Genomic DNA, 62,369 nt, shown 5'->3' with positions numbered 1-62,369 from the left:
TTCACGAAACCAATAGTATCAGACTCCTCTTTTTAAAAAGCTCAAAAAAGAGTTCTTCTGACCTCAACATCAGCTTTCAAATCAAAGAAGTAAGAAACAAACATCACCACCCAGTTGCACTAAAGAATGGTGCCTACCTTTCCTTGAGTGCTATAATAGCCATTAGAACAGGCTTGTGGAGTAGTACTAGGATCAGAACACTGTGAACCAGCAGGACATAGAGAACATGATGATGCACCTGTACCACTGTGAGTTCCTATAACACAAAATAAAATAACACTGGTGATGGTTAACAGTTAAGTTCATTAGCTGCTACCAATATTTCACCAATATGTTGTTTTGGATTTCAGGTTTTGTTTTACAGTTCAGATAGTACATGGTTTGTTTATTAAGATAGTAATTTTATTACCACGATTGCAATTTCAGACAGATATTGGATTGTTAGTACTTGTTTTTTGATAGTAATGATCAGTTAGTACTAAAAGGAATATCACTGTACTTACCAGGCAGACAATTAGAGCAAGTTGATTGACCACTTGGACTATACTGACCATTACTGCAATCAGTTGGTGTAATATAGTTACTACCATCAAAACATTTCTGACCAGCTGGACATACTAAACATGATCCTGCTGCAGCTGCACTATAAAATCCATCAGGACAGCGCTACAAGAAATGTAAAAATTTTAGAGGCTCCATTAGCAGTTTGGGGAATCACAAAAGATTTGATTCTTGCTTGTAGATAATTTCCAAACATGTGATATGACTGATATTAATAGCATTGAGATCAGCCAATTTGAGTATTCAGTATATATTTAAGATTGTGATAATCAGTCACAAAAAGCAATTTGGCAACTAGTATTGGAATTTCCATAGAAAATTGATAACCCATTTATACTATACGAAAACAGTGATACTTACAGAGCAGACAGCTTCACCAGAGGCACTAAAATACCCTGCTAGACAATCTACTGGTGTTGCTGACACATCTAAACAAGACTTTCCTTGTGGACAGTCTAAACAATTACTTTGACCAATTTGATCTTGGTATGTACCAGTGACACATTGCTGAGGACCAGATATAGGTGAGGGACATTTATAGCCTTCTGGACAGGGTACGCAGCTTGTTCCGTTAGAATATTCACCATTCTGAAATCACATTTCTCATCTTTTAATACATGAGCTAAAAATTACAAATTACTACTGGACATTTTGAAATGAACTAAAATAATTTCTGAAAATGAAGTTTGAAACTTTGGGACATTGTAAGTTTCACATATCATGGAAATTTTCAACATACTGAACATGTAGTAACTGATCCACCATTACCACAAGTTGTACCAACAGGACATGCTTGACATCCAGTAGAACCTGCTGTTGAATACTGAAATAGATATACACAGATTTATTGTTTTTATTTGAACACTTACTATCTAAGTCCTTAAATTTTTATCTTTAAAATGTCAATCAGGATAACCAGAAAAGAGCAACTATTACCAACAATGTATCATTAGCAGTAGCCGTAGCAGTAAGCTACCTAATGGCCAGATCAAAGGTTACAAATGACACAGGTTACAAATGACACATGTTACAAATAACAAAGGTTACAAATAACGGTTACCTCTCCTGATGGACATAATACAGGATTCTGTGTTGGATCAGGACATTTAGAACCAGCAGGACATTCTGTACATTGAATAGTTCCTGTTCCTGTAGCATAGTATCCATTTGCACACTGAAAACAAAAACAATCACATTAAATTTGTCCATTTCCTAAGATCTGTCTGCCAACACTAAAGCAACTGATCATGTATGACTTATGCCAGATATAGACAATTTGTTATCCTTGGCAATGTTTTAATATCATTTAAAGGAATGTACAGCCAAATATAAACAGCTGAAGCAGTGAGCAATGTAAAATGGGACCACTAATAGCATCGGCACCATAATCCATTTCTACCAGATTACCTAGAAAATAATGACAGTATTCCGTGGCTTAGCATTAGCAAATTACTTACTGATTTACAGGATTCTAAACCTCTTCCATCTTGATATTGACCAGCTGGACATGGTACTGGTGAACTTGTTTTATCAGGACATTTCTCACCTAAATAATCAAATCAAGACAGCAGACTTATTGTAAATGATGCAAAAAAAAATCATGACATTCTGTCATATATCAAAGTCGTTTTTAAAAATAAATATGGCACAAAAAAGTCATTCAAAAGATGGTTTTCTAACCATATTTATGTAGTCATTTGTAGATTCTTTTCAAACCAGTTTCCATTTAGATTTCAAAAGGGTACTTTCAGAAAACCTGGACCGAATAATGATGCTTTCCAATGCCATTCAATCGAAAATACACTGGAGAGAGTTATCCAAAACATTAGAAAACCATGTGTACCATCTTGTATCTGATTGAAACTGATGGAAAGGTGTTTTCTCACGTTTCTGCTTTAAAGAAGATCATTGAAATTGGTTTACCTTGTCCACATTCTGTACAAGATGTTTGACCAGTTGATGTTTGGTACCACCCTGTGGGACATGAGATCTGTTCAATTAAACCATCTACAGGACATTTATAGCCAACATCACAAGAACTACATGTCAGACTAGCATTACTAGAATAGGTTCCAGCAGTACAAATCTGTGGTAGCTGGTCTTTGTTTGGACAGCTATATCCACCAGGACATGGTAAACAAGCAGTAGAACCATTCTGAGAGTAATAACCATCAGCACAAGCAGATTCTGAAAGGCAGAAAAGATGTTTTGAAGTGTGTCAAAAATAGATAATATAAAAAACTTAAATATCAAAGTAGTTGTGCCTACAAATTTAAAAGATATATTTTAAAATAGATAATTATAAGCCGAAATGAGAGTTACAGAAAAAAGTTAGAAAAGTTGTAGGCCTATAAACAAATGAAAAATGTTTTGCTACGAATGTCTTTCATGTAAAATGACACAATAACAAAAGTATGGTAATAACTCATAAGAAATCCACTGGTTTTTCTGATATTTAAAGTTAATCTTCAATTAATATCAAAATAACTCAAGAACAGTGCCTTCAAAAATATCAGAGATATTTAATAAACTTTGAGTCAAAATTTGTAAAATCTTACTTGCTACAACTGTAGGACATTCAAAACCAGCTGGACAAGACTGACAAGATCCTGCTGCAAACACATCTTTATAAGTACCAGGTTCACATGCTAAACAAAACTTCTGCCCAACAATACTGAAACATTTAAACAATGTTATATATACAAAAGGTCTGATATAACTAGCAGAACTCAAACTGCTTCCTTTCCACATCGACTGTTACATTCTATTATCACATATTCTCTTATCATTTACTAACAAACACTACACAAAGATGTTCACAGATAACACAAGAGACATCCAGAATTCTAAAATCACAAATAATCCTGAAACTTTGACCAAATGATGTACACGACACATTGTATCTTCAGCTGAAATTACCCACAGATACAAGCTCACCTTGTTTCTCCTTTATTACATTGAAGAGGTGAAGTCTATCAAAACAGGAAAAACCTTCTGGACAAGGGAGACAAGCAACAGCTCTCTGAATGCTTGAATATTCACCATCTGGACATTCAAGACAGGTTCTGCCACCTTCTGGACTATATTCACCTTCCAAACAATCTATTGGTGTATTGGCAGGATTCGGGCATTTCTGACCTACAATGGAAAGAAAACAGAAACTCTTACTCATCATTAATTATTAGAGGATAGATACATTCTGGGCAACCCGATTAAAAGAGAGATTAAAACTGAGATAAGCAGTGGATATATTATTTAAACCAGCATCAAAACAAATTAGCAGTAAATCAAAATCTGATTATAGTTATATTACCTGCTGGACAAGGACTACAGGATTCTGTATTGGGAGTATCAGTATATGTTCCATTAGGACAACTTTCTGGAAATTGTGTACCATTGAGTGGACATTGGTAACCTGCAAGACATGCTGTACAGGTACTGGCACCAGCATTAGAGAACGTTCCAGCTAAACATGGTATTGGTGTTGCAGTTGTAGGACCAGGACATGAATGACCACCTGGACATGTTTTACAAGCTGTAGAACCAGCATCACTATATTTGGTTGAACCACACTGTGTTTGAGTTGTAGAGGTACAGAAGTAACCGGCTCCACATTCAGTACAACTGGTAGCTCCAGAACTGCTAATGAAGTATCCTATAAAATAAATTTAGCCACTTAATTAGTTATGTCGCTTTGGTCTTCCTCATCAAAATATTCTTAAAGGTCAAACAACACAGTTCAAAAACTAATCATAAAGGGATAGATAAAATCCTTACCTGAAGCACAAGGTGAGCACCCACTATTAGCTTGTTGACTGTAAGTACCAGGTAAACAGTCATTAGGTTCAGCACCAAGTACTGCTGGATCACTACAATCTTTACCAGCTGGACAAATAGTACAATTAGCAGCAGCACTTTTACTATAATAACCTGCAAATTATATCATTTTTTACAGTAATATTTCAATGGTTCAAAGAAGGTTCTTCAAACATGAATATTTTCAAGTATTTCTAATACAACTGAATGTAATGCTGTATCACTCTATGTTGTTGTATTTCGTAGTAGTCACCACGATTTCAGGTAAAATTATTTCGACAAAGATAAGACTAAGTCATTCTTTAATGGTGTCTTCTTACTTCTTTTATTATATTTCTATTACAAGTAAAAATTACATTTTAATTCCTTTTAAATATAATTTGTGTTGAAAATTATTTACTTGATAAGTTTTCTGTTGAAGAAGAATATCTAAAGTGGTCTGGTGTCATACAGTACAGCAAATTATTGCTCCTTTGAAGGTATGCCAGCTAATAGATTTGAATTTTCAGTTTCCCATAGCATAGCATGTAACCTGCCTTACTGCTGACAGTATTATTGATCTCAATTGTACAGATTTTAATCTCATTCTCTCAAAATTGTACACAATCATGGGAAATTTTTTTCATAAGAGCTACAGGCAGGAAAATATTTAACCTATCGGGTAGTAAACTGAATAATGGATTACAAGAATCAATCTGTAGAGCAAAACAAAATGTACTGAAAATAAAATGTACTGAAAGTCCATGTTGATGACTATTAATGTATGAAAGGAATCAATGAAACAGAACATAACAATATATTAATAGATTATTACTGAATAGAAGAGGATATCTTGTTATACATTATTTAATACTTATCTTATCTGACAAACAATAACAGTTAAAATCACCACAAAACAACAGGCAATTAACATATTATTAATGATCAATAGTAAATATACTCAAACATGCAGAATAATTGAAATAAAATCAGACGGGAATTGCTGTATTTAGTAGACTCCTCGAAGGTTATACATAGTTCACATACCAAGTTGTTAAATGGCATTAAGTGTTTTGGAAAGTTAGTAAGTGACATCATTTAATAACCATACCATATTATATATTTGTATTTACATATTATATAATACAGGGTATAATTCTCAAAAGTTGTATGCTTTTAAATGAACTGAAAATATTAAAAATAATCACATAAGAGCAGAATTGTTAGAAACAAATGAAAATGTTTGAAAAAGCACATTAAACACAATAAACCAAAACCAATTATTAACAACAACCATGCAAGACATAATACAAATTATGATGAAAACAAAATCTACAGAAAGTGAACATCCATCAACCTAAAAATACATACCTGCTAGACAATTAGTACAACCATGGTCTCCCTCATTACTGTATGTACCAGCTTCACAATCTGGTGGGGCAGATGTCAAATTGGTGACATTACTACAATCTTTACCAGCAGCACAGATAATGCAAGATCCAGAACCAACAATACTGTAATATCCAGGTCTACACGACTTACAGCCAGCATCACCCTCATCACTGAATGTTCCTGGTTCACATTTGTTCAAATTTGGTCCGGTCAGAGCAGGATCCGAGCAGTCATATCCACTTGGACAGATAGTACAGCTACCAACTCCTGCCCTGCTGTAATAACCAACATCACAAGGTGTGCATCCGGTATTACCTTCCTTACTGTACGTTCCTGCTAAACAATCTGGTGGTAACGATCCAGAAATAGCAGATGATGTACAATTTGTTCCGGCTGGACAAACTGTACAGTTTCCAGAGGCTTCTACACTGAAATACCCACTTTGACAATTATGACAGCTGTTGTCTCCTTCTTTACTGTAGGTTCCTGACAGACAGTTTGTCAATGCGTCTCCTGTGCAGGATTGACCTTCAGGGCATGTGGTACAGCTAACAGAGCCAGCTGAACTGTAGCTACCAACACTGCAAAGAGTACAACTTTCATCCCCTTCTCGACTAAATGTTCCACTGGGACAATCTGATGCAGATCCATCTGAACAGTTTTTACCACCTGGACATATTGTACAATTAGCAGCTCCAGTTTGACTATAATATCCAGTTGGACAATTGATACACCCACTATCTCCTTCTTTGCTAAAAGATCCAGCAGAGCAGTCAGTCAATCCTGAACCATCATCAGCAGGATTAGTACAATCCTTTCCTCCAGGGCAAATAATACAAGATCCTAAACCAACAGTGCTATAGTAACCAACTTCACAGTTTATACATCCTGCATTTCCTTGTGGACTGTATTTACCCGCTGGACACTGTGAGGGAGCTATTGATGGGTTGCTGCAATCTGATCCAGCTGGACAAACTGTACATTCTCCTGCTCCAGAAGGGCTATAATATCCAGTCTCACAATTTGAGCATCCTGCATTTCCCTCTGCACTATATGTTCCAGCTGGGCAATCCTGAGGCACTCCAGTGATAGCTGTGCTATTGCAATCCTTTCCTTCAGGACAAAGCGTGCAGTTTCCAGATCCCGTTGAGCTATAACTTCCTCTTTCACAGTTTGTACATCCATAATCACCAAGTTTACTGTATGTACCTGCAGGACAATCTGGCATACTTGACAAATCTAATCCTTGATCAGTGCAATCTTTTCCTGCTGGACATTTTGTACAGGAGCCAGAACCAGCTGTACTGAAATATCCAGATGGACACTTCAAACAATCACTTGTTCCTTCTAAGCTGAATGTTCCAGCTGGGCACTGCTGTGGTGTTGCTCCAGCATTGGAACAGTTAAATCCTTCAGAACAAATGGTACATGAATCAGAACCAGCTGGGCTATAATAACCCTGGGCACAATTTTTACATGAAGCATCACCTTCCTGGCTGTAGGTTCCAGCTGCACATTGAGAAGGTGTTTCTGACGGACTAGCACAATCACTCCCAGCAGGACATATGGAACAATTTGTAGATCCTGTTGAGCTGTAATACCCTGTTAAACAATTAGTACAACCAGCACTTCCTTCAGCACTGTAGGTTCCTGCTGCACATATTGGTTGAGATGTTTCATTTAAAGCAGGATTGGTGCAGTCCCGTCCAGCAGGACAGAGGGTACAGGATCCAGAACCAGCATTACTAAAATAACCAGTTTGACAATTGGTACAACCAGCGTCACCAAGGTTGCTGTATGTCCCAGCAGGACAATCTTGTAGGTCAGCTTCAGGCGTTGATGCATTTGTACAGTCTTTACCACTTGGACAGCTTGTGCAACTTTGTGAGTTAGCTGGGCTATATGTTCCTGTTTTATGATAATATAATGAAACAGAATGAATGAAATGAGAATAGATAGGGAAAATGCATCAGTCATTTCAATACATATGATAAGCTAAGCGATGAAATCTATGCTCTTACAGGGCAATGCCAGGGAAGCATTTAAAGTCGTATGTTTAAGTAATACCTTATTTTGTAAGACAATGGATAGCAGATGATCTAATGTTTAATGATGTGAATAGAAGCTATGGACAGAACTAGCCAAATCTTACCTGAGGCACATGGTGAGCAAGAGATGGACTTAGAAGTTGCAAACTGTCCAGCCTGACATGTTGTAGCAACTGTTGAGTCAGAACATTCTGAGCCTGCAGGACAATCTAGACATGCTGTTTCACCTGTCGAAGGCTGATATTCTCCACTTGGACAGTTAATTGGTGCCCCTAAACCATCTGTTGGACATTTGGAACCTAATTGTTTTAAAAATTAAAGTTAACTGTAAGTTTTTGACACAAAAAAACCAGATGAGTGCAAACTGTCCAGTCTAACAGCCGGTACTCTAAGGAACTTCCTAAAAATCAGAAGCAACTAAATTCAATTATAATACAATGTACAAACATTCCACCTAATGCAATTTAGTTTCATATAACAAGGGGTGATTTGACAAACCTGGTCATACCTTTTGGACATTGTTGACAAGTAATGTCTGTTAGTTTTCTGTATGTTCCTGCTGTACAATCAATACATGCTGTTTGTCCTCCATTAGGTACCTGTCCAGCTGAACATCCCTGTTAATATAAATTGGTTATATTTTGAGTCCCATTTTGAGCTCTGTATAAAAAATTTCAGAATAGAAATCTGTCAAAATAAGCCAAATAAACAATCATAAGCATTCTGAAATTCAGTTTTAAGGTGGTAAAGACAATTTTTATACAACTACATCCACTAAATTTTTACCTCAGTCCAAAATTGAATATGAACACCACTACAAGATAGATGTTGTTAGTGTGCAAGGAAGGCAGGGTATACCCATGCTTCTTAACAACTTGCCAACAATTTCAGATAGTCAAACAAGACCATTATCCAATATTTTTGACAGAAGTACTTGCAACTCACCTGAGGTGAAGAATATGCAGTTGGACATATCTTATCAGATGGACATGATGTACACACTGTTTCTCCTGCTAATGAATACTCTCCTGCTGAACAGATTGTTGGTGTATTGGCTGTACAGCTGTATCCAGCAGGACATAGTGTACATGATGAAGCTGCACCTGAACTGATTTCAGTTGAACTACATGATTGACAATCTGTAGAGAGGGACCTCCCAGTATTTGAATTAGCTGTTCCAGCACTACATGGTATTCTTGGATCAGATCCACCAGTGCAACTGAAATGATAGTTAAGATGCAATGAAAATCATTAATAAAACATATTTATCTATGGAGACATAGTGTTATATTTGTGGGTACCAAGTGTTACTTATTGGTTTTGGTATGATAGTGACACGTTTTAGGGAATTCCAGCAGCTGCAGATCTGAGACGAGATTTGGAATGAAGCAACACAATAATTATTAGAAGCTGTGCAGAAAATGAATAGAAAATTTTTTTCAATCCCTTTAAAAAGTAATAGTATTTCAATCATTAAAGCATCAAAAGTAGGAACTTTTGGGAGCGATTGCCCTGATTGTAGTATCCTTGGTTATGTTAATTCCCATTTGAAGATTCCATTCAGCTAATAATGTTTTTTTGGTATTTCCATTAATGTCTCTACAAGAAGGTCATACTCAAGTGATTCAAAAAGCATTATTATTGAGCTTGTATTATTAATTGAAGGCCTACTTAATAAGAGATATTTTCCTATCAAGTCATACCTGAGTGAATAAAGATGTCAAGTACTACACTGTTATGGTACTTGATTATTATTTTATAGTATTGTCAACATGTCAATACAACTTGTCTCTTGTGTCAAGAAAGCTATTTCAACCTTTCATTCTTTCATTTCCCAATTCTTAATACCTCAAGAACTATCTACAAGCTGGTAATAACACACAACTGAAGTGTGGCTACACCAGTCATATCTGATTAAGATCCAAAAATGTCCTGTTGTGATTTTTCATATTTACTTAATATTGTGTTTTGTAAAAAATGTTGAGAAATTTTTCATATTTACTCCATGAAACTTGCAAAAATATTTTCAGCTTGTGAAAAAAAAGATGTGTTGGATGACATCACTAATCTCACAAAAAGTTTTATCACATAAGGCCATTCTCGATTATTAAGGTCAACAATTAATTAGTTTTAGTGGAATTGCAGGAATCACATACCGGTACGTCTTATTGACAATTGGAATGGTGAATATTGATGCTATCGGTGTCCACAATACACATAAAAAAAGTTAATTGATTCATGAAGATAAGGTTGAGGTTTTTTTTGGATAAAATTCATTTGAAAAAAAATTAAACAAACAAAAAGATTTATTCAAAATTAAGGGTTTAAATATCTACGTCTTAGATTTCTACCAATCCCAAAATGCCAAGACGTTGGTTGTCAGATTGTGTAAACAGTGTTTATATTGATATAAGATAAGAGTATAGCACTTATAAATCATAATAATTGATATTAAAATAAAAATAATAGACCTCAAGACTCTTTTCTAAATAACTTAATGTAATACATCGATTTAGAACATTCCGATTATGTTAGAGCTCATTCTTACAACTCTGGTAATAGTAATGAGTGTAGTGCAGTTGCTGACCGGAATGAAGCTCACCGGACAATCATTCACCAAAGAAATGAGAATTAGGACATTTGCTCACCACAGTTTTATAACATATTTTTTTGTTCATATTTCTCATTTCTTTGGTGAGCAAATGTCCATATCCCAATAGTAATAGCTTCAAGGTAGACTGTTTATGACACGATATGACACGATCATAAAAAGAGATGCATACTTAATCCACTTAATGATCCTGATTTCAATCTAAAACTCTTATTATTAATCTTATCAGATATCATGGTAAATAATTTGGGATTAACAATAATCTAAATCCTCTTGTCTATTATATGAATAGGATATAGGTGTGGACAAAATTATAGTCTTATTTAATCATTTTATAATTAACATATAAATTTGAATGGTAAAAGTCAGTGGCCAGCTCAAAGTGGCTGTTCTGTCTGATTTAGTCAAGCTAAGACCACCAACAACTAAAAAATCTCTGTTAATAACAGTTACTCATGTTCTACTTTTTAAAAATAAAACTTAGAATAATTAATTGAACTAAAATGAATACATAAGTCGATTTTAGGGGTTAAAATCTTCATCCAGTTAACAGCATTGTATGTAGAAGGCTAATTTGTCGATATGAGAAGTCAAAGAGTAAATCTGTCAATGGCCAGTCTACTTGGGTCTATTCTTTGGACTTCTACTTTTCCTTATACCATAATCCCAGGGTCATATCTCAATACTAAAAATAAGTTTTATTCTTATAATAGGCTATATCATAAAGGTGTGGACAAAATTGATCTCTAATCTGACTATACCATTGTATTATCATAAATCTCACAGCTCACAAAAATATTGACCGTTTTTCATATAATTCACCTTAATCCTCTAAATCCAATGACAAAAGTCAATCTAAAGTATACAGGATTACCACGTGGGATTCATATCTTAACTTACATATTTTGATGGTAAAAAGTTTATTTTGTATTTGTACCATAGGCAATAAACCTAAACTTTCTTTTTTTCTTTGTTGATCATATACTTTTTACAAAATTTGGTTGTAAACTACGGAAGATATAGAATTTAATGTGTTAAATCACAGGTTTATGTCAATTTACAATTTTCCTTTTATATATACCTGTCATGATTCTAGATTACAGTTTCTAGAGCATTAACGAAGAGATATGATTGGACAATAAAATACATCAACATATAGAGATCAAGATGTAAGCGTGTATACTAAAATTGATTTTACTCATGGTAAGGAAATTAATTCATACTGCATTAAAAAAAATTTCTTGGTAAAGCCAAGGGACTTCTAAGATTCAATACAAATAAATAAGATAGGTTTTTTAATAGGTAAAATGACTGGCAGAGAGCCAATATGTTAATCATGAACACACAGTAGGCATAACACCATAACAATATCATTCATTAGTCTCCTTGATAAATTAATTTTATTTTTAAAATCACTTATTGATTACTTCTTATGTTTTGGTCTATTGATTTCTTTAATTCACTACAAAAAGACCACATCTAGTTTTTCAATATAAACATGAATCAATTGGCATAACCAGGCATTCTTAAAGTGATACTGCGTCTTAAAATTAACATAAAATTGAAAAATTTTAAACTTGGCGAATAAGAGCCAGTAGATATACCTGGTGTCATAAATAACATAACAGGATCCTTATATAATCCGATAAATCCAAAAAACTTAATAATTATCCATAAATATGCAATAATATCAAGATTAAGCGTTTTTCAATAATGACTTAGTCTTATGAATTTTCCAATTTTCCAGATCTTACAGGGATTCTGTTGTAACTTTATGACACTAGGTAAGTTCACTGATGAATATATACTCATATTGACCATTCTTGAGAATTCAATTTTATGTTCATTCTAAGACGTAGTATCGCTTTAAACGTACTTAAATCGGAGCTTATTCTATTATCAGTTATTCTAAACATATCTTCATGATATACTTCATTATATACTTCATGGCTGAATAACGAAATTCCACATAATTAATTGAATGTTCTTATTTTCATATCTGTCTATATTTTGCAGGAAGTCAGTAATCGTTTTTTCTTTAATATTTCAGTTAAAAATTATTTTTTCATTATAATTATGATTTTGTTAATCCACAGCGAGCTTCTTTCAAAATTTTGTAAAACGAAATGTTCTGTTTTATTATCATTAGTGTCATTTAGTATTTAAATCGATTTAAGTCCATGTATACATGACAACCATATATGATTTTCTTCTTTGATTTTAATTCATTTTATATCAACATGAAAATATTTTTTAAACACAACTTCAAACGTGTGCCAGTGCCTTCTGTTGAATAGTGAGTAATGGCTAGTTTCTTTTAAACCACCCTAATCTCTAGTATCATGGTGTGTATACTACTAATTGAATATCAGATCTGTTTTTTAGTCATATCTGTACTTGAATAATTGCAATAATTATACGTCCTATTTGTCTGCATCAAATTTGGCTATTGAATATTGGCAGTGTGCAATGAGGGAAATTTTACAAGGACAGCGGCTTTAGCCAACTACAAAATTAAAGAATCAAGAAATATTCTACCATTTAAAAATATATTGGTCATATATATTTTACATCCTAAAACTATACTTATATCTATGACTTAAAGCCAGTGGCTCTCAGAAATCACTTAATTTTACATGAATAAAGATCAAGGATCAGTTAAATAATTTAGTGAATAAATAAAACTGTTTTGACTGTATTATAAAAGAAACTGAATAGTTATTGATCAAGGAGATATTGAATACTATTTGAATGATTTCTCTATTCAATGTGGACAATAAGTAAGAGTATATAACACTGGTACCTGTTATGAAATATAGATATTCAATCTACTCATTTGTAGTAGCCATAGTTCATTTTTTTGTAATATTTGACCTTATCCATTAACAAACTCCTAAACAAATCAGAATTAAATTAATATTTTCACTTTAAAAAAACAGTAATATTATTGAAAATTTCATTGGATCACATAGTTACTTATACTTGAACCAAATGAGTTTTATTCTTTAAAGCTTACATACTTAGTTTCATATATTTTAATAGTTTCATATATTTTAATAGTTTCATATATTTCATTAGTTTCATAAATAGTATTTATCTCAATATTACTACGTAAATTAATAGTTTCATTTCATTTAAAACCAACAGTTTTATTTTTATTAATAATTTTGCATATCAATTGTTTCACATATCAATAGTTATTGATAGTATTCTAACTAATAGTTTCACTGACCACTGACAGTTTACAAGTGACCATATTATAACTTATAATTACATTTCAAACAATAGGCCTACTGATAGTTTCAATTTAATTGTTTTACATAATGTAAACTGGAAGTTGGCTAGTATAATTTTGTCAAAAGACACTATAAAAATCATTTCTTTGTAGAAAAGTTAAAATGAAATCAAATGAAATCACAATTCAGTCAATGAGGTTATTGATTGATAAGAAGTATTGTGTATAAAAGAGATATCTGAGTACCAGTACATATCAATATTATTATTGTATATGAATCTTATAATCAATTTATCAATTTTCTATTTGGGCACACCATTATTGTCATTTTGTATCCATGACATGCAGTTTTATAAAATACCATTGTGCACCTTATTAGGTTAAGTTATGTGGATAAAAATCAGATAGGAAAAAGTATAAATCCTGAAACTAATTCAATATTTAAGGACCAGAGTTTCATTCTGCTATTTCTGAGGCTAGATTTTATTATGGTTCTGGTGAGAGAATTTCAATGATAATTTCTTGTTATGTCATGGTGAGTATTTTTTTCATCTTCCCAGGTGGATACTGAGATCTAAATGTCATATCCAATGGTGGGGTTTCTTTTTTTATCATTCTTCTGATTGGATGCTGCAAAAATTCATTCCTTTATTCAGTGATGTGCTGAATTGAGTTTACAAATGATGCAATTGAGATGTTTAATTCTAAATATCTACTTACTAATATCCTGGTGGACATGTTAAACACACCCCACTGTCATAATATTCTCCTGCATTACACGAAATAACACAATCTTCTGTACAGTTACATTGTCCTTCTACACATACTGTAATAAAACCATACAAAATTCAGTTACAGTACTAACATTGTTTTCAAACGATCCTATACCTTCATATAATGTAACATTGTGAATCAAAAGCGATTGTAAGTAGTTCTTATAAAACTTTTATGTGTATTGGAGACACTGAAAGCATGGATTTGCACCATTCCATTTTTCAGATGTCGACGGTAAGCATTGCTATTAGATATTATGAACAGTCGTCTTGCATCCCTCTGGATCTACCTGTGCTTACAAATTAGAAATGAACACATCATTATTGTTAGATGTAACCTGAGTTTCCATACTCCAAAAATTATGTTTTAAAATAATATGATATGTTTAAACGTAGTCTCCAATGTAGTTGTTACTAATGTCAAGAAGGGATCAGTAATAATTTCTCATATTGTTTATAACAGGATAAATTATCAACAGTATGTTTTAATTAAGTTGTTAAAAATCCCTAACAGTACATCAGTTTTTAACTCTGAAAATTGCTATGAATAGTTGAAATCGCTTTATCAGCTGGTTATGCAAATTATACTTAGACAACCTTTCAAAAATTGTGAAAATTTGAGGAACATCAATGTGGCTTGTCAGGTTTTGGACCAAGCAATGATATAGTGGCCCATATGATGAAATTGAAATTCTTGTCTCAATGAAAGGTTTGCCAGTAGAGGGGAGAATAATTCATTATGAGATAAAGCACTAAAATATGACAATTGAAAAATTCAATTTAAGAATCAATAAAAATGGAATCTTACCAAATATTTCCAACAGACAGCATAATATTCCGAAATAGAAAACAGGTTTAAAAACCATAATCCTGTCAAGAAATCAAGGCACACCAATTCTAGAGGCCTTCTTTCAAATAGTCTTCGAAATTGTCCTGCTTCACTTATCTTACAACCTAAGATTCTCTTCACTTAACTCGTCGTTGTCTCCAAGTTTTTTTAGTTCCTTATTCCTCGATTTTTTTCCCGAAAAGTGTATAAATTTGTATCAATTCTTGGCTTTTCGAACGAAAATAGTAGCCTGATCACGAAACAGATACAAAATTTGTCATTTTATTCAACCATTTACAACGACTACGAAAATCATAAACAGGCAGACGAAATTATTTTCGCTTGATGTTATTTTTCTTGGTACTTGCACACCTGAGCAAAGGGGGATAACTAGACAGGTATGAGCAGAGCTGAAAGCGTTACGTTGCTTGGCAACAAACTAGTAAATAAATATTGGGCATTTCATAATCACAGCCCGCTACCGGTTAGAGTACTGGTGTGTTTTATAATGAGGTGGATATTCTTACAGGATATTAGATTATTTAATCAGTAATAAATATCCCATTTCCCTGTCGACGTCATGATTTAATCTATTTGCTCAAACACGCGGCGTTGTCTAACTTGAAATCACGTAGGGACCAAGCGCAAAGGCTGATCAAATTTTGATCAAACTAGTTTTGGCTCTATATTCTCGTTAGTGTCTTCTGTGCCGTAAGTGGAATTATTTCCTGAAACAGATCGAATTTCAAATGACATTTTCTAATTTCATATCCTACAGTCTAGGCCAACACGGCAACAGTTTTCCAAGCTATCACTTGCGACGGTTTTCATCAACTTGATACCCCTTATGATGTCCACACACAGATAATAATGTTATTCGATTTGAAAAAAAAAAATTGTCAACAATTAAATAGGGCCTCTTTGTGTGTGGTAAATCAAGGGCTATAACTACATTAACTGTACATCGAAATGTCGTCCACTTTGTCACGTGCAATAGGCTATAACTAACTGAAAATTGTTAATCCAGCTATCGTCAATCATTTGTTCAGTTCTCTATTGAAGTTGATAACTACAAAGTTTTGTATCAAACAAACCCAGAAAAAAGTGTATATATACATTTGTAGGTGCACATATTTGAAGGTTGGTTAGTTCACAATACATCAAAAAATATATAGTTTATAGGAAATTAGACACGCTCAATGAGGATTATATTTACCTTTTGAATAGAATAATATTTTAATCCAATAAGTGTTTATTATATTATAATAAACACTTATTGGATTAAAGTTTGATACTCCCTAATGAATACAATTTATAGTAAAGCTCTTTATCTATAAAACATAATACAGCACGAGTGCAATTCTTTATCGTATGTTTTGATCATAAGCCTACGTACGGTAGAAGCATGAATCGTAGCTTCTCAAAAGTTACAAGCTGGGCTACTGCTTTGGAGACGATATTAATTTATCCGTGACTCCATATGAGTCGGCAACTTCTATCAGTTAAGCTGAATGTTGCAGATCGTCAGTGAAACTTTCATGGTAGACTCTTTTGATCCAACGATAGTATCAAAGGGTAGGCCTATTATTTATTGTTCTAAATGGTAGTGATGATATGGATCTGCTAAAAGATAACGGGTTATATGTACAGGCATCTGTTTCTATCAATAGTCGACCCTCTCTATAATAGTATATATATATATTATTATAGAGTGAGTCGACTATTGATAGAAACAGATGTCTGTGGTTATATGCCGAAAATCTAGATATCCAACTTTAAAGTATGTTGTATCTAGCCAATATAAGGTGTAAATATCAGTTGATAAGATAGCTTTATGCAGATATGAGACTCCACCCTGCCTTATAAAGAATTCTAGGATTAATTGATAGATTAACACCTACAGATACGGCCTGGTATTTCCACCGTAATATAAAAATTTAGAAATGTTTCGTTCCTGTCAGGTAAGGGAAGAAGTTTTCTATATTAGGCTATGTATTCAAGCTATATTCGGACATTGAAAGACCTAATCTCTTATATTATCTGGACTCACATTTAGGATCTAACTAATATGCTTGGGACACTTAACTATGGTCTTGGCCCTATATAGGATTGTAAAGAGGTTTATTAATCTGTGTATATTGGCCTACATAACAATTTTCAGTCAGATGTCTGTGGGTCTTGTAATTCATCTATGAATAAAACTGATAAATCATTAGCAGCTATCGTGATAAAATTAATTTAAGGTTAAGCGTTTCAATTAGCCTAGTCTACATCTGACAAAAAATTGGATTGACGCAAATAAACGTTTGGCTCGCATCCTACTTTTTTTATAGGTGATTGAGGCGTTGAAAATTCTGGATTTTGTCGCAGTCTCTATACATCATTTAGGTCTGTGCCACATAAACTTTAAACGGGTAGGCTAACAAATTTCCATATCAAAATCGTACATGTCAATAAAAGTCGCTCAATGAACAAATTTTACAAAAGCGCACTAATGGGAGATAACTCTTGTATATACTTTGTTTCATGTCGCACCTAATATTATTGGATTACTGCGAGGTTGACATTGGATTTTAAGTACAAATTTTGATAAAACATGTTAAATTGAATGTTTGGACAACATTCTTATATGCTGACAATATCAATCTGGACAGAAAGGGCGTCCAATGATCTGTAACCAAGTGAAATCGTTCAATCCTGTCGCCATATTTGTTTATAGTGGTTACATGAAATATTCCTCCGCTTAAAAAATATTATTACATAAATAAAACTAAACTTTGCAAATTGCAACATGAATTATTATAAATCTATGATTGCTTGATTTCGTGTAAGTCAACTTTTGCAAAATTGATGCAAAAAAATGAGAAAAATTCGAAATTTAAGACGCACTAAATTGAAAATTATTAGTACGCGTTGTGTTATGCGGCTTAAAGTAACTAACGGGATTGCTGATAAATTGTTCACCTGAAACCGTTAATTAATTATTTATCACAGGGTTTAATTGCTTTTCAGGTGTTTATACGTAATAAATAATGAGTAACGAAATCTCTAGACGATTTGAAGGCCCGCCTCAACCGAGAAGCGCGGCATTTTTAATGCAATGTGAACGTATCAGAGTAAGTTAAAGAAGGTTTTTTGACTCTGAGAGTTTCTGTAGCAAGCAATCTCTGTCAGTGCCCCAGTGGCAATGGCCGAACCACAGATCTGTCTTACTTGTTTTAAGCATTGCTTTAAATTTTTTTAAATTTCAGAAAGACGAAGAAACTGCTGATCAAGCTTTCCAAATACGATTGTAAGTAGAAGACCTATTTAGAAGCTTTTAGGTTACCCTACATCTCTAGTAGCCTGGATTTGTCTCCTCAAATCAAAATAGATATGTACCACATTTAACATAGCTCCTCTCCTACTTCTTGGGTCTATGGATGCCTAACTTTTTTTGATGGATTCATTTACTTTGCTCGTGGCGAGTGGAACAAATTAAAAGTTAAAATTTACCCTCTATTCCCAAATCTCTAGTCTTTAACCTATGATGGAATATTTATCTGTGACATTATAAAGTTATAATTTTGGCTCCTGTTTATAAGCATTTATAGGGTTTCAATATGATAAATATATATTCTTTTAAATTTCCAGAGATAAGCAGGTTAATGAAAGAGCTTTATGGAATGAACAATTAGAAGAAAAATGTCAATATAAAAGATTAAGACAAAATATGAAATTTATAGAGGGGGAATTAACAATGGCTAAGAAAGCATCAATAGAGGTAAGTCATTAACTTTGTTGGTCTTATCTGATCTATGCCTCAGAATACTGAAGGAGAAATCTTTTGAAAAAATAAAGGAAATTATGCAGGATTAAAAGTCTGCACTGTGTTCCATACGCATAAGGGCAGAAATGAAATATAACTTAATAATCATTCTTTGTTGCAATTTTCATTGATGACATCTTATTACCCTATATGAAATTCTACATGGTTTATTGAGCTTTATCTAATGGTAAACGAAAATTTAAACAACTTTTCCCATTTTTTTTGTAATGACAATATTATTTTATCTTTTTAAGATTAGAAGAGTAGCTCTAAAACAACAAATAGATCAAGATAAAGATTTATATGATAAGGAACTTTTGTCTCAAGGAAAAACTTTCTATAAGCAAAGAATCTAAGAGTGTCAGAAACTGTTTGGAAGAAAAGAATGTAAAAGACAGTTAATTGGAAATACTATGGTAAAGATTTGGAAACACTATGGAAAGATTTGGAAATATCACAGAAAAACTAGGAAACAATCCAGCAATGTTCAATAATTAATAAATTTAATGTGTTTAAGAATTGAACTTTAAGCAATTCTTTGCTTGGTAGATTTAGAATGGCAATGGGGAACTTAATATTTTTCAATTGCTTATTCAATTACATGTATAAACAAAGTAAATAATCTCATAAATGTTGGCACAGAAAATAGTAGAACGCAAGACATTTGTATCCATATGGATTTCTAATGATTTGTACTTATTCAAACACAAAAGCTTTTGTCAGCTGCTTATTTCATGTAAGTCTTTCATAAGACTTAATAATATATGCAAGTTTAATTATAACCATTCAGCATTATTCCTTCAGATTTTAATTATTTTGATATTATTTTATGTGATAATGTTATATATGTGATACTATTATAAAATTGATGTTGAATTTCATCTACTTTGTCCTTATTTTCATTAATATCTCTGCTGAAGATTTATCAAGAAATAAAATGGATTTTTTTGAATTATGACAGAGCATCATGATAATTTACAATCTATATTTTCAACTATCCTTAGACAGAGCTTTCAAATTACCCCTCTAACAATTTCTATTATTCAATTTGTTTGTTTGAAAATAGTCCAATACGTAGTGTCAAGACCATTTATATATTATTTACATCATTCCAATTTTTATTAGCGACATATATTGCCTACTGTTAGTTTTAGTGGAACCGAAGACATCTGATTGAAAATTGAAAAAGTGCAAATCAATATTATTCAGAGTCTCTGTTACATATATATAAAATTTTTAAAAACCCTTATTAATCCCTTTCATAATGGCAACCTTTGGAACATCTTAGGTGCATAATATTTCTTATAATGAATTTTGATTATTCCAAATAAGTAGAAAAAATAAGCAATATTTTGTATATGTGGTAAACTTAAATTCATATACATCAAGTTTTAATAAATTAACAATGAATATAAACCAAAGCCTTAGATAATTCAAACCTGAACAATCAATTTACCAGATATTACTTATAATAGTGTATACACTTTGAAACCAAAAATATAGTTAGCCTATATAGTGCCAATGATATTATATTGAAGTTTTGAGAATTTTCATCAAAACACATACTTCAAAATGTTCTCAATCAATGATAGTTATATATAACTTTAAAATGGTTAAGGCACATTGTTTAGGCAAAGTGATAACGAGTTACAAAATATACTTATGATGATAAAGTAATCTAAAAGCACTTAATAAATGTTTTTATCTATAAAAGAACAGTAAATTGCAATTCAGTGAAACAACAGTGTTATGGATACATTGGCCGATAACATAAAATCGGCTGCAATGATATTGGCAATTAACAGCAAGAATATGTTAGTATACTTCCACAAAAACCAGTCTAATTAAACTTAATCCAAACTGACAAATGTTCAGGCCGTCTTTAGATCTTTACTGAAATGTGTAAATTAAAAATAAAAGCTAATAAAAAACAGAACGAAAGTTTGGTCTACTTTTATTTAGACTGCCACAAAATATAACTTAAAGACTATACTATCTAATTTGTTATGAAATAATGAAGTGCTATAAGAAGGAATAAAACAGTTTCTGCCCTATAAAGTGCAACAATGATGCGTTGAATATGAAATAAAATATTAAGCCAATGTATGACCTGGATTTCATTACGAGACAAAAACAAAGACTAGAAACAAAAAAATTAATATGTAAATCAAAGCACATAAAAAATATAAGTCGCAAACATTAAATACCAATAAGAAACCATTTTAATTAATAAATATAGTTGAACATGAGATTCTATAAAACAAGATTTTATAATTTACATACCAAAACAAATCTAAACTTTACACAGATATGTGACTTCCAAGGTCTTTTAGCAGAGAAAGCATATAATTTGATCACACAATCCCTTCAAGTAACCATTAATGCCATATAGGACAATATGGAATGCTTAAAAAACAAATCTAAAACTATTCAAGTCTTAAAAAAAGGACCAAAATATGTCAAACATAACAAAACACCAATTAGTATAAAAAAATAAATAATTATTATGAATATATAAAGTTATATTATGATCCCATATTACCAAATATCTATAAATAAATAAATTGCCATGTGTCTTATTCTATAGTTGACTGGTTTGTTTCATTTTTTTATATAATATTCAGTCTGGAATGTTTCTTTATAATCAACAAATTATTTGATGAATGAAATTTCTTTTAAAAATCGTCATTTCTAAGGTAAAAAACACAACAATATAGAATAAGTAACGGCTTTTTTTCAACAGTCGAAGTATTCGTGTTTGGTTCAAACCATAAAAAAGATCAGTCCACTTTATTTTTAGGTAAAATAAATAGTAATAGAAACTATACAAGCTATACTTATATTGTGTAAATTCCCTAAAATTTACGTGGACTGGGTGTGATAAATACCTTTGCTCAACTTAATTACCATATTAATCCAGTATTTTAATATTTTGATTAGTATTCTGTTGTTTTTTTAAATTTAATTATTTCAATGCACACAAAGTAATATTTAACAAAAACACAAGACAATAATGGAATACATAATATCACATAGAATTCAAATATCATTAAAAAATAAGAACCCAAAAATTTAATATCTGGCCCACATTTTGCAATTGTCATATAAGATTGCCATTTCATTACAATATTGGTCTAGATATTTTGTTTCTTTTTGTTATGTGAGTTACAAAACTCATTCTACAATTGTGAATGAGTGAGGTATCACAGATTAAAGGAATGAAACAAAACATCTTGAGAATTGCATATTAGTAAGCAGGTGAAACAGTAAATGTTTGACTACATTCAAATTGTTTCCCAGCTTCAAGAGTGACCGGTTTATTAACCTTACCCCCTTCTACACAAATCATATTCTTATATTCTTCATCACCAAAATCAGACATTGCTTTAGCTTTCTCTGTCCATGGATTCCATAGAACTAAAAAAAGATCAACATATACTGAAGTCATTTTGAGTTAAGAATATTACCTGACAGATGGGTATAAAATAACTTTTCCATGAATGACAATTGACACTTGAATTTAAGGTAATGCTTCATCTATATGAAAACTTGTCAAATTAATATATGCAACCCCTCTTGCAATTAATATGCAGTTAAAGTATTTCTATGTTTTCCTCTCACTAAGGTCCACTATCAGTTTTCTTTCTAAATATAAGTAGCCCTCAGATGTGATGTAGGCCTAGAAATAAAAATTATTTCCTTACCTATATCTGGTAAATTAAATGTTTTGATATTTAAATTATGTTGACCACATCCAATATGACTGACATCAACATGAGTAGGACAAGCAATGTACACCCTGAAAACAGAACAAATCCAGGTTACATATTTATAATCTAGTTCACCATCTTTACAATTTAATTGATCTAAATTCACATATCATTTTTGGTGCAGTTGGACAGCTCATTGAGTATACTATCGGGTTGTCATCTGATAAGCTTTTGGGTCTGAACCCTTTTAAAGAACAAAAGTTGATGCCAGTGCTTTTAAGATCAAATTCAAACCATGTCATTGGAATTCAGACATAGATGAGTCTCCAACATTCAGCCCTTGGATCAATACGCCATAATATCAACAATTGTTAATGAGAAAAACCAGACTACTGCATCAAAGGACTAGATGTCGATAGAAAAATGTAGTTCTATATGAAATAGTGTTTACCTGTCATAATTTTCATCCATAAAAATATTTTCTCTCTTTTCAACATCAGTTCTGTTGTTATTCACCTATCAGAAAATAAAATTATTGCTCATGGATATTTATAGTTGGATACATAGATTTTATATCAAAATAATGCTTTTCTTTATCACAAATTTCATATGTATTCATATCACCAAAATTGTGATATTCTGTTAATGCATGTTGAAATTTTATACTTGCACAAAAAATGTCTAATATATAGAAGATTTCAATATACCTTGTCAACATATTTAACACCATTTAAGCCATGTACAGAGGTATTTAAAATATCAGGTGTACGAATGTAGGAATGGAGTAATGTAGAAAACCCAAACTCCTTTTGATCTAAAAATATAATCAAATTTATTATCATACTATTATATTATCCTTGGAAAAAATTATAAGGCAGCTCACAACTTCAATTCTGTTCTTTTAAAAAAAATACGAAAGCAAATGACACTGTTTGTTTTGCATTATATTTAGACTTAAACAAGAAATTCTTGGTTTAGTTTTAACCATTGAGTGGATTTGAGCTTGATAATGACAATAATTAATAGTCCTCTAATGGTGATCATTGATTCTAATCTTGGTCAGCATGTGAATGGTTGATGAACTTGAATAAGTTATCTTTCTTTAGACTTAAATCCAACCTAAGTTGTTATCTTTAAAAAAAAAAAAATTGTTTCTCTTTCATTTTCAGTTGAAAGCAGACATTGTATATAAAACATATATAATATTTATTAGGTTGTTGCTATTAAGAAACAACAGTTTTATGGATATAAACTTATATTTAACATTTAAACACAATCTTTCATTACACATACAGATAATGTTCCTTGTTGTGTTTAAAAAAGTTTATATCCATAAAACTGTTGTTCTTAATGTGTACTTGTGATACTTCTAAATGTTTTACAAGGATTAGGTTGTTGCTCTATACAAAAGAAATACACATACCTTCATTATGGATGGTTAGATTCATGATAAAAGCATTTTCTTGCAATCGTAAAGAATAAACAACTTTAAATCTAAAATAGGACAATGATATCAAATATGAATGCCATAGGGCAATCCATGTTAAAATGAAGCAAAGCAAAATCAAGCAAATGAAGCAAATACATAATTGAACTGAAGGCACTTCCAACTTTAGGTCATTGTTTCAAAATTGATTCATTTACCTCCATTCATTAATGAGGAAGGTTTAAACTCAAAATTAATTCTGTCATTCATATTAACAAGCGATTATTAGAGTTTAGAATTCTTACTTGTAATTCCACATTTGTCTTGTTTCTTCATCATCTTGTAGAGATAACATAGCTATTACTGTACCCTTACTGTCCTTTAATACATTAAACAAACAAATCATATATTTGCCATTTTTCAGATATTCACTTAAACCTTAATTTCATTTCTTGCATCCTTTCAATGAGTCAACATATAAATACAAGTATTTGAAATTTAAATCTCCATTTCCAAACCAAGTGATATGATGATTGATTCTATATCTGAAACATCGGTTAACAACACATTTGAGCTTTTATCAATTAAGAAATTCAGTTGAACAGGCATATAAGGAAGTCAGAAGTTATCCATTTCGAACCTTTGTAGGTGGTATCTCTGAGTTCCATCTCTTGATTCTACAAAATCCATGTTGAGGTCCTGAAGCCCAAGGTCCAAACTGAGCTGAAATATAAAAAAATATTGATTATTACAGACAGCAACAGCAGCCCTATTGTATGAAAAAAGTTGTTTTAATCAATTAAAATCATATATCTCTTTTCTTTTTCATAACTATTTCAATTTAAGATATCTTTCTTAAATTTTAACAAAGTAGGTACTTACGAAATACAATAGGTATTCCACCTCTTATAGCTTTTTTGCCATCAAAAACAGACTTTTCACTAAAATGAAAATAACCAAACATGATTATCAATTACTAACTACAAATGTTCCTTGAATCAAGCTCATCTGAGGGAATAACATAATACGTTTGTCAACTAAGTTGCAAAATGTTCATAACCTGTTTACTTTTGTATATCAAATGAATCTGGTACATATCAAATAAAGGTAAGCCTATGTCAAATGCAGAAGAACACTGATTATAAAGAACATTACCTAACAAATAACATTTCTTTACCGTTTACTTTCCATGATAACACTGTAGCACCTTTAATATAAAATAGGGAAAATTTACTAAAGCAGAAAAATTTGGCTGAATCAAAGTGTTACCTCTAACTTATACTGTACATAAATCAAAAAGTGCATATTCCTGGCATAGCAGACAAAAGAAGATTAGGCATAATGTTTGAACAAATCTATGTGTATTTTAATGAACCAGTGCATTACTAATAGGATAGGTAAAGATAAAAGTCACAAAGTGTTTCGTCAAAACATTGAAGTAGACATTTTGTAGAAATTAATCTACAACTCAACTGCTAACTGCCTATATAGGGCCTAATCATTTACTGACATCCAGAAAGGATTCATGGAAAATTATTAAATGAACAGATGTAAATCATTGATGTAATAAGGTTTGCAACATATTCCTGGTAAATTAATAATGGCCTAGTTTTCCCAGAGTTACCCTAAATAACCATCAATAAAAGTAAAACTTGACGTGTATCTTACCATGAAGATGTATTAGAGCAGATGTTCCATTGCCAGCATCGAGAAATACAACATCACTGGCTGGAAAATGTTGTGGAACCTGATTGTGCGACATTTTTCAAAATATTTCTTGAAAATGATAATTCGTGATTTGATTAACAAGTGGTCTATTTCAGTCTGGATAATCTTTCTATATCTACGACAGACATCAGGAAAAAAAGGCCGTTCATCTCACCAACAAAAATCAAGTTCATCATACATGAACACCGGAATTTACCCAAAAGCAATCAAATTAAACCCTTAAAGCCCCCATTAATCTGACTTTATAAAGAGAAAAAGCTGTCACAACCATTCAGCCAAATGTTGCTCAGATTATGATATTGATCAAGATGTTTGATTTACACAAGGGAGATAATTCAAGGTATTTGTGGGCTGGAAGAAAGTACAATCGGTAGGGTTGAATGAATGGACTATAATAAATGATGCATATTATTATATAGCTCTTTATTACGAAGTGGAAGTATAGAACTGTATACAGTTCTAAGGTGGAAGTCACTTTTGCTTTGGGCTTGACTTACAGTTACTGACAATAATTTTTGCTCCAGTTTATAAAACGAAGACGGATAATGTCAGAGGACCATTAGGGCAATTTTCTCCTGGTTGACTCACACTTATTTGAAACAGCTAGACGCTCCAACATGAAACTTGATGAGGGATTTAAAAACTCATCTGAAAATTCCCATAGACGAGGCTTTTGAAAACTATTACTGCCAACCATCAGACAAGCAAATGGCCTCCAAGCATGTGTTGCACTTTTGAGCACACCTGTTCACTACTTAAACAGTCACAAAACAAAAAGAATACTCTGTTATGTATTTTTAAATGATTTTTCTCTAAATTGATTATAGGGATACATGTATTTTGAACACATATTTACATTTAAATACAAATCAATAAAAAATAAGACAATTTTTTTTTATTTGTTTATTCTTCTGAATCTTTTTTCTCTACAGAAAATGCTTCATCTACTTTAATACTACCAGAATCTGCTATTTCTACATCTTTTTCTGGTTTATCTCTACTACTTGTTTTTGTGTTTTCTATTTTTCTTACTACTTTCTGCAATAGAAGAGATAAATCATAACTATTGACATATCAATTCAACTACTTCCCCAAAAAAGTATGGGGTTTCTTCTATGGAGAATAAAAAAATCATATTAAGAAAACCTTAAAATGGTGAGAAAACACATTAATGTGTGAATGTCAAACACTAAGATATGAAACAAGAATAGACTCTTTATGCCATTTCATTCAGGCAAACTTAACATGCAGCTGTAGTATTTAATAATCCAATAAGGCACTAAAATAGTTTTCATTTTATCCTATCAAACACAGCTTATTTATCTAATGCAAGGACTGACAATTTATTTAATCCCATAAATGGCTTTTTATGACAGTTTATAAGAGAATTTACTTACCATTCCTTCTAATACTTTACCAAAGACAACATGTTTACCATCTAACCATGAGGTCTTTTTCGTTGTTAAGAAAAACTGAGATCCATTTGTATCTTTGCCAGCATTAGCCATAGATAACCATCCAGATCCATAATGTTTCAGTTTAAAGTTCTCATCAGCAAACTTTTCACCATAAATGCTTTTACCTTTTAAGAGAATATTATTTAAAAGTGTTATGCAAATTATGGTCACTATCAAGAACATTTTTCATCAACATCTAGAAACCATATTGGTTATCCTTATTGATATTGACAAGAAGAGGTCATCGTATGCTGCCAACTCATGTCTCAGATGTCAAATTGGCACCAAGACAGTCAGAACTGAATAGGAGGTAAACGGAATAAACATGAATCAGAAGCCAACATTGAGACTATTCTACAAAGATTTACAACTCAAATCCAACATTAAAGCATCCGAAGCATTGTAATTTCACAATGTTTAAGGAGTAATGCACTAGTATTTAATAGGTATAGATCCTTGCAAATACTGGAAATTATTGCTTCTCTTCTTAATTTGGAGTACTGCATTGGAATTTTAAGTATGAACAGACATTAAGTTAAAACAATGACACATGGCATAATTATCTAATAGGCATACAATTGCAATTGAAAATTACCTCCAGTTCCATCTCCTCTAGTAAAATCTCCCCCTTGAATCATAAAATCTTTAATAACTCTGTGGAATTTACTTCCTTTGTAAGTTAGAGTCTCACCATCTTTTTCCTGAAACATTCAAAAACAAATTATGTAAACAAAGTCAAAACTACATTTCTATTAAGCAACGAAATATCTTAAAATTACATCAGAGATTTTTAAACTGACATAAGGAGATCAATCATGACCGGAAAAAGATGTCCGATATGACAGAGTTCACTGTAGTTAGGTGCTGTGGGCTTGAATTGGACATCCCAACATTATGAAGACATGTCATTGTATACTGTAAACTCATGATGAAACAAAGCATACTTACAAAGCCTTCAGCTAATTTCTTGAAATTATCAACTGTTTTAGGTACTGTTTTTCCAAATAAGCCTATAACTATACGTCCTACATCTTCTCCACCAATTTTAATGTCAAAATAAACCTGTAACATGTAAATACAAGAATTGATACTCTGTGACTTGTAAATTCTTCAAATTGAATTGTCTGCAGGACGTTCAGGCCGAACTGTTTTGAATTATTTGTAAAAGCCTTTCATAATTCATTTCTAATTTGACTGAGTGAAAGTCTAAGTAAGACTAAGTAAAGTTTCATTCAAACATGGGCAAATACTACACTACACTAGCTAGTGGTAATGATAGCCTAATGGTTTCAAAAAAGTTCTGTGTGTTTAGCATGCAGTCTGCAATTAAAATTCCTTTTGAAATATGTAACTTCAAAGTGATTGCATAACAGTATAAAATGGGAATAAAATTTAAAAGATCCACACATGCAAAAAGAATTAATGAAAGGTAATAATAAAAGTTTTAGAAATAGACTAGTTTCGGACTAACCTTGTCTGTAACTTTTGGTCCTTTTGGTTTATCTGCTCCAAACACAAAGGCGGGCAAGATGAAACATAGAATGGCAGCAAGACCGAGCATGATTATGATCTTAGTTCTTGGCGTCAGCTTTGATTTAAATGCCCTATTTAACCGAAAAAGAGTGGCAATTTTGATGCCGTGGGCTTGAGCTATCTGTTGTTGTCGACACGGGACAAAAAAGAGGAAGGATATAATGCAGATCGCACCGACTGAGGTGGGAAATGCTGATTGGTTAATCAGTAGACTCGAACAATTAGACGCCAATCGGGTGTGGTTACACGTCGATCATAATTTGCATGATCCGCTCTAGAAGGTTTTGATCAATAGATTATTCATTGACCTTATTCAGTCAAGACATACAGTTCTAAGATGTGGCATATATTATCAAAATGTAAAAGACAAACGTTTTCCTATAGTCCGAGAAACTATTACTCTTTACCTTGATTCATCAAGGGTATAGGAGTAAGTTTCAAGATCTTATATTCTTGTCAGTGACAATAATCCACCCACTGGTCTATTTATATAGATCAGTGGATCCACCTATTTGTGCTAATTAGCCTAATATTTTATTTGTCCTTAAAAACACTATGATACTTGAAGTATCTACGCAAGATAAGTGAGTATGAAAGATGTGTATCAGGCTAGCATGAAGCCGACCGGAAGCATGAATTACTCCTTCAAACTCCTTTTTCTTGCCAAGGACCTCAATTTTTAACCAAACAAAGATAAACTTTGTTAAAAGCATAGTATTTATCTCAGATTATTTCATTGTGGGTGGCCACTTTTGAATAATTCTCTCCCCTAGCTTTCCTTTTATGTCAAAGTATTATAATTTAGATTAAAAACAAAATTGACTGAAAACTGAACTTTGTTTTAATAAGATGAATGAATGAAAAATGAAAGAATGAAATTTGTTAGGACATACTTAAATATAAAACTCGAAATCCTTGAATATCATGTAATAGCTATATGTTCATAAATGTATAACACAACATAATGGAAAATTTCTATTTGACTAGTTATGCTGAAATCCTGTGGTGTGCAGCTGCTGTACATGTGAAATTCTGATGATTTTGTTCAATATTTCATTTGAACTAGATGTAAATGGAGACTGATAATCTGGATCAGGGCACCATTCATTAAAAAATCTTTCCATTAGAATTTGTCGTAATTGTGGAATTTGACATTGAGAAACATGAAAAAATTGACCATTCATTATTTGTGGAATGATGCCTGGTTGAGGACAGATCTAAAGGTTTAATTACAATTGGCTATGTGTCAATCAAATGTGCTTTATTAGGACCTTTAGAATTGGTTTATATCAAGGGCCTTAATTCATCAAGTATCCTTGCACTCTCTTCATGTGATTTATGAAAAACTTGTTTTTTTAATCAATTACAGTTTTCTTCCAAAAATATATTAAGTTTATGGACCAAATTTCTTGACATGATTTCTTTTCTTTGTTTTTGTATTTGCCATGATTCCAAATTATTATTTTTTCTTGTTAAAGTAAGCGTCCACGACATTGTGAAGACCCACAATAGCAATATAAGACTTTATCTGGTACACTACCAACTTCATAATTATAATCCCAAGTCAACTCAGTTCCGGCTCTGATATACCTAGAAAAAAACGAATATTGAAATGGTAATATACAAAAGAATAACAGGATATGTCCATAATTGATAAAATAATTATCTAAATTAGAAGAGAATTACCAGCAGAATTCCAATGTGTGACTGATCAAGAAAGGTCAAAAAGTCTTTATTTGTTTATCCAGACTGTACATACATGGACATTTATTGTTGGTAAAACTCTTAGTTATGTGCCATAAGAACATAATGATATGATGAAGAATACATGATAATTCATTATAAACACCAATTAATCAAATAGTTTGCTTAATTTGACACTAAAAAATAAGGAAACCCATCTTTAAAGAGAAAGAATATTAACTAGTACTTACATTCCTGCAAAAAATGTTACCCACGGATATCTTAAATCATGAGTGTCTACGAATATATTCTGTACAAATACATTGGGTTCACAACTATGCTGTAAAATGAAATATCAGTAAGTTAGATTTTGGTTTAAATTGTTGGATGAAAAATGGATGTAAATTTCATCCTGTCTATGATTTTGGACATTCCCTTAAAGGGATTAGGAAGAGGTTTTCTTAATTATTTTTGAGTATCAGGGAGGCTGATAGCATCAATTTACAGTCAGACATGTGGTTATTGTAATTCTGCTAAACCAACTATTGCAAAAGTTTGTTTTGATGGTGATATAAAATGCATAGTTTCAGTGGAATTGCAAGAACCATACACGTCTGACTGAAAATTGGAATGATGCAAATCAGCGTCCCCAATACACATAAAAAGTTTAGAAAACCTTTTTACAATTCGTTCATCTTTGAATTAGTCAAGAATCATATAACTTACATTTAAATAGCGTCCTATATTGCCCATAGATTTAGCATCCATGATATAGCACATCTGATTGTCTTCAAAAAAACTTCTGGTGCCAGGATGATTTGGCCTTTTATCTGCAAGAAAATTTACCACATATATTGCAACAGGGTTTGCAAAATAAAATTCACTTATTCAGTAATATCTTGCATCATATTGAGCTTAAAATTGGAATGATGCAAATATTATAAATATGAAATAAGAGGTTTGGCCAAGGACCAGCTGGTAGAAAGGATCCTTAATTGTGAACCTTAGTTGTTATCCTTTCTTTCTTTTTATAATGGCAGATGCAAGGCAGTTGAAATATTATCAAGATAAAAGCTTCAGTCATTAATGCAAACAGATTGTAGAACATAGGAAGGTTAAATTTTCTTCAGTTATTTCAACTCTCTTCCAAAACATGGCAAAAGGAAATGTATTAAAATCAGCATTTATTTTACAGAAACCACATTACAATAAAGAAATTTTCCAGAAGCTATAAACCTTAACCTACCTGAATCTTTATGAAGTTTAGGATTAGGTAAATTACCAAATCTAGAAATACCAGTACTTTTTCTTGCTGTAATAGAAGTTAAAGTTCTCAATATGATTTCATGTCTCCAAAGTTACAGGAATAACCCCAATAATACTTGTCCATCAGAAACTGGTGTGTTTGTAAGCAAGTTTAAAATAACAAAATTATTTTTATTTACCTGTTCTTTTTTTTCCTGTATCAGAATCTGAATCTACAAAGAAAAATGTTCAGATATGAAATGGGCTGAGTTAAGAGGTAGAAATCTCTTATTTCAGTTTTAGATTGTCCTGGCAAAATTTCTCTCATTGAACCCTGCATGGCGTTGCCCATGTTTGTTAGCCCACATGCTGCAGAAAAGTAAGACTCCATTCATTTCATTTTTACAAAAAATCTTATGATCAATTTTGTCATGTATTTCTCAATGTGAAATTCAACACTAAAGTGTACGTTATTACCAATTTTTGACGATCATGGACCTCTATGTAATTTATTTTGAATTTCAATCAAGGTATGATCGAGGTATGACTTATAGCTAAATATATTTCTCTAGTATAACATGAACAAGAAACTGAGCAATGTGTCTGTGAAATTAAATTGTCCTTACCAGAATCATTTTTTTTCTTATTTTCTGACATTTGTCTTGATACTGTAAATATAACAACATTGTTCATATTACTAGCAATACAAAAAACATTCATAGAGTTAATGGTTGTCCTTCATTGTTCTCATATGATAAGAGCATTAAATGTGTACAGAGACATCTGATCTACTTTGCCAACAATAGGTTTTGACTATTAAATTGCCTGGTGTATAGTATAGCCCTATACTGATCAAAGATAACTTATTCATTTAGCCTGATGAGTTCACCATGAAAATAACTTGTCTGGCAAAATATAACCTTTTACCTTCAACAACTATGGTGGTGATGCTTCATGACTTTAACTAATCCTGTTTTCAACAATGGAAAAACAAAAGCTCACTGACTTGATTACTGTATTACAGAAACAACTTACAAGATTTATCTGTATCAACATTAAAATCTGGTAATTCATCACTACTCTCATCTCTACTAATATCAGATTTATTTTTATCCTCTATCTTCTCTATCCAGTCAGCTGTTTTCTTCTCTGATGTCCTGTAGATTTTACAATAATTATTTCACTTTAATGTGATAGTCACACAAAAACCATACAAAATAGGGGTCTATGTAAACAGAAATGTTTTACAAAACTGAACCCTTTAAACATAAGAATTGCTGCTTTATCAGCCATGTATTTAAGAGATACAATACCCAAGCGGTTGGTGAAGCAGCTAAGATCAATTACTTAGCTTTCATAATATATTATTACATGTATATCATTATGGTGATATATGGTCATGCTATGGTGTTATTTATGGTAGGGTTGTGACAATATTATTTTTTTCTTGACTTTGAATGCATGTTATTTTTAGAGGTAAATTATATTGTTTATGGTAAATTCGATTGGGGCAGAGATGAAAAGTCTTTTTTTTGATTAGGGCAGAGCCCTTTTTCAAAATGGCAGCCAATATGGCGACCAAAAATTTATAGGGCAATAAACAATCAAGTTGAAGAAGATGATCCTTACCAGGCTTTATTAGACTGATCTCTCTTCAATACAATCTTTCCCACTTTACCATCATCACCATCAGATTGAGTACTGTTTTTTCTTCTATTTCTGGTAAATATTAAAACAAGTATAATTGTCTAATACTATGTAATGTTTATAACACAATAAATGTCAAATATTAGTATCAATTTAAAAGCAGTTGTAGCACTCCTAATATTTACTTTTCCACTACAGCAAAATTTATTTGCAATCAAATATACATGTCGCAGAAAATTTCCAGGACTGGTGTCACAGAAGACTTATTTGGAATCCAAACTACTGAGAGTTCTTGCTAGCACAGAGCCAGACAATCAACGAGTCTACAAAGAAATACAGCTATGTTTCCTTTAATCAGTGCAGAACAACTCTCAAATGCATCACCATGACAATGTGTTTGCTCAAAATGCCCAGAGCATGAAATATTTACCTTGTTGCATGAACTTTATCTCCCATTTCAGGTCCTCTACCAAAGTGAGCAGAAAATTCACTGAAATGATATGAATATATATGACAGTTGTACAGTAAGACAAGGTAATGGATTCAAATGGGTACATTTTCTCCAGTCTTTTTCACATTTGACATCCAGAAAGGAAAAAAAAAACAATACACAATAATAAAGATATTGTGTCAATCTGGTTTCTGCTCCAAATGCTAAATCATCTCATCCCAACGTAATGGGTTTTAAACGTTATCACCAATCAATTTGTATCACTGCATTACTGACCAGGTTTTATAAATCTCTATGTACTTTCTCGACCAATGACATGATCTAATTTTAGGATAGCATGAGCAAGTGCTTAACATGTAAAGCCATAATTGCTTCCTAAATCATACATAACAGGGTCCTCACCACCCAAGTCTTTCGTGAAATTAAAAACCTAAAACATTTCAGCAACATAACGTAATTAGGTAATCATACCTATCAGAGCCTGAATTATGTTGAGTTCCCTCAAATTCTTCTTCTTCTTCTTCTTCCTCATCTTCTTCATCAGCTATATCTTCTTCAATATGGCTGTCTGGTTCCTCTACATCACTCTCATAACCTTCTTTCTGTCTCTCGACTACTTCTATAAAATCTAATTCAGCTAGATATTCATCACCATATTGTTTACCATCCTGAAAAATACCAAAATATTCAATGATGTAACTGTTTTTATTTGATTTCTTTGTGAACTGATGATGAACTTTGACACTGACATACTGAGATTATCATTATAGACGAAATCCCCTATAGGAGAAGATGTGAAAAGATACTTTACCTCGTTAGCACCAGTATCTGTTAGTAGTTGACCAGCATAAATACAAATAAATCCTCCTTTAGGTATATCATCTAAACATCGTAATCCCCAACCTCTACAATAACATTTATACTTTGTAGCATGAATATACCATATTAAAACAAACTAAGGCCACACAAAATAAATAGCCTGTTTTACAGGCCCTTTTTTTCAAAAATTGAGGCGATAGGGCGCATTTATCATTTATAAGTGCTTTTTTAGATTTTCAACTGGAATAAATCGGAGCGAGCGCAAGCACTTAATATTTATTATCACAAATGTACATTTAATATTGAGGCAACAATCAGGCATTTTTGGGCCTGTAAAACAGACTATTTATTTTGTATAGCCTAACTTACATTTATAATCAACAGACAGTCAACAAATTGCAATGTAATCGCATAGCATAAACTCTGAGTAACAACATGTTTTTATGATTATGTATTAATATTTCTAATTATATATATATATAATAATGTTTAATGTGACAAGGATAGAAGAGATGACATTCAAAATAGTGTTTCATTATTTAACAATACAGATTGTATACCTTTTTTCTGTTTTGAAGACTTGTAAACGAAGATTTAGACCATTCTGTACAACTTTATTGTGACAACGCTTATCACATTTACAGTTAACATTACATTCTACAATCCTGTAATATAAATAAATATATTAGAGTTTTACTTCCGACTTATTTAATCAAGTCCATTTCTAATGCACGTAAGAACACACATTCCACAGCCAGAAATATTTTTGCTGACAATAAGTTTTTCTAGCTTAATCATTTCTAGTTCAGTTTGTTGGCTTAGACAGAAGTTACCCTATTTAACAGAATACAATGTATGTATTGATGAATTGGACACATTTTTGTTGGTGAGGAAGTCGAATTTGATTGGATGATTTTTTGACCAATGAAAATTATTACATACAGACTGTGCTTAACAATAATGTGTCCATGCTTAGTGACATGTAATAAGACAGTACTTACCCTGTAAATATTGGTTCATTTAATCTTCGGTGTTTATATCCTATAGTAGGATCTTTTTCACCCAATGCTGTGGTATGTTCTACTGAAAGCTGCCGACATGCACATTTACTAGAGTCCTGTAACAGAAAAAAACAAGAAGTTATGAACAATGTCATCTGTACCCTAAGAATTGTGCACTAATTTGGGGATGTTAAAACCTCCATTTGTACCATTCCAATTTCCCCTTTAACCATTTAGGTTGAAAGTATATTTGATAGTGATGTCACAGATTTAGTACTTACTCTACAGCCATCAGTACAATCACAGCCTGGTAAGAAATCAGGATCTAAATTTAGTTTGACACCTTTCGCTGGCATTCTTACAGTAGAATACTCTACATAATCAGGATACTGTCTATCTATACCATTAACACAAGATATCGGTACATTCTCTTTACCATAGGATAAATCTTTAATATCACAAAATGTCTGAAATAAATATAATCAAGACACTGTCTATCTATACCATTAACACAAGATATCGGCACATTTTCTTTACCATAGGATAAATCTTTAATATCACAAAATGTCTGAAATAAAGATAATCAAGACACTGTCTATCTATACCATTAACACAAGATATCGGTACATTCTCTTTACCATAGGATAAATCTTTAATATCACAAAATGTCTGAAATAAAGATAATCAGGATATTGTCTATCAATACCATTAACACAAGATATCGGCACATTCTCTTTACCATAGGATAAATCTTTAATATCACAAAATGTCTGAAATAAAGATAATCAAGACACTGTCTATCTATACCATTAACACAAGATATCGGCACATTTTCTTTACCATAGGATAAATCTTTAGTATCACAAAATGTCTGAAATAAAGATAATCAAGACACTGTCTATCTATACCATTAACACAAGATATCGGCACATTCTCTTTACCATAGGATAAATCTTTAATATCACAAAATGTCTGAAATAAAGATAATCAAGACACTGTCTATCTATACCATTAACACAAGATATCGGTACATTCTCTTTACCATAGGATAAATCATTAATAATCAAGATACTGTCTATCAATCAGTGATTGGTTGAAACATTTTTAACAGTGAACATATCAAACTTGATAATGTTGTCAGATTCTAAGGTAGAAGTTATCAACATACATAAGAAAAAGCACTATCAGAAATATAAGTTTACCTTAATGGGGACAAATTCTGTGTGTGTATGTAGGTATGGATCAAGACAAAATAAATCAATAGTAAGATTAGAGTTAGTTAATCTAAGATATCTATCTACTTCCTCTATGGTACGTAATCTTCTAGCACATGGTGTACGATAAATAACATGACGTTTACCACTCTGTTTAATCTTACATACATGTCTGAAATAACAATTATCAACATAACCTTTAACCCTTGCAGTTAAACTTTCAGCAAAACTACAAAACTAAACATGCAATATGTAAAGGAAAAGTGCCCCATGCATGATTTCTTAGATCCCTGTGTTTTCACACCCTGGGGGTGTGGACTGGGGTGTTGGACAACTGTTGTAGGAGTTTTTTTTTGGATATTATATGGTTCCAAAGAAAACAACAACATCCTTCCCACTGAGCATCTTATCGCTGCCGTATGATTATATATCCATTATTATGTGTGATTATTATGATTAGATTAAATAAAAATTCTTAAATTTACAATGTATTGAATGTCCATTGTTTAGGGGCTGTTCAAATGGGTTCAAATCAATGGGTTCAAATGATTACTTTAAAGATGTGAAGGCTGAAAAAGGTTAGGAACTACTGTCTTCTTATATTATTCAAAATGGCACGAAACCAAGTTTGTCTACTGTAATGGTTTTAATCACTCATTGCCAATGTTTAGAACAGAATAATCTTACCTCTCCCATGAACATAATAAAGGTATTAGTAAAGGGTTTCTACCCCGATGTTTAGTAGGATCTTCCTCTACATCTTTTAAACATTTACTAGAACATCTGTGAGGTACTAAAATAAAGACAATATTAATCAGGAACTGGGTAAAATATATAGTCTATGGAATCTTTATTGATTATTCATTCAATCATTTCATTTCAACCATAATAAAACCCAAGATAAGCCACAATTACAATAGTAAACTCACTCAATCTTTTTCTAGTTTTATCTTTAAGATCTAATATAGTATTTAATCTTTCACCTCTAGCTTCTTCATCTACAATATAAAATAATAAGTAGTTTTCAAAACAAAAAATAGCCACTTTTCCTTCTTCAAAAAAGCCCCTTAGTGGCGAAAAAAGAAATAGATGGACCAATCTAAAACCGGATAGCTATTTGGTTTGTTTTCGATGATATCTTTCTGTTTCTGTTAACAAATTACTTACCAATATCCATGGACTCCACGGAAGCTAATCTTTCTTGTAATACACTGGCCATATCTTGACTTTGTACTTTATTACTAATACTGCTAGTTTGATACAGATCTACAAAATATTTCAAATTTAATATAAATTTGTTTTAATAAAAAAATTTGTACTATATGCAATGGCCATGGCATCAGAATTTTATTTGGATCCCACCCAGGCTACCTTATTGCATTGTAGACAATCCAACTCACTACCAACTGAGCTTTTCAACAGTGTCCCAACCCAGCGTCAGTAGGAAAGTCAATGCAATAAGTTCATTTTATCATTTCAAAATTATAGTCTTAACTGGCAGTATATGCGCAGGGGTTATCCATTCAAACGTTAAAAAGTAAAGAGTTAGAATTTACTGACCTTTTGTATTAGTAGAAGTTCTGGAAGGTGTAGGAGCTGGAGGTATATAGGTAGCTTGTGGAGGAGCTTTACGTTGTAATTTTAACCATGGTGCTTGCCAGGTAGCTACTTCTTGTTTGAGTTGTTTAACACCACTAGTACTCTTTCTAGCCACTGATCTTTTATCCTGTCCTATAATAGAAACGTAATCATACAAAGACTGTGCTTGGAAGTCCAGATGTTTAAGAAATTTTCTTACTTTGAGAAGGATTTGATCCATCAGCACCTAATCACCTAGCATAAAAAAACCAATTCTCTTCCGACAGAGCTATTCTGCTGCCACTCAAGACAGTGTTCCAACCCATCATTAAAAGAAAGTTTTGACATTGATACAAATGAAATGAATGGAGTTTTACATCCTACTTTTCTGCACTATGTAGGCTTATGAAGACAGGACACAAATCAAAAGTTAAGACCTTCAAGGAGAGTTATATAGCCAGGTATGGGCAAGGATAGGTGAAAGAGCAGTATAATATGGAAACTAAAATGTTACCTTTTTCCTCTTCACCTCTAGTATATACTATTCTAGGTTTTTTACTGTTTGGATCATTTCTTCTACCTTTACTACTACCTTTATGTGCTTCTAAATTTGCCTGAAATTTTGTGATTTAAAAAATAACGAAATGTTCCAGTAAATGTTGAGAAATGAAAAGAAATAACATTAGTTGGGCAGAGTGATAAATTACAATTGATTATAAAAGAATATTAGCTAAAACGACAAATATATCATAAAATCTCAGATGTTTAAATCAAAAATTAAATCAACCTGGCTAATTCATGACAATCTATAAATTTTGGTATTGGTACCGTCAAACCAAATCCGTCACAACGCAGTACAACATGACAAAATAGAAAGAATCTTACGCTGGAGAAAGTTGTGTCATGTAGTACAGTACCAGTATGTATTCTGAAGAAGGCATTAAGCCAAAACGTCAAATAACAGGACAATAATATAGTTTTTATTGTTTCTATTTTTTATCCTGTCGTACAGTGTTGTGCCAGATTTGGACATGCCTTAAGACCCATGTTCATTTAACACAAAAAAAAAAAAATTAAATAAAATACTACCGGCTCCAACGAAAACTAAATAAAAATTCAAAAATGATGTTTTATTAAAATAACAAACTTATATAATACTAATAAAAGTATACCAAAGAATATTTACTATGAGAAAGGTCTGAAATATACATTTTCAAATAAAAAGATAGAATTGGTTTTTTGTTGTGTGCCAGCTTTTTGAATTTGGAATTATGACTAGGTACCGTCTTCTGTCGTTTGCGAATTTTGTTCACCATTCCCTTTAAATCCAAATCTTAATTATGACAATGATATTACTTTTACAAAGTAAACTCTAAATTGTTTCTGCTATCTAGTTCTGGTAAATCTATACCTTTGAAATTCTGAATATTTTTTGGCAAATACTAAGTCCCATCTCTATTTCCTTGACCTCATCTATAAATAATGAAATTCGTTCTCACATGGTGCAGATGAAGTGAATGCAGGCTTGGTTGGTTAGTTGGTAGATGAGAAGTTCAAGCTTACTGATGTCTGATGAAGTTAAAGCATACATGTACTTACAAGGGCTTTAAATAGAGGTTCTAATCTGGTGGAACCTCGATAGATCCATTCAGTACGTTTATCAGCTTGAAAATACATTTTAACTAAACTAGCATCAACTTCCATTACTTTAGCTGTCCACCTGCAAATAAATTATGATGCTAGAGACTTTGTGAACAATGGTGGAATCAAAGGGGTGGAATCAAAGGGGGGGAGGGGCAGCCCCAAAAGCAAATTTTTCAGGCAAAAATCTCATAACAAGGTTTGAAACTCTTATTTCACCCCCTTTCGGACGCAAACCTGGCTCTGTCACTGTTTGTGAAACCATATGCATGATAATCCTAAAAGCTATCCCTCATAATGTACCATATTGAGAACATTACATGTATACTGGCTATAAAAACCATTGTCGATTCTTTGCTATATCTCTTATTATCCCATGTTTGACAGTGATGTTTTTACCTGTATCAAATTATGCTTTGATTATGGTGCCATGTTTTAAAGACCAAAGCATAAGATATTTGACAATCAATCTTGCTCAGTTCAATTTTTTTTGAATATCTTGTATGTTAAGTTCAGAACAGGTTCTGTCTGTTCCAATCTAGGCATCATTTAAACAATGCGGAACTAATCAAAGTACTAAAATTTGCTAGCAGATTTATGAAAACATTAGAATTTAATTACCATCTTCCATTCCATTCTGTCTGTACACCTTGACCTTTCTGTAAACGTACCATTGGGCGCTACAAATAGAAAAAAATGAAATCATATCTTATTATATCTATCCTGCTCACAAGTTCCTTTTTCTTATTAGAAAAGAAATATTTCAAGAATTCTTAATTTTGTTAGGAAAACATTGGTAACCTATCAATTTAATAGAGGATGTCACAGCATGTGTAAAATCAGAAAATGCACATGTGCATATGATATAAATAATATGCATGATATCAATGCCAAGAAGTTTGGTTAAGGACCAGTTAGTAGAAAGTATTCTCTTGAACCTAAGTTGTTATCATTGTAAAATATAACTGGATTTTTTTTTGATGTATCTCAAAATCTAATGGAAATCAAGAAGTTCATGTGCCAGTAAAATTCTCTTACCTCTGGATATTGTGATAAGTAATCTCTAATGAAATCTTGTGATTCAGGATAAACATCTTCCCAGACATTATCACCTAACAATATATTGTAGATATAACACACTTTAGTTCAATAAGATAAATTACAAAAATATATTGGAAACACTTTATGGCTTTTATGGTCAGGTTTGTCACACATCCTAGGCCTCTAGTAGGGTGTAGACACATTTATATTCGATAGAAAAAAGTCTCTAAAATAAATTTCATGAGCAAAGATTTCGAAAAGCAGATTTTTTTTTTTCTTTAGGCTCTTTTACCAACAAGGATTAAGTCTCCTTCCAAAATTTGGGTTATAAATCTCTCATGTACTTACTTTGAGATACAACTTTGTGGATTTCACTTGCTTTGGTGTATTGTGCATACCCATCATCAAAGAATATCAAAAATCTGTAAGATAACAAATAATAGAAATAAGAATGCCAATAAAATATATTTGATTACTAACAGAAAAGATTGTGAGAAATTTAACATTCTTCAGTTGCCATTTTAAAAGTAACTGACATTATGGTCAAATATTTTTTAGCTATCAAAGCCTTTTTTCATCAAACGTGAAGAAATAACCACAAAACGTAGCAATATAGTTTCCTAACTTTTTTTAGAACCTTTCATGAATCTGAAATCAATTACCTTCTTTGGTTTTTCAGACTCGGAGCCTCAGCTACTATACCGGCATAGTAAGAATTACCACCAGGTGCTTCGTCATCACGGTAAAAAGCTGAAATTATAAACAGACTTGGTTTTTGATGCTCTTTATTCCAGCTAAATCTCTCTTAACTGAGGATTTAACAAAAGATCAGCTAATGGGTGAAATGAGGTCACTTTTTTTGACTCCTGGCAGTCTTAGGATATATAATTTGCCTGTTTATGTTTAACATAAGGTTTGCTGGGCCTTAGATGACTTAAGTCAAGATCACCAGACTTTCAAACGCCAATTGTGATTAGAACCCACGATAACCATGAACTAACTGTCCCCAGACTAGCTCAGTACTAGTAGCTAATCACCTCATGATGTCATTTCCTGTTTATGTTGGGCAAATGTACCTACCTATAACTCTACTACCAACTCGTAATACAATATGTATAGGATCTCTATAAGCTATATGTTTACCACTCAACATCTTATGTCCTTTACTTTCAAATCTAATACGATACTGAACCTAAAATACATGTCCATTAAAACATTAATAACAGCTTTTAATGGTCTGAAGGATGTCTCAACTACTACCATGTCTGCAATATCAGTTAACAGGAAGCCAATGTTTACTTGTAATCTACCAACCAATTAACAACTACCACTCTATACTTCTTCATTATCATAACTTACCGCTGATGTATTAGGATTATGTAGTTCAGTAACAATAGCCGGATACCATATATCATTATATTTCTTAGCATATATCAAACTACCTTGCTTTACTTCAGGCCTGGAGAAAAAAAATGACAATTAATTATTACATCAATTCATTCTTCGGTCTAATCAAAATTTGACCAACTTTTCCTTCCATTTTTTAAATAATACAATAACAGTTAAAAGACAGTAGCCGTTATATTTGGAAGATTGTCAATCGGATAAATTCTCTGTCTAATTTGGTATATTGTGTAATGTAAAAATCATTATATTTACCATTTTGATGGCTCATGTTCAGGTCTCTGAAAAATAAGATTGTAGATAGAATCAAAATTAGTCCAGCAATGATATTTTTGCTCGATATCGATACGATATGAACAAAACAAAAACAGTCCATAATATTAATATTCAAATAATTTTCCAAATAGTATAGTTATCAAGTTCCAAGCATTCCAGAGTAAGGTATTTACAGGATAGTGGACACCTAAATGGGCTAATGACAGAAATTGATGAAAAAGTAACTTTGCCAGAGGCCTTACCATCCAAGGGGCATGGATGGCTAGGATACTTAATAAAAATAGGACAAAGATCTCATACCTTATGGGTACCAACTGGTCGAGCTATACTACCAGGTGGAATTTGTTTCTGTAGAGCTTGGGTGAAAGCTTCTCTCATAATGGCCACACTGGGTTCTCTAGACAATTAAAACATTAATACATTCATGCATTACTCTGCTCACCTTATTCAAATTCAGGCCTGTATATTTGCAAGGAATTGGTCTACACTCATTAATTAATAACAAAAAAGACCCCTGTTTGGCTGGATTCAGTAAAATAGAGCAGAAAATTACAAAATCTTATAAAATTTTTACATGTATAGAATAAGTCTTGACACTTCATATAAAAACTTACGATTTTCTGTGTTTTGGAGAATGATTATTAGGATGAAGAGGGGTTTGACTGACTGGAGAAGATTCTGTTTTAGATGCTGCTTTCCTTCGAGCAATAACCATAGGATCAAATGATGAAGCTACAATCTTGACGTCGTCATCATCATCATCATCAATAGTCATATCTACTTTCCTTTGAGCTTCAGCAGCAGACCTGGCTGCATTCTTGGCTTTGTTGTTCAACTCCCTTAAAAGGTTAGTTTCTTAATTCAGATAATTTACGCCAGACAAAATTAGTTTAATTACTTGAAACATCATAGATATTTAAATTATGCCTTCATATTACATGTACATGTATTGTTTATTGGCTGCATGTATAAAAAGTTATATAAAAATTTTTTTAAAAAACATACCGGACTTCACTTTCTTCATTTTGTAACTGAGCTTTAAATTTCAATAATAAAGTTTCACATTCTACAAATATCTTATCTACATCTTTCTTCTTTTCTGAAATTCAACAAAAAAATAAATCAAGAACTTGTACATATATCCCTTAGCACACTCAGTGAGTGACTGATATATCATTACTGACCTTCTTAAATAAGACATTTTATTTGATTCATCTCAGTTGATAAAACACACAACTGGAGTATAACACAATCTGATCATCCAGATTGATGAAACATTTTCTAGAAAATCAGCCATTTATAACCACTGATGACATTTGCACTTTTTCAAACGTGATTGATTAAGAATGTTCTACAGAGCGACCCGAGGCTCTCACTTACTTTCAGCAGATCTAACTTGACCATTGATAGGATCTACGTCACTTTTCCATTGTGATCTCACATCATCTGATGTTATTACTTCTTCAAATATATCACTTATCAATGAATTCAAATCATTTAGCTTGATAGTGGACTCTTCTGCCATTGTTAGCTCTCTCTTAAAAAAAAAACAAAAAAAACAACAAATTAATCAAGTTTTAGATAATAAATAATAAACCTATTACGGTACCAACCCTCATAAATAACTTTCTTCCTGCAAACAATTAAATCATTGCAACTGGTCAAAAAATATTTCAGCAATGTTTGGACTTTTTTTTCAATTTAGCAACTGGCTATTTTGGATGTTTACACAATCATATTAAACTTACATTTATGATGTCTTATCAGTAAAGGGAGATAAATAATAAGTCTGAAACACCTGTCTCTACTCCAGGCTCTGATGGCTATTTTGACAGTTGTCGGGTGGAGAAGGGTCAGAAAAACTTGACCACGTTTTAAGGGGATGCCGGTGAGAGATTATTTTTAAAAAAAATTCTCTTTCATGGAACTGCAGACATGACATAACAAATAAGAAGGAATGAATAGAGGCAGATGTTTCGTTAACATTTTTGTAGACATTCAATCTTGAACTACGTGTAATAACAAATCAAATGTGCATAGACAAAGGTTGGGCTATTTATGTTACATTAAGATATGGATACAATACATCTCTGAATTTATTTTTGCATTTATCTGTCACTGCCTCTTTCCTTCGAATTTCAATATTTTCTGTGATAAACAAAACAAAGAAACCGGCTGCACTCCTTGCAGAAGTCATTCATTGTAGCTGTACAGTCACATAAATATCATTAACTATTATGCTTCAACAACCTACCAATATATTAGTGGCAATTACTCCATGGTGATCACTTGAAAGATAACAATTTCATTCAGAAAATTGCAGAAATCCAAAAGTCAGAGAGCAAAAATTAGAAAAAGCATCAAATGTTTCAAGAGTTACATCCCCTGTGTTTAATGTAGACACGATTATCCCGTAAAGACATGGTCCAAACTACTAAAATGATTGCCTGAAAATTTTAATATGGATATAAATTCCAATATTCCGTCATCTCGGCAGCCCCGTTGAGGTCCACACCTGCGTTTTACGGCAAAAGACCCAACCCAACTTTTAGAAATGACACTCATCAGTCACAATACAAAAAATTTCAGAATAAAAAAGAGTTGCCTCCCATTGATTGCATTTATGATTGTGAACGTCGCCTCCTGCTTTTACATACTAATGCATTGACCTATGTCCTACAAATTATTAAAGCACCCTCAGTCCAATTGTTAAAAAGACGTTAATATTCCTATAGTCAATTTCCATGAACATCTGAATTTAAATCTGAATCAGGAAAAGGAGAGGGAGCATTTCAGAAATGGTCTTGGCCTTTCATCTTAGAATTATCAATCTGTTGTAACTTAATTGCAAAGATCAATGGGCGTTGTAATTTCCGCTGTTCACATTTATAATTACATCTTAAATATTCTAAACCATCGATATTCCATATAATATTCCGACGATGGCCAAGGTTGAATCAATCTGTTAACGTCCAGTCAATGAGCATGGTCAAAACTAACTAGCCTATTGTTTGCTTGGTTCCATATTATAGTTCAATTCAATTTTGGCTATTTCAGCACATTTTATGATTGTGCGTAACCAAGTAATAAATTTATCTGTCCACAATTTACATTGTGACCATTATAGATTGTGAAAAAAATTATGAGTCTTGTGACCAACTACCTCTTGGCCAATATTCACCTCGTGATATTAGCCTATTACTGAGACCAATTTATTGAATTTCTGGGACCAAATTTTCAGTGACCAAATCAATGCGAGAAAATTCTGGTGACCAAAATTCTGGTGACCAAATTTTCTCAAGGACCAATTTTTCGCGTCCATATAGAAAATAATCTAGACTACAAAACAGAAATTAAAGGGATGGATCCATTAGCAAGCGGTCTTGTCAAAACCTGTTCAACTCTAGGACGTAGCATAATAGCCTACAGGTTTTTTTATGATTGACATAAAGCTGGGATTACGAGCCAAAATAACCAGACCTATAGAAGAATACGCGTAGGCCTATAGACTTCTTTAAAAGGACAAAAATGAAACGTATTGGAAACATTAAGAACTAAAACGAGTTTTATTAAATATGAAATGAGAGACGTGAAGACAAGAGTAATTTACTGACCGGAAACATTATCAACAACTCAGACAACTTGCCTCTTGTAGAGATTCTCTAATAATTGAAACAATATTGGAAATGTCTGGACGAAAATCAATCTAGTCGCGAACAGGTCGCTAAAACTTCTTAAAGCTACGGACGTGACATATTTGATCTTGGAAACCTTTATGAGACGAAAAAGAACCACATTATTGAAGCAAAGAAAATCTGATGCCATTTTTTGTGAAGTTGTGATCCTACCTCTACATATAGGGATTCTTAATTGATGTGCTTCGGCAGACACCATTTTTTCCTGATCATGATATAAATAAAAGCACATTTTAAACTCTTTTGAGATGGAAGCGTTGATTTGATACATTTGACGGGGTAGCTACAGCAGAAGATCTCTTTAATTCTGCTGCAAGAATTATTACAAAGAAGAGTTATCCCCCTTTGTCCAATATTGAATCTCGTTTCCTGTGTTACAATTCGATGTCGAATAGCTTCTACATTTGGATGCAAGTACAAGTAGTGGACAAGAAAATCACCAAGAATATAAAAAAGTGTTCGACAAGGAAAAATTTATCCAAATATCAAAATTAAACTTTTTAAAAACGCTTTAGGGCTACTTGCCATTCTGTTGCATAAAAGGTAGCTTAGACCTACCCGAAACACACAAATGAACAATTTTAAAAACAGAAGCTATACAACACGGTCTGATTTACCATCAAGTCGTGGTTTGGATAGCAAAACAATGACCAAAAAAGTTTGTAAACAGGGGATTACGCGGATTGCACAGTGTCCAAAATACTATGGAGATGGCAGACTTTTTCAAAACTATTTAAAATTTTTATAGTAGGACAATATCGCCTCTTTGGGAATAAAAACGTTTTGATAACATCATCCTTGAAATCTTACAATTATAGAGCTTTATGTACTTTCTCAATTCCTTTAGGCTTGAAAGTAGCTTTCCTTTTGGTCAGTTAAATTTAATTATCAAACCAATTTCATATTTCGCTTCCTCTGGCCATTAAATTTCGATATATACCAGCTTCTCCAAGCCATGTTGGTGTCCAGTGGTGGTCAATCGATAATTTAAGTATGTGTCTATTAGAATGCCAATCACATTTCACAATATAATTGAGAATTATAAACGCTATTTATCATAGGGAATTAAGAACAGGGCCTCCTATAGTTTATAATAAAGCTAAGACCTCACAAATACATGGAGACTATTAAAACGATTTCTAAAGCCATATCAATCGCTACTGACGATACATTTCGCCTAGAAAAGGTACTGGGGTAAGGCACTTTTATCGGGTCATAGAATTTCAGAAAACATTATTGAAAAAATATTTTGATATTGCTCTCATAAAATGTATTTGATCACAGCTGTATTTTGTATAAAGATATAGATAAACAGATACTTTTGCCAACGTGGTTGTCCAAATTCCAAAAAACGCACATCAGATTATATTGGAATTCTAATGCGAACATCTTTGTGCACCAGAAGATAATTTTTGACAATGCTGATTGAATAAATAATATTGTACTGGCTAAATTTTGAAATTTTGAAATACCATTGAGCCCTGTTTTCGAAGGGTATAAAAGAATTTGTGGAGCACTAAAATCCACTTTTTCAATACATTTGCAAGGCTTAGTATACGTTCGCAAAACCTTACCAGAACCCTTAGGGAATATGCTAATATAATTTGCCTTGTAGAGACCCTGCTAGTCAAATTGACTCATCAGTTGCGATTGTAACTATCTAATCATGGTAGTGGTCAGTTTTCCTCATCTACTTTCAAACACGATCGATTAGTTGTTGTCTTCACTTTTCTTCCTATTGTATTGCTACATAAAGACACTTAATATCATCCTATAATACGTTTAGTCATTTTTTATTCGCCTATTATTTTCTAAACGAGTTCGAAAACGTATCAATATTATTTTTCTTCTCGAAAACTAAAACCGTGCTAGAACATCTTCAAACGTATTAGGAGCGCATCAGATTGTATCGCGCCTTATAAACGAGTATTTAATTGCCACTTCACAATTGCAAATGATGTCTTTTGAAAGCAGCTGGACCGTAATTGTCGTTAGTGATATCATTGTCAAAGACCAAATTTGGATAGAAACGATTTTTTTTTTTTTCAATATCATTTTTTTTTGATAATTGGGCTTTAAACGAACTGGAATGTTTTAAATTTTTGAAGATTTCATATATAGGCCAAGATCTGCATCCCATATTTCTAGATACGTAACTCAAATTATATTCTGCGACGTTCCACAAGATGAAAATAAAAGAAACCACTTTTAAGTAAAAGAAACCACTTTTAAGTGTTTAAAGTTGAGGTATATGGTTGCCCAATATTACTGTTTTTCTGTTGAATTCTTCTGTGGCCATTTGATTTCACTTGGTATAGTAAAAAAGGCCAGAATTTTCGAAGAAAATTGCATGATTCCTGTAAACAAAAGGGCAGTTTGTTGCACCTTCAGAAAGCTGTGGATCAGCGATTCTTTAAAATGCCGATATTTTCACTCAGTTCCATATAAGATTTTTACATGCAAGTACAATTTAAGGGCATTTTGAAGAAGCAGAGGAATTTTCTTGACTTTTGGAAATGAAAATGTAGAATTGGTATTTAAAGCCACTCCGTGATTCCATATTTTAATTGAACATCGTTAAGGTTTTAACTAAATGTCACAGTTTCAAAAGAAAAGACTATTACAAAAAATTCAATATGTTAAACTCGGACAATATTTTTTTCTAATTATGGATTGATTAATGAGTAACAATAAAAGTGAACTTTTTATTGTCCATTCTATTTTAATATCGTGTTGAAATAAAGTATTTATTTGTCAAAAAGTTATAAATTGTTATATTGAAATGACTCAAACAAAAGGTGCGGCAAACAGTTCTATCAAAATGAAACAACAATTTAAATAAATTGGATTTTTAATTAAACAAAATTCACTAATTGCCATTTCGTTTTAATGAAAAACCTATAAAAATGTTCAGCAATCAGAAAACGAGCTCCTTCACAACCATGTTTGCACGAATTCGATTTTAAATCTTTGCATTCAACGATGCCTTCTCCGTTGTAAAGATTTGTCTTTTCTGTCTAGATCTTCAGAATTCTTGCCAAATTACATGTTAGCAAGGTTGAACTCATCTACAAAGTCAGAATTTTGGAAGGATTTTCCATGTAACTTTCCAATACCATCTTTGTAGTGTAATCCATGTCTCTGTACCAGAACATCTTTTGAGCCTGCCATTTGATATCGCTAGAAATGGACAAAACTGGCTATAGGGCTAACTTAAATACAGATACATGCTTATGTCATGGTGTCAATCTCAGAGGGTTGATTCTCACTTCTTCTATTCCAATGTGTCCATGACGATGACCCTCGTCCAAAAATACCTTCATCAGCAACCATCCTGGAATAACATGGATACATCGCATGGTGATGGCTGATCTACGATTGATCACTCAACATATTGTCAGTGATGTAGGTAATTCTTAATCTTAGTTAGGCTACGAAATTTCATCCCTCTATCGTAAATTGATCACAAATATTAGAATATATGGTAATTTTCAGATGATCGCCATAAGGGTGGTGTTCGGGGATGGAGGATGACTTGGTTATTTTGGTGAAAGTAATAACATTGCTGTATATTTGAAATTGGCCTTTAACTCTCAATACTCGATAGATTCAACTTCAAATGTCTAAAAAAATATGACATTAACAATATCAATTTTTATTCAGTTTTTTTTTTATATTTTCTCTTTTTCCCATGAGTATTGCTAGATTATATAATGAATAAGTTTATAGTGACAACAAATCGAGACTTGTTTTAATGAAATCTTCCACTTGAGCAGAGAATCTCAACATGTTTTGGGCGCCATCAGTACTGAACGTCTGTTCTCTAAGGGGCTTTTATCTATAGCTGTCAATTCCCAATATAGACATCAATATTAGAAAGATATAAGCTGAATTTTAATTCCTTGTTGATATTAAATAAAGATTTTCTCTTGGGCTCCAAATCTGATATTGCAAACGTTTACAACTGGAACTGTGTAAGAGGAGGTTATTTTCTATAAATACTTAGAATTTGGAGTGACCCGAAATTTGAAAGTTCAACCTTCTCTCCACTGTGCATCCCAGTGAATCCGCATTTCAAACTTTTACAGAAAACGTTCAGCCTTAACAAGGATGTCGCTATGTGGCCATAATTCGATATGGCAGCAGATGACTTTGACATCACAAAATTGACCTTGATGTTCAGATTATGTTATGTTAATCTTCTATCATATCAGATGAACTTTACTCTCCTGTATTGTTCAAATTATATTTGTAATTATCGACTACAAGAATATCCATGATGAAGACCAGTAAATTGGTCGACTTTGGTTGAGATTTCTGATCTGATCTGAAGTTTACCTTCAATGTGTGAAATGTTAATTGTCTGTCATTATACTGGTGAGAACTTGTTCGTTATAGTCCGAAAGGTCGTAATTCTAATAAACAAATTCTGCCCGCGTTTTCTGGAAAATTGGCTAAAGATATAAGAATAGAACTACTAGAATATGAAATCAGATTTTAATATAACTTTCATCACATCGTCAGATTATAGCACCAGCACTGTCAACAAGTGACTATCATCAGCTTATACCCTAAGTGTCATCAAATTATAGCAGCAAAGTCAACAAATATAGCATCAGTTTCATCAGATTAGAGCGTCTGTATCCATATCATATCATTTTTATAGGAATAATACCATAAGTGTCATCAAATTATAGCAGCAAAGTCATCACATATAGCGTCAGTTTCATCAGATTATAGCGTCTGTATCCATATTGTATAATTATTACAGGAATTATACCATCAGATAAGAACATAAGTTAAATTTATATCAACTGTATCATCAGATTTTAGTAACTGTTTCATCAGATTATAACATCTGTATCATCAGATTATAACATCTGTATCATCAGATTTTAGTAACTGTATCATCAGATTTTAGTAACTGTATCATCAGATTATAACATCTGTATCATCAGATTATAACACCTGTATCATGAGATCATCAGATTGTAACATCTGTATCATGAGATCATCAGATTGTAACATCTGTATCATCAAATTATAACATCTGTATCATCAGATTATGAAATCTGTATCATCAGATTATAATACTTGTATAATCAGTTTATAACATCTGTATCATCAGATTATAACATCTGTATCATCAGATTATAATACTTGTATAATCAGTTTATAAAATCTGTATCATCAGATTATCACATCATTATCATCAGATTATCACATCAGTATCATCAGATTATAACACTCGTATATCAGTTTATAACATCTGTATCATCAGTTTATAACATCTGTATCATCAGATTATAACATCTGTATCATCAGATTATAATACTTGTATAATCAGTTTATAACATCTGTATCATCAGATTATAACATCTGTATCATCAGATTATAATACTTGTATAATCAGTTTATAACATTTGTATCATCAGATTATCACTTTAGTATCATCAGATTATAAAATCGATATCATCAGATTATAATACTTGTACAATCAGTTTATAACATCTGTATCATCAGATTATCACATCAGTATCATCAGAATAGGCTTATAACATTGATATCAAATTGCGCAATCTGCATAGCGTCAATACGTTTTCCTCTTGGGCTCTCGGCTTCGAATATAGGTGTCTGCAGATCATTCCTTATATCAAAATATTCAAATCAAGCGAATTTCGAGTTTTCGAGTTAAATTCTGTGGTTATCGATATTTTGAAAGTGTTGGATGTGCGATTGTTAACAGTATAGTTAGTAGTGGACAGAGATCGGTGTATTGGAGTATGACTATGGCTCGCTCTCTCTAATAATAATCTTAACCATCTCACTAAATTGAAATATGTGATAATCAATATTTTGCCTCTCGTTTTCCATAAAGATTGGGAATGGTAAACATTGAAATATAGAGTGGTCAATTTTGATAAAAAGAAAATATAAAGCAGACCATATTGGAAATTTCTATTGCGACTCTTTCTTTAACTTTGATGTATTTTTGGATAAAAAGAACTCATTCATTCTTTTGAACTTTAAGATTCTTTAAGTGGGAAAGAAAAAAAATCAATGCCATTTTGAAAATGATGATTGGTTTGAATGTCGTGACTGGTCAGCGAGACGGCTTGACTATCATTTAATTTTCTTTTATGTCCAATACTTTAGTAATTTATTGAAGAATCGTGGACGATGTTTCGTGGAAATCTGAGAGATAAAACGGAAAAATTTGCATAAAATCCGATCGATTTTAATAAAAGTGGTAATGACCTACAATGGTAATGGTCAGTTGGAGTGAAACACGATTAGATTTTTTATTTCCATTCAATTCACTTCCTCGACTTCGATTTCAGATTTGTTTACTGCGTTTTAATCCTATATCTGACCTTGAAAAGTCAATACGTTGGCGGTGCCAGAGATAAGAGGTCTGCAATATAGGATTGGCTTCTATATAACCTATTCTTGGACATAGAAGGCGTTACATGCCTATATTTAAACAATTAATGATTAATCTGTGTAAATTTAGATCTTGCAGTTCCAATAATGACCATAAGCATGCAAATATATCATGTTAATTGCCATTGGGAATGTATGTAGACTAGAGTTTACGTATTCCAGATTTGACTTTAATGGTCAATTTTCGAAATTGCCGAAGGAGGAATTTTTTCTTTTGGACATTTCAAGAAGACTGTTTCCCGTTTCCAAAAAGGAGAATATCTCAAACCGGAAATGCATTTGGGTTTTTTTCAGATTGGGTGTTTATTAGGCCATTTGTTTCGCTGAAATTTTTAGTTTACAAATACAACACACCATAATAAATCATACACTCTGAAATATCTAAAAGGCTGGACCTATACTATTAAAAAAAACTCTTGTGATGAATATGGAAAATTACATTCTCTGTATCTTTGTAAAATTTATATATTAATTAAATGTAATTGATTTTAAACTATAAAATTTTAATTAAATTGACCCATAGGTTAATTAATTGATCATACGACTCAGTGACAATGAAAGTAAATCATTGAAGATATTAAATTTTAATCATGTTTCACAAGTCAAATTCACTGAATCCTTATTATGTTCCTGCATTATCATAAGATATATCTTGAGAACTATGAAACACAGCCTTGGTCACAACTGGACAATTCTTTTGAAGGAAATGGATTTTTACGCCTTTTTTCTGCACTCATTATGCCTAATGAGGACATGGATTTCCATGCAGTATGCAATGGGGCAAAGTTTGCCATGACGCAGGAACAACCTACTATTTTTCAATTTACATCTGCTGAGGGTTTAACATATGGGACCTCGGTTTATTGTCCACTCAAGCGACGAGACTTTTCTCCATGCCAACCTCTCCGACCTGCATCACTGACAGGTGGACAAGGGCATTATCCAGGGGTTGAACCCTAGGCCTTCGGATTAGTGAGCAAGGAAGCAAAACCATCAACAATTATCAATCCCCATGGTAAAATTCGGAGTTCCAGAACTACTCACAAACCTATGACAACGAACAGACAAGAATCAATCCCTTTAATCTAAAATATTTTTTCCTTTCATCTGAATTTGCATTTTATTCATTAATTTTTAATTTTTGGGGGTCACTTTTTGATGTTATATTGGTTTTCAGTGTAATTGTAAAAGATGATTCATTTTCTCCGTGTTTTCTTAAGACAACTTGTCATTCACGACGTTATTGAAATTGTGAAAGAAAAAAAAGAATTTGCATGAAGATAAAATTGGCAGTTGAAAGTTAAATTTCATTTGAGTTTGTGTGTTGTCCGGTCCCGTCAATATATTGGTGACTCACAAGCATTAAAGTTCATAAGCACCGTTTCCATGGATACAACACAACGTAGCGTGTTATGTGTAATAAAATAGAAATGTAATTTGAAGGATAATTGAAAGGTTGAAACCGGGCTTGTGAAAATAGCCCTTTATCGATCAAAATGACCTGTCCATTCAACTCTCTGGCCACTCGCCAACAAACCAGATAAAAATGGCGCTTTTCAATTTTGACACAACAAAAATCATAGATTGAAAAGAAATGTAAATGAAACACTTAAAAACTGATTTATTTATTATGGTAACACAGAGTATGAATAAATCCATTAAAACTTAAACCGCTTTAGTATTGAAACTGAAATCGATCGCCTCAATGGTCATAATCAATGGTATGAAAAATTCCATATAGCCTTTAGTATATGACCGCTCTTTTATTTCAATATGAATTAACTTTCAATATGACAAAACAAATTTCATAGAAATATCCTTGACTCCCAGCTAACCCCATGGCATTATTAATAGGTGTCCATGTTTGTAATTTCCAACACTTATCCTATAGTATCAGTAGATTAAAGTATTGAAATCAAAGGCAATACAAGTCATTCAATTCAATGTTCCAATCGACATTAACACTTGAGTATTGATTGTTGCCAAAGACAAAAGCTATTTAAAAAGAATTGTAGATCCAAAAGAACTTGTATATTTGACCATAGTATTTTCTGATTTTAAATTTATCGATTAGTTTGAAACATGACCTTTTAAGGCAGGTGCGAACCAGTCGATAAAACATACAAAATAATCGGCCGGTTGTTGTAGTTTCATTATCAAAACTCTGATCAATAATAATTTTATTACTTTGAACATTCTAATTAAAATTTATGTTACGCCTCAATAACGTTTTTAATATTAAAAAATCTGCAGAATCAAAACCTGAAAGATGCATTGCGTGGTGCACGGATTTCATAATCATTGGATCAATTATTAATTAGGGCAAAAATCGAAATTAACTCCTTTGATTTTTTAATCTTAATTTTCATCAATCGCTTAAAATAACCGTAAGAAAAATATCAATTTTAAATGTAGCATGAAAGCAGATTGTATCAAATCTGGAGGTAGAGTTTTGTACAATCAACACTGGCAACCAAGCTGGAAAATTTATTGAAATCTCTTTAAATAATTAAAAATCAAAATGTCAGAATCGGGAACAAATATAATGTATCTAATTCTTTTGAATAAAATCGATTTTAATGTTTTATTGTGCTGTCAATCAAACAAAAGCATTAGTAATTAGTTTATATGGAAATTTGATTTTTCATTTAGATTGGAGTTTTAACAGCTAAAATTGTTTGATAATATTCATTCCAATTTAATTGCAATTTTCATACACACACGTTTTATACAAGCGATGCCTTATATTGAAAATTCCAATTATACTCTTTGGTAAATACCGATTTTATCTGTACAAACAAGTGTTAAAATTTAGTTTGTTCTATGAGATATGATATACAATCATAATAACATGATTCTATTAAATGTTTTTAACAATAAATCTCTTTTATCATAAAATTCCTATCTGATTTTCTCTATAACTCATTTGATCGCTTTGAAATATATGTCAACGTTTTAAGAACTGTTTAATGGCTGTTCAAATGAATTTCAAATCGACCAATAAATAAATCAGAATTGGCAGATACCTGGTGAAGACATATACTGTAAATTAATTCCCAAATTACATAATCGAGTGAATATCCAAACGGAACTTTTGTGGTTCTAAGATAACCCCACTGATTTATACCATAGCATTTTAACAGTTTTCATGAAAAAAGTCCCGTCTATCCCGGGGAAAATGAAAGTATACAGCCAATTCTGTCTCATTTTCCAGATTAAGGTCATGAAGATTCTTTGAAATGGCCCACATTAAGATTTCAACCAATCAGTAATCAGTAATCTCTTTCCACAGACATTACAACTTCAGAATCTCCAAAATGAAGAATAAGCGACTATGATTGGTCCGTTACACATGTTCTTGTTGGAATCACATTCAACAAATACACTGGCCTAGGAGCAATAGATAAGCTTTTTGATTATTATCTGAAAAATGACAATGGAAAGTCTGACTGTCTGTTCTCAGCAAGCTGGTTCAAGTTCCCCCTTAAACTACATAGGTCTCAAATACTATGACCAATGCTCTCGAGAACTGTTCCGATGATGGTGTCGACCTTTTCCACCTGAGTTCCCCCTGCTATGACCAGTGCTATAAAGAGGTATTTCTCGTCTGGTCATTTAACAGTCCATGATTGCAATGAGCAAGCCAGTTTCGTACAGGCTATGCCCCATCTATGGTTATATTGTATTGCAAAACAATATATACCATTAATATCTGAACACCTCTGACCATGGTTGTGTTCATTAATAAGTTAGATTATGACATAGTAAAAGCAGACAGAGCTTGGTTCCTAGGGTGAAAAAACAAGTCTGTTCCATAAAACCTTATCATCTAAATCATATCAAATTCCACACAGACATGATATAAAAAATCTCGTTGTTTTTCCTCCTCTTAACACATGTTGGAGTTGAAAAATATTTTATTTATAAGCTGACGTCTCAAATCAAGTAATCTTTTGATGGCCGTCAATACAATTGAATTATCATTCCATATCTTAATTGAAATTTACTGTTTCTACTCTCAAATTCTAATCGCATTAATCATTTAAAGGGGAATTTGCATGTAAATCTTTATTTTAACATTGGATACTATCTAGTTTGGACATTGAAATCTAATGTACAACATGACTTACAAGTTTTAGACAGAAGGCAACATTGCAAATATTATGAAGGTGGCATGGTTCTACAAACTGGCACATGAATAGTAGAGAGGGTTAATGTACAAGTTTACTTATAAGCTATAGACAGAAGGCAAAATTTCAGCCGAAAATCATGCAGGTGGGATAGTTTTACAAACAAGACAATTGAACACAAAATGAATTGGCTATCATAGATATACAAAGCTATAGACCGAATCTTTGGAAATAGCCATACAGACCAACTCTGGAATAAAAACAAGATAGCAAAGAATGCTTAGAAATTATTACGTTCATGTTACAGACGCAGGAGGCAAACCTGGAAAATATCATGTAGGTGGGATTTTTTTACAAACAAATAAATTGAATACAAAACTACTAGACCCTCGGAAGGCTATTTTACATGATAAACTACCTGTAGAGTTACAAACTGGAAAATAGATAAAAATTGTGGGGCTCATTGTAGACTTTTTAATGGTTCAGTGTTGTTTAGATACCAAAATATATGGTAAATTTAGCTCTTAACCCGGTGAAAATCTCAAAAACCAGCAAACCATTAAAAGTAACATTTTAAATCTGGGCCAATACCCTTGGGATACCCATACGTATATCGCGTCCGAGAAACGGTTAGGGCCAGATTTGTAAGATCCATGATGTTTTGTGAATCTTTATTCAGTAAAATTATTTAATTATGATATTAATATGGAAATTATCAAAATTAATTAACTCATTTTCACTATTCAAATGAATAATTAAAGGCTAGTAAATATGCTAGTGAGGCATGTCACCTTATTATTTCACTGCAAGGTTCTGTTAGATCTACTCAGTACTCAACATATATTATCTATTGAAGTATATAAATAGAACGTGGAGAAAAAAGATATGCATGGGAAGCTGTAAATCATGGAACATATTGGCTATTCTTGTTATGCAAAACTATATTTTGTATTGTGTTCTTTTAATTAGGTTCAGTTGACAATGAACGCTGATGGACTAACATCTTCCAATGTCAAGCCATTACGAACTTCATCTAATACCATGACTGCAATAGCCACCTTTCTTGAATGTATCACGGAAGATACATGATTGTTGTGAAAACAGCCCGTCAGAGCCTTCGACAACAAGACTATAAACTTATTCTTTACAACCTTTCTGTCGAATACTCTGATTGGCTGGCGTACAATCTAACCAAATTTAATTGCTGCAAGACAGACGGCTATTGGCAAGGTATTAGGCGCAGATGAAATGGTGTAGATGTGTGGCCGATAGCAATTAAAGTTATGGTTATCAGGATAAAATGTATCTAACCTCTTACCAAAAATTACAAAGATTTAAAAAAAATATAGTCTGACTATTTGGACAGTTAATCAACTTAAACAGTCAAAAAATGACCACTGTCCGAAGTTTTTGAAGTTTTTATTGTCAAAATTATTAATGTCTGACGTCAATGTAAATAAAATTATAATTTATAATTCAGTTTGTGCTTTAATTTTTTATGTTCACGTCCAAGGTTAAATGTCACCAACTGGCCTAACAGTTTCCACTAGTTCATAGACTTAATCTTTTGTCGGCTACTCCAGCCGATAACCGTCAAATGCTGGAAAAGAAGCAGATGTTTCGGACTACAAACTGAACATCATTCGGAACTTCAAAAACAAAAATGAACATGATTAAAAAGTTAAAAACTCAATACTGAACATCGTGAAGAAATGAGACTACGGGGCCAAAGATGAAATCAAAAACTGGGCATAAATAAGAATCTAAAAGGTGAAATTCAAAGCTTGGCTTTCAAAACTTTCTTTTGCCTAAAAATCTAAAACTATCCGTTTGCCTACCAAAATCTAGAGTTAAAAGAATTTGTTCTTAATAAGAGCAGACGATATTTGTTCAATGGTCAGTAAAAAATATTTCGTCTACAGATTCTTTATCAAACAAGAGATCAAGGACAAACTAAAATATTACAGATAACCTTAACGACGTTTATTCTCTGAACATTTTAAATATTATTTCTCAGAAGATAAACATTGTCTAAAGACATTGAAACCATAGCCACTTTTTCAACAGTTAAATCATCGTGAGAGAGTCAAAGGACAAAGAGTGGACAATGGACAGTTGAAATATTCTTTTATTGACATTCCAAAACCTCAAAATTCTTGGTCAGTTTAGAAACCAAACACCTTAAACATTTTGAAAAAAGTATTAGTTTACTTTTATAGTTCATCATAATGCCCATTCTTTCATCTACTATTTACCTTGAGTATTCAGCCAGACGATTTATATAGAAATGAAATAAAAGTAACGATATGTCTGAAATGACCCCTGACCCGACCTACATGCTTTAGGTATATATATATATATATATATATATATATATAGAAATGTGTAAGATTATTGTGGACTAGCCGCTCATTCGAATCTGCCTCACACAGATTTGTTTTGGAAAATGTCTCTAAGTATGTTAATGTAGGCCTGAGTAAATACACATTCGGATTTTCCTCGCCACACACAATAATCTGTCTAGTGATAATTGACATGCCCAATAATTAGTCTAGTGATTTTTTACATGCCCAATAATTTGTCTAGTGATTATTTACACGTCCAATGATTTGTCCAGTGATAATTGACATGTCCAATAATTTGCCTAGTGACAATTGACAAGCCCAATAATTCATCTTGTTATAATTGACATGCCTAATAATTTGTCTTGATACAATTGGCATGCCCAATAATTTGTCTGAAGACAATTGACATGCCCATTAATTTGTCCCGAGACAATTGGCATGCCCAATAATTTGTTCTGGGACATTGACAGGCCCAATAATTTGTCATGTGTTTATTGACATGCCCAATAATTTGTCTTGTAATAATTTACATGCCCAATAATTTTTCTTGTGATAATTGACATGCCCAATAATTTGTCTCGAGATAACGAATATGGTGTTACCCATTAAATTGTTATATGATGAGCTCAAGATACGCTTTTGTGCTAAATGCCATTAGACTACCATGCACAAATAATTACCAGTTTTTGGGTAGACCCTTACCCTTTGATAAATATAAAATCACGGAGTGTGAATGTCAGAGCTCAAAATCGCGATTTAAACTTTCAGCAGATTTTGTCCTCTTTTGCATTGGTTCCCTAGATTTGTTTTTACTACCTTATTTAATTGAGAAAGTTGTTTATTTGCTTCAGTGCAAAGGGTAGAGGAGGCGTTGAACGAAAGAAAGGGTACGGGGAATTTGAGAAAAAGATCTCTATAATGTTACATTGAAACATCTAGAATCATTCATAATGTCCCAACATTTAATGTAATTGTTTTTAGCTTCTGTGTCGAGTCTATTTACAATCTGAAACGACTCGTCTTTTCGATTATCAGGTACAGTCCACTCGTATAGGTTTCTTATATACATATCAATGTACATATCTACCTTGGCAATAGATAAAGATATACAGCTGGAGAAAGTATAATGATCATACACATGGTTTATTTTGAATACCAAAAGTTCAATCCAATTTTTATGATTTTAGCTTGGAATTCTATTGCCAATGTGGGCATTTCGTTTTGTTTATCTTAACAGTTTCAATTGGGCCTGATGATTTTACGAGTGAATGTTATACGTACATGGTCTACAACAACAAATAATGAAATTTTAAACCACTAGATTATCAAATGTTAAAAGTTTAAAGATGGGGTCTTCCAATCATTAATAATCTACAAAATATAAGTGAATCATTTCTTTCATACGTTTCCTGCTATACTATCTGTACCAAAGAACGATTATATTAATCGATCATTAAACTCCAAACCTAAGGCTTAAATATATTGAGGTAATGATGCATTATCCGATTTCCCAGATTAAACCGTGCTTCGTATCCATTATCTCAAGAAATGGATATGAAATTTCAAAATGGAGCTATAGAACCTTTAAATTTTGCATGATACACTGCGTAATTCCGTGGGTATAAAAGCAACTGTTGGGACACAAAACTCTGACGGACTCATGGACTTACAATTCAACCTGAGCATGATACAACGTAAGACATAACACGCTTTAAAGAACCATTATCCAATATCTCACGGACTCGTCATTCAACTTGAGAATAGAACTAGAGTCTTGCATGACACATTTATTTATTTAACCCAGTTGGTTGATAGTAACAATATGATACTGACCGTTGTACAGACTTGATAAGGTTCGAGTATAAAAATACAATTCCTCTATAAACTGGACTTGGTCGATTAAAATGTTAAAGTTCAAACAGCTGTAGAATTTCTAGGGTAAAATATTGGATTACACTAAAGCGATGGTCAGTCAACTCTGAAGAAGAAAATTAAAGAAAATGAAATTAATCGTGAAATTAAAAACGAATGAATGAAGTTGTGATGAAGGAGGAATGACTTAATTAATTAATTAGATATGTTATTCTTATTTATAATTTTGACCTGACGAATTTTGCGCAGTTAATTGAAATATTTTTCTAATTTGTTGGTAATTATAACCTACAAGCGGCAATGATGAAATGCTCGAATTTCAGAGATGTAATTGAAAACTTTAATTTGAAAATAAAATGTTGAAAAAAAATATACAGAAATTCAAGTAGTGTTATACAAATGATTTAAAAATCAAACCATTGGTAAAATAACTTTTTTCAAGGTGTACAATTTTTCACATGCTATGACAAAATTTATTTAACGTAATAGCCCTAATGTTAAGGAAACTACCCCCGTGACGTCATGGTATGAGCAAAGCTTTTATAACCACCCTGTTACTGTATAACACGCCTCTGTGTAGAGGTTTTAATTGTGCAAAATAATATAATTCCACCTAAAAAAATATTGTTGAAGATTTCGCACAAATAAATTCTAGAATTAGCGAAGATATCCAAAAATAATGAAATAAACTAGATATCTAGAAATATTTCTTGATTAGAATGAATGCATTATAATTTCTGGTTGTATGAACAGAATCACACTCTATCTTACTTTTTATAAGGAATCCTCGTTTACGTAATAAAGCTCCTCCAATATCATTTGTGAACTCGTCTGATAAAAAATGATATTACCGTAGCTCATGAGATATATACGATATCTCCTTTTAATGCAACTTAATCCCAAATTCCAATTAAAAAAGTAATTTTCAAACTCGTTTTTATTCCATTGTTATTCCTACAACATCCTGGGAATGCCTT

At 32.2% G+C, this 62,369-nt stretch overlaps 6 protein-coding genes across 6 annotated transcripts; 2 read left to right on the top strand and 4 right to left on the bottom strand.

The window, feature by feature from the left end:
- Positions 1-5,713: 5,713 nt before the first annotated feature.
- On the bottom strand, positions 5,714-7,630 carry LOTGIDRAFT_111806 (hypothetical protein; the record flags this gene model as incomplete). Its single annotated transcript, XM_009049610.1, has 2 exons — positions 5,714-6,093; positions 6,190-7,630. Coding segments are annotated over 2 exons (1,821 nt in total), but the record flags the coding sequence as incomplete, so codon positions are not given.
- Positions 7,631-18,215: 10,585 nt separating this feature from the next.
- On the top strand, positions 18,216-20,006 carry LOTGIDRAFT_230606 (hypothetical protein). The gene is made up of 4 exons (XM_009049609.1): positions 18,216-18,360; positions 18,496-18,536; positions 18,878-19,007; positions 19,307-20,006. Exons 1-4 carry the CDS (start codon positions 18,277-18,279, stop codon positions 19,406-19,408), a joined length of 357 nt encoding a protein of 118 aa, XP_009047857.1. The 5' UTR covers positions 18,216-18,276; the 3' UTR covers positions 19,409-20,006.
- A 2,293-nt stretch (positions 20,007-22,299) lies between these two features.
- On the bottom strand, positions 22,300-25,950 carry LOTGIDRAFT_111836 (hypothetical protein; the record flags this gene model as incomplete). Its single annotated transcript, XM_009049608.1, has 10 exons — positions 22,300-22,469; positions 22,757-22,851; positions 23,214-23,278; positions 23,470-23,565; positions 24,169-24,256; positions 24,494-24,567; positions 24,829-24,911; positions 25,071-25,129; positions 25,344-25,395; positions 25,857-25,950. The coding sequence occupies 10 exons, from the start codon at positions 25,948-25,950 to the stop codon at positions 22,300-22,302; spliced, it is 876 nt and encodes a 291-aa protein (XP_009047856.1).
- Positions 25,951-26,709: 759 nt separating this feature from the next.
- On the bottom strand, positions 26,710-29,057 carry LOTGIDRAFT_212757 (hypothetical protein). Its single transcript, XM_009049607.1, has 5 exons — positions 28,845-29,057; positions 28,322-28,435; positions 27,969-28,074; positions 27,314-27,498; positions 26,710-26,954 (listed from the first exon to the last, which is right to left on the bottom strand). Exons 1-5 carry the CDS (start codon positions 28,932-28,934, stop codon positions 26,820-26,822), a joined length of 630 nt encoding a protein of 209 aa, XP_009047855.1. The 5' UTR covers positions 28,935-29,057; the 3' UTR covers positions 26,710-26,819.
- Positions 29,058-30,378: 1,321 nt separating this feature from the next.
- LOTGIDRAFT_111681 (hypothetical protein) lies at positions 30,379-41,653 on the bottom strand (the record flags this gene model as incomplete). Its single annotated transcript, XM_009049606.1, has 16 exons — positions 30,379-30,496; positions 30,841-30,929; positions 31,316-31,472; positions 34,404-34,631; positions 34,739-34,837; positions 35,312-35,416; positions 35,753-35,868; positions 36,034-36,219; positions 36,955-37,138; positions 37,654-37,805; positions 39,048-39,158; positions 39,717-39,833; positions 40,144-40,264; positions 40,807-40,865; positions 41,224-41,297; positions 41,575-41,653. Coding segments are annotated over 16 exons (1,995 nt in total), but the record flags the coding sequence as incomplete, so codon positions are not given.
- A 10,108-nt stretch (positions 41,654-51,761) lies between these two features.
- On the top strand, positions 51,762-51,911 carry LOTGIDRAFT_111984 (hypothetical protein; the record flags this gene model as incomplete). The annotated part of the gene is made up of 1 exon (XM_009049605.1): positions 51,762-51,911. A coding segment is annotated over one exon (150 nt), but the record flags the coding sequence as incomplete, so codon positions are not given.
- Positions 51,912-62,369: the final 10,458 nt, after the last annotated feature.

The sequence above is a fragment of the Lottia gigantea genome (genome assembly GCF_000327385.1).
Source record: "Lottia gigantea unplaced genomic scaffold LOTGIsca_14, whole genome shotgun sequence".
Lineage (NCBI taxonomy): Eukaryota > Metazoa > Mollusca > Gastropoda > Lottiidae > Lottia > Lottia gigantea.
The sequence above is the reverse complement of the archived record's forward strand: the minus strand, read 5'-3'. Positions and strand labels throughout refer to the sequence as shown.

Bases quoted from the DNA above. Each gene is read 5' to 3' on its own strand.
- LOTGIDRAFT_230606 (XM_009049609.1), top strand. From the start codon at position 18,277: ATGAGTAACGAAATCTCTAGACGATTTGAAGGCCCGCCTCAACCGAGA. The intron at 18,361-18,495 runs GTAAGTTAAAGA...TTTAAATTTCAG, and splicing joins TGCAATGTGAACGTATCAGA to AAAGACGAAGAAACTGCTGA. The intron at 19,008-19,306 runs GTAAGTCATTAA...TATCTTTTTAAG, and splicing joins CTAAGAAAGCATCAATAGAG to ATTAGAAGAGTAGCTCTAAA.
- LOTGIDRAFT_212757 (XM_009049607.1), bottom strand. From the start codon at position 28,934: ATGCTCGGTCTTGCTGCCATTCTATGTTTCATCTTGCCCGCCTTTGTG. The intron at 28,436-28,844 runs GTTAGTCCGAAA...TACATGTTACAG, and splicing joins GACCAAAAGTTACAGACAAG to GTTTATTTTGACATTAAAAT. The intron at 27,499-27,968 runs GTAATTTTCAAT...TTCTCTTAAAAG, and splicing joins TAGAGGAGATGGAACTGGAG to GTAAAAGCATTTATGGTGAA.